The 72089-nt window shown below is 47.7% G+C and overlaps 3 protein-coding genes across 3 annotated transcripts in view; 2 read left to right on the top strand and 1 right to left on the bottom strand.

Annotated features, from left to right (window-relative positions):
- Positions 1–32289: 32289 nt before the first annotated feature.
- On the bottom strand, positions 32290–53138 carry LOC123758683 (DNA repair protein RAD51 homolog 4). Its single transcript, XM_045743222.2, has 7 exons — positions 52969–53138; positions 50206–50351; positions 47076–47194; positions 44223–44433; positions 42573–42810; positions 38235–38397; positions 32290–32491 (listed from the first exon to the last, which is right to left on the bottom strand). Exons 2-7 carry the CDS (start codon positions 50344–50346, stop codon positions 32317–32319), a joined length of 1047 nt encoding a protein of 348 aa, XP_045599178.2. The 5' UTR covers positions 50347–50351; positions 52969–53138; the 3' UTR covers positions 32290–32316.
- Positions 53139–61431: 8293 nt separating this feature from the next.
- Positions 61432–71618, top strand: LOC138370252 (uncharacterized). Its single transcript, XM_069334258.1, has 2 exons — positions 61432–61496; positions 70187–71618. The coding sequence occupies exons 1-2, from the start codon at positions 61432–61434 to the stop codon at positions 71616–71618; spliced, it is 1497 nt and encodes a 498-aa protein (XP_069190359.1).
- LOC123750637 (mucin-4-like) overlaps positions 71615–72089 on the top strand; it is a 49662-nt gene continuing 49187 nt past the window's right edge. The window contains exon 1 of the mRNA XM_069334257.1: positions 71615–71679. Coding sequence (XP_069190358.1) covers positions 71615–71679 — 65 coding nt within the window. The remainder of the gene's footprint in view (positions 71680–72089) is intronic.

Genomic DNA, 72089 nt, shown 5'->3' with positions numbered 1-72089 from the left:
CCACAGGGCACAGGAGCCGAGGCCCCCCGGCGCACATCTTTCCGCAACATCACGACGAGGTCCCGACCATCAGGGACAACCCCCCACTGCGGAGATCCAACAGCAGGTGACGCAGGAGGGGGGCACAGGTAGCAACTTCGGAGCCCCTCACAGCACCATCATCCACGGCGGGGGACGGCAGCTGAGCACCATACTCCCCCACCTCCTCCCAAGGCACACCACGAAGGGGAGACACACTCCGAGCCCGCCGCGAACGCTTCGAGACAGGCCGCACCACACCACGCCCAGCAGGCTCCTCCGCAGGCACAGCCATCATCGTTACATCCACACAGGCCACACCTGCACCGTCCGAAGAGTCCACAGAGGCCACATCACCCACACTGTCTACATCATCCAGGGAAACAGCCTCAGAACACCGACGTGCACGCTTCTGCAAAGGAATGGAAAGAGCAGAACTACAGTCGTTAACACACACAGGCACGGCAGGCACCTCACCACGCCGCAGTACCCCCTCCAAAACGGCAGAACCCGCGTCCCCGGGAGCCGTTACCACATCCACAGGCGGGGGCGGGACATGAACCTCCACCGGGACACCCCTCACTACACGCAGCGCAGGCGACGCCCAGTCACCCTCACACACCGGCTCAACAACCTCAGGGGCCACAGCAGTCACCTGACATGTCGCACGGGCCAGAGAACTCGCCTCAACAGGCGGAGCAGCAGACAGGCAGTCAGGCGCCTCAGGCACAGCACCCACTCTGTCCTCAGAACCGTCCGAACGCAACAGGGGCGGAAAATCCTCCACACGAAGAACATGCACCCGACCAGTTGCTCCCACGTCGCACGCAGCAGCCAGATGACCCTCGTGACCACACCGATAACAGGTGCGCGGTTGACCCCGGTACTCACTACCCTTCAGCGACATCGTCAGGGTGCGGGAGCCGTCAAGCATACCAACACAGTGCCCGGCAACGATCTTATTCCATCGAACACTTAACACTGTCCCAAACCGTTCGAAACAGGAGGTTAAAAAGTCGTCCTGAAATTCGAAGGGGGCACCATGCACCGCCACAGACGTCAAGGTGACACTGAGATTCACGACCTTAACGGTGCCAGCAGTATCAGGGAGAGGGTAAACACACCCCTCACACCGCTCGTGAAACGCCTGAAAGGCAGCCTGGAGGCGGAACTTGACCACAGCACGGTTGCCCTGAAGCAGCTGGATGCCCACCAGGTCCGACAGCTGCACATGCAGCACGTCCACCAGGGCGACACCAACCAATGGATGGTCCACCGGCACCGTGAACGCCAGACCAGCTGACAGCGTCCTCGTCATTGGAGGGCGAGACGTCCCCATGGCTAAGCAAACGTCCGTCAACAATTCATAATAATAATAATAAATTACATCATGGAGGGCAAGTTTGCTAACTCTAGGTAGTAACTAAGTGGCTGTAACCTATCCACCGCTGCCCACTGGATGGGGGGCGGTGTAACCTATCCACCGCTGCCCACTGGATGGGGGGCGGTGTAACCTATCCACCGCTGCTCACTGAATGGGGGGTGTTGTAACCTATCCACCGCTGCCTACTAGATGGGGGGCGGTGTAACCTATCCACCGCTGCCCACTGGATGGGGGGCGGTGTAACCTATCCACCGCTGCCTACTGGATGGGGGGCGGTGTAACCTATCCACCGCTGTCCACTGGATGGGGGGCGGTGTAACCGATCCACCGCTGCCTACTGGATGCGGAGCGGTGTAACCTATCCACCGCTGCCCACTGGATGGGGGGCGGTGTAACCTATCCACCGCTGCCTACTGGATGGGAGGCGGTGTAACCTATCCACCGCTGCCCACTGGATGGGGGGCGGTGTAACCTATCCACCGCTGCCCACTGGATGGGGGGCGGTGTAACCTATCCACCGCTGCCCACTGGATGGGGGGCGGTGTAATCTATCCACCGCTGCCCACTGGATGGGGAGCGGTGTAACCTATCCACCGCTGTCCACTGGATGGGGGGCGGTGTAACCTATCCACCGCTGCCCACTGGATGGGGGGCGGTGTAACCGATCCACCGCTGCCCACTGGATGGGGGGGCGGTGTAACCTATCCACCGCTGCCCACTGGATGGGGGGCGGTGTGCAGGACAAATATATCAATTGTGACACTAGCTCTCCACATATGTCAGTTGCTTAATTTAGAAACTGTACTTGTGGTCGATCTCGAAACCATTGTTGATGTGAAGACTTATATTGAATTTTGTAACTAGCTCATCGAGATTGTAACTTGATTAGCTAAATGAATTGTGGGGTTCAGTCCCTGAGCCCATTATGTGCCCCTGTAACCCTCTCCACTACCGCCCACAGGATGGGTATGGGGTCCACTACCGCTCACAAGATGGGTATGGGGTCCACTACCACCCACAGGATGGGTATGGGGTCCACTACCGCGCACAGGATGGGTATGGGGTCCACTACCGCGCACAGGATGGGTATGGGGTCCACTACAACCCACAGGATGGGTATGGGGTCCACTACCGCCCACAGGATGGGTATGGGGTCCACTACCGCCCACAGGATGGGTATGGGGTCCACTACCGCCCACAGGATGGGTATGGGGTCCACTACCGCCCACAGGATGGGTATGGGGTCCACTACCCCCCACAGGATGGGTATGGGGTCCACTACCGCCCACAGGATGGGTATGGGGTACACTACCGCCCACAGGATGGGTATGGGGTCCACTACCGCCCACAGGATGGGTATGGGGTCCACTACCGCCCACAGGATGGGTATGGGGTCCATTACCGCCCACAGGATGGGTATGGGGTCCACTACCGCCCACAGATGGGTATGGGGTCCATTACCGCCCACAGGATGGGCATGGGGGCCACTACCGCCCACAGGATGGACATGGGGTCCACTACCGCCTCAGGATGGGTATGGGGATCCACTACCGCCCACAGGATGGGTATGGGGTCCACTACCGCCCACAGGATGGACATGGGGGCCACTACCGCCCACAGGATGGGTATGGGGTCCACTACCGCCCACAGGACGGGTATGGGGTCCACTACCGCCCACAGGATGGGTATGGGGTCCACTACCGCCCACAGGATGGGTATGGGGGTCCACTACCGCCCACAGGATGGGTATGGGGGTCCACTACCGCCCACAGGATGGGTACGGGGTCCACTACCGCCCACAGGATGGGTATGGGGTCCACTACCGCCCACAGGATGGGTATGGGGGTCCACTACCGCCCACAGGATGGGTATGGGGGTCCACTACCGCCCACAGGATGGGTATGGGCTCCACTACCGCCCACAGGATGGGTACGGGGTCCACTACCGCCCACAGGATGGGTATGGGCTCCACTACCGCCCACAGGATGGGTACGGGGTCCACTACCGCCCATAGGATGGGTATGGGGGTCCACTACCACCCACAGGATGGGTACGGGGTCCACTACCGCCCGCAGGATGGGTACGGGGTCCACTACCGCCCACAGGATGGGTATGGGGTCCACTACCGCCCACAGGATGGGTATGGGGGTCCACTACTGCCCACAGGATGGGTATGGGGTCCACTACCGCCCACAGGATGGGTATGGGGTGCCACTACCGCCCGCAGGATGGGTATGGGGTCCACTACCGCCAACAGGATGGGTATGGGGTCCACTACCGCCCGCAGGATGGGCATGGGCTCCACTACCGCCCACAGGATGGGTATGGGGGTCCACTACCGCCCACAGGATGGGCATGGGCTCCACTACCGCCCACAGGATGGGTATGGGGTCCACTACCGCCCACAGGATGGGTATGGGGTCCACTACCGCCCACAGGATGGGTATGTGGCCCACTACCGCCCACAGGATGGGTATGGGGGTCCACTACCGCCCACAGAATGGGCATGGGCTCCACTACCGCCCACAGGATGGGTATGGGGTCCACTACCGCCCACAGGATGTGTATGGGGTCCACTACCGCCCACAGGATGGGTATGGGGTCCACTACCGCCCACAGGATGGGTATGGGGTCCACTACCGCCCACAGGATGGGTATGTGGTCCACTACCGCCCACAGGATGGGTATGGGGTCCACTACCGCCCACAGGATGGGTATGGGGTCCATTACCGCCCACAGGATGGGTATGGGGTCCACTACCGCCCACAGATGGGTATGGGGTCCATTACCGCCCACAGGATGGGCATGGGGGCCACTACCGCCCACAGGATGGACATGGGGTCCACTACCGCCTCAGGATGGGTATGGGGATCCACTACCGCCCACAGGATGGGTATGGGGTCCACTACCGCCCACAGGATGGACATGGGGGCTACTACCGCCCACAGGATGGGTATGGGGTCCAATACCGCCCACAGGACGGGTATGGGGTCCACTACCGCTCACAGGATGGGTATGGGGTCCACTACCGCCCACAGGATGGGTATGGGGGTCCACTACCGCCCACAGGATGGGTATGGGGGTCCACTACCGCCCACAGGATGGGTACGGGGTCCACTACCGCCCACAGGATGGGTATGGGGTCCACTACCGCCCACAGGATGGGTATGGGGGTCCACTACCGCCCACAGGATGGGTATGGGGGTCCACTACCGCCCACAGGATGGGTATGGGCTCCACTACCGCCCACAGGATGGGTACGGGGTCCACTACCGCCCACAGGATGGGTATGGGCTCCACTACCGCCCACAGGATGGGTACGGGGTCCACTACCGCCCATAGGATGGGTATGGGGGTCCACTACCACCCACAGGATGGGTACGGGGTCCACTACCGCCCACAGGATGGGTACGGGGTCCACTACCGCCCACAGGATGGGTATGGGGTCCACTACCGCCCACAGGATGGGTATGGGGGTCCACTACTGCCCACAGGATGGGTATGGGGTCCACTACCGCCCACAGGATGGGTATGGGGTGCCACTACCGCCCGCAGGATGGGTATGGGGTCCACTACCGCCAACAGGATGGGTATGGGGTCCACTACCGCCCGCAGGATGGGCATGGGCTCCACTACCGCCCACAGGATGGGTATGGGGTCCACTACCACCCACAGGATGGGTATGGGGTCCACTACCGCCCACAGGATGGGTATGTGGCCCACTACCGCCCACAGGATGGGTATGGGGGCCCACTACCGCCCACAGAATGGGCATGGGCTCCACTACCGCCCACAGGATGGGTATGGGGTCCACTATCGCCCACAGGATGGGTATGGGGGTCCACTACCGCCCACAGGATGAGCATGGGCTCCACTACCGCCCACAGGATGGGCATGGGCTCCACTACCGCCCACAGGATGGGTATGGGGTCCACTACCGCCCACAGGATGGGTATGTGGCCCACTACCGCCCACAGGATGGGTATGGGGGTCCACTACCGCCCACAGAATGGGCATGGGCTCCACTACCGCCCACAGGATGGGTATGGGGTCCACTACCGCCCACAGGATGTGTATGGGGTCCACTACCGCCCACAGGATGGGTATGGGGTCCACTACCGCCCACAGGATGGGTATGGGGTCCACTACCGCCCACAGGATGGGTATGTGGTCCACTACCGCCCACAGGATGGGTATGTGGTCCACTACCGCCCACAGGATGGGTATGGGGTCCACTACCGCCCACAGGATGGGTATGGGGTCCACTACCGCCCACAGGATGGGTATGGGGTCCACTACCGCCCACAGGATGGGTATGGGGTCCACTACCGCCCACAGGATGGGTATGGGGTCCACTACCGCCCACAGGATGGGTATGTGGTCCACTACCGCCCACAGGATGGGTATGGGGTCCACTACCGCCCACAGGATGGGTATGGGGTCCACTACCGCCCACAGGATGGGTATGGGGTCCACTACCGCCCACAGGATGGGTATGGGGCTCCACTACCGCCCACAGGATGGGTATGGGGGTCCACTACCGCCCACAGGATGGGCATGGGCTCCACTACCGCCCACAGGATGGGTATGGGGTCCACTACCGCCCACAGGATGGGTATGGGGTCCACTACCGCCAACAGGATGGGTATGGGGTCCACTACCGCCCACAGGATGGGTATGGGGTCCACTACCGCCCACAGGATGGGTATGGGATGCATAATAAATGAACTATTCAAGCGTTCGGTTGGTTGTGGTGAGGTGGTAGTGGTATAGTAGTGGTGGTTGTGGTGGCGATGGTGTGGTGGTTGTGGTGTGGTTGTGGTGGCGATGGTGGTTGTGTAGTGGTGACGTGGGTGTGACATTGAAGTTGCGGCTGTTGTGTTGAAGTGATATATTGTGTTTGGTGGTGGGGGCGTGGTGGTAGATATGGTGGTGGGGGCGTGGTGGTAGATATGGTGGTGGGGGCGTGGTGGTAGATATGGTGGTGGGGGCGTGGTGGTAGATATGGTGGTGGGGGCGTGGTGGTAGATATGGTGGTGGGGGCGTGGTGGTAGATATGGTGGTGGGGGCGTGGTGGTAGATATGGTGGTAGGGGCGTGGTGGTAGATATGGTGGTGGGGGCGTGGTGGTAGATATGGTGGTAGGGGCGTGGTGGTAGATATGGTGGTAAGGGCGTGGTGGTAGATATGGTGGTGGGGGCGTGGTGGTAGATATGGTGGTAAGGGCGTGGTGGTAGATATGGTGGTGGGGGCGTGGTGGTAGATATGGTGGTGGGGGCGTGGTGGTAGATATGGTGGTGGGGGCGTGGTGGTAGATATGGTGGTGGGGGCGTGGTGGTAGATATGGTGGTGGGGGCGTGGTGGTAGATATGGTGGTAGTGGTGGTGTTCTTGTGGTGATAGTGGTGGTGCTGGGGTTTGCCTGGTACACTAAGAGTGGCGCTTGGCACCAACAGCAGTCTGGGTGATTGATGGTAGTTGTAGGTGAAATTGCGTGGATAATAATGAGTGCCGCAAGAGGCTATTGCGATTTCTGAATCTAATTCTGGCTTTCTTGATGACTCTAGACTGAAGACGCCTGCACGCGTGGGTCATCCCCAGTAATCCAAAGCTGCTGGATATAATTCCACTGGGATGCGAAGCCTGGCTTCCGCGTGGGAGGAATCCCAGCATCATCATCTCCCTCTTCCAAGATGCTGTTCGAAGATCATATTACACGCTGCCTTTTCTCTTTATCAATATAAAGCATTTAGGGGCGCTTTACTGAGTGGCTTTTCAGGATGTTGCTAGAGATTGTTGTACGTGGTTGTGGCTACCGTATCACAAGCTAAAATGGATGCGGATCAGCCGGGTTGTGGTGGGTATGTGGGCCTGCAGGCCGCTCCAAGCAACAGCCTGGTGGACCAAACTCTCACAAGTCGAGCCTGGCCTCGGGCCGGGCTTGGGGAGTAGAAGAACTCCCAGAACCCCATCAACCAGGTATCAACCAGGATCATGTGTGATCCTATATGGATCTCGGACAGTAATCACGATTTACACACACAGAAAATCACAATAGCGTGATGAATCATATGAACAAATCCACAAGGGCCGTGAAGCAGGTTCGAACCCTCGTCACTGCCCTTGTGAATTTGTTTAGTAACCACGATGTTATCATATGGATATCTGGACGGATAGGTATATAGAGTGCAAGGTTTTGCAATACGGTGGTTGATTCTTTTGCTTCAATAGAAGATGCTGTTGAAAAGGGAGTTGTTGGCGTTGAGAAGGGATTTCTCGACGTTGAAAAGGGAGTTGTCGACGCTTAAAAGGAAGTTGTCGACGCTGAAAAGGAAGTAGTCGATGTTTAAAAAGAGTATCACAATGGAGGGTTAAGACAGAGTTAACGGAATGTATTTGGGAAGAAAAAAAAGGTAGAAAGAAAAAAACATGCTGGGAGGGATTAGCTGAAAATCTGTTAACCCAGCTGGAACAGTGCATGGAAAAGCTATTTGGTTTAAAACAGTAGCAGTAGCGACTTAGGGGTTCTAAGGTGTACCAGAGGGACGCTAGTGATAATGTTACGGTTTCTCAGAACCTCAAACAAATTAACCTCACTTGCTATGAGAAGTTTCTCATAGCAAGTGAGAAACCTTCTTTCCTTTTTTCCCTTCTATTCCTAGCCAGGGATGCCAGATTTGAGTTGCCGAAAGTAATAAGTAGCGACATACATATCTGTTTTGTTTTGATTGGGCTACTTGTAGTCCAATTGGGCTACAAGTAGCCCAATTGGCCAATTGGGCTAATTAATTTAAATTCAATTGAATTTGAATTTAAATTGAATTTGATCCTATGAATTTGAGGCTATGAGAGGCTATGAGAGACTATGAATTTGAGGTTATGACAGCCTATGAATTTGAGGTTATGACAGCCTATGAATTTGAGGTTATGACTGCCTATGAATTTGAGGCTATGACAGCCTATGAATTTGAGGCTATGAGAGCCTATGAATTTGAGGCTATGAGAGCCTATGAGTTTGAGGCTATGGCAGCCTGTGAATTTGAAACCCTCTTCAAAGTTACAGAAATTTTTTTGTCTACTCTGTCATCACTGAAATGTCCGATAGGGTCCTGGAAGACCTAATGGTGGTACTGCCAGCCTGTGGCATAGCAACATGCTATGTAGAATTGATGTTGTCAATGCCGTACCAGCTCGACGAGGACAGGAAGCCGGCGGCTTGTCGAGGTCCTCCCCGTTTTGCCTTGGGAGCCAAAGGCAATAGGGGAGGGGGGAGGCACTGAGGGGTCTCGCACCCACCCCCATTTGCCTGTACACATGTGTCTACATGCTTTGTTTCACCACCAACTGTGCGTGGACGCTGAAACATGTTTACACACACTATTTTCGGGCTATTCATGCCCGTGCTACCTCTTGGGTGGCTTGTAGTGATCTGTACACAGACCATAGCTTCCCCTCCCCCTTCCCCCTTCTCCCCTTCCCCAATGCATCATTCCCGCGGCCATTCAACATCTGGGGCCGATTTTGCAGGATAAGGTAATATGTCTGAGTTTTGGTACATCAAAGTAATTGCACTCCAGATTATATTGCCTCTTAGGGATAAATTTAGAGTAGGATATATTTCAATTGATTTCAATAAACGTGTCAAGTAATAAAGTGTTTATTAATATGTTTTGTGGTTTAGTATTTGTTCCCCCTTTTGTTAATAATGCTGAGTCCTTTTTATATGTGGTATTCTTGGGTAGTATTGGAAGCTCTATATTCTTACTAAGTTAAGTTTTATATAATTTATTCCCCAAGCATTATTTACCAAGGTTCCTGTGCCCTTGAGTTCATGATTATATATTTCTGTCCTTCCTGGGAGATGAGCAATACACACATTCAGAGGTCAGGGAGGTGGTGGCAGTGTACAATTAAGTTTTTTTTTTTTTGAGATATATACAAGAGTTGTTACATTCTTGTACAGCCACTAGTACGCGTAGCGTTTCGGGCAGGTCCCTGGAATACGAAACAGAGGCTATAGTTAAGGAATTGCGCCCAGTAAATCCTCCCCGGCCAGGATACGAACCCATGACATAGCGCTCGCGGAACGCCAGGCGAGTGTCTTACCACTACACCACGGAGACTGTGGTGTATACTGTAGATCTTAGTCCCTCGTAACTTTGACCACCTTAACCCGCCCAGCTTTGACCTTCGACCACTCCCCCCCCCCCCACCCCCACCCCCTCACTTCCTACATCTTCCATAATGATCAAGAGTTAGATACGAATATTCCATCTTAATTTTCCTGAATTTACTGGGAAGGAAATGCGAGACTCGAGATCAATTCAGCAGAGATCAGGTTTCTCGCCGAGATAAATGGGTTGTGGGCGTTGATTTTTTGTCTCTCTGGTTTGAACTACTGCCTCAGGTTCTCCAGCATTTGGACCGTTATTTTGCTGCGTTTTGCCCGGCAGGAGTTCTTAACATACACAGCACTAACCTCTTTTTGTTCTTAGTATAAATTAGGGTTCTATTTGGAAGAGCACTGAATCAGTATAACAAGTTTGGAGTTGATACAGCGACGGTCTCGCTTCCTATGCAGGTCGGCGTTCAATCCCCGACCGTCCACAAGTGGGAGGGCACTATTCCTTTCCCACCGTCCCATCCCAAATCCTTATCCTGACCACTTCTAAGTGCTATATAATCGTAATGACTTCGCACTTCTCCCCTGATAATTCCCTCCCCTTCCCTATTCCTTCCCACCCCCCGTCCCATCTCAAATCCTTATCCTGACCCCTTCCACGTCTAATAATGAATGGTTACTGACAGACTGATATTCTTGAGGACATTACTCAATGTAGGACTGAGAACAGAAGATGCCTAATTTTCACCCACAGGGTTATCAACCCATGGAACCGCCTACCCGTCGAAGCCGTAACTGATAAAATCGCGGTGAATTTCAAAATATACCTGGAAAAGATCTTGAAGGCAAATTGGGGAAGGGAGGACCTTCGACAAGCCGCCGCCTTCCTGTCCTCGTCGAGGCTACTGAGGATAGTGGTGGAAACAAATGTGCAGAGTTTCTTTCACCCTGATGCCCCCTGTTCACCTAGCAGTAAATAGGTACCTGGGAGTTAGACAGCTGCTACGGGCTGCTTCCTGGGGGATGTGCAACAAAAAGGAGGCCTGGTCGAGGACCGGGCCGCGGGGACGCTAAGCCCCGAAATCATCTCAAGATAACCCACAAGTCGGAGAAGGGATCAAAGGGACTATATAGACTATCCACGATAACGGTTCATACCAGGGTACCGCTCCTGTGCCAAGTAAGTCCACTACGGGCTCACCATAGCCCGTGCTACTTGCCCCGCTCCTGTGCCAGGTAAGTCCACTACGGGCTCACCATAGCCCGTGCTACTTGCCCCGCTCCTGTGCCAGGTAAGTCCACTACGGGCTCACCATAGCCCGTGCTACTTGCCCCGCTCCTGTGCCAGGTAAGTCCACTACGGGCTCACCATAGCCCGTGCCACTTGCCCCGCTCCTGTGCCAAGTAAGTCCACTACGGGCTCACCATAGCCCGTGCTACTTGCCCCGCTCCTGTGCCAGGTAAGTCCACTACGGGCTCACCATAACCCGTGCTACTTGCCCCGCTCCTGTGCCAGGTAAGTCCACTACGAGCTCACCATAGCCCGTGCTACTTGCCCCGCTCCTGTGCCAGGTAAGTCCACTACGGGCTCACCATAGCCCGTGCTACTTGCCCCGCTCCTGTGCCAGGTAAGTCCACTACGGGCTCACCATAGCCCGTGCTACTTGCCCCGCTCCTGTGCCAGGTAAGTCACCACGGGCTCACCATAGCCCGTGCTACTTGCCCCGCTCCTGTGCCAGGTAAGTCACCACGGGCTCACCATAGCCCGTGCTACCTGCAACTTGTTCCGAGTAGCTGAATCTATAACAACAAACGGTTTATACTCAGATTGTAAGGAATCTCCTGCTACGTAGAGAAGATTTCGAAACTACTGCTGTCGGATAGGTATCTGATGTGCTTTGTTTTGCAGTTTTCATAGCCGCCTGGACTACCTTGAGGCTACCTTGAGGTGCTTCCGGGGCTTAGTGTCCCCGCGGCCCGGTCGTCGACCAGGCCTCCTGGTTGCTGGACCCTGGACTGCTACGTTTATTGTATGGTTCTTCATTGCCTTGATCGACTGAGCTACGACATGGTCAAAAGAGTTGAAACCGAAGTTCTACTGAACTTATTGGATCCTGCAGCCTCTCCGAGACACAAGCCAGGGTTTTACACAACTCCCCCCATGCACTCGAGCTATTTTTTTTTATTATTATTATTTTCTACCACAGACGTGGCCACACATTTACAATGCTAACCAGCATATATACATTTTCTTCTGTCCTCCATAGACAGGGTTAGAGATAAGTTAAACATATAGTTCAGGGATTTATTGAACAATCAACCACAGAAGGTGATTCGGTACTTTTAAAATGCTAAGCTAACCTACATACGTAAATACATAGATACACAGATTTACGTATGCCCTACATAAAGTGTTCGAAGTGTCATTAATGTGCATTTACAAAGGTGAAATGCAATTCTGATCAGCTTCCATATGTACTTTATATACATACATACACACACACACATATATACGTACATATACATATATACATGCATATATACACACACATGCATTCACATACAATTGTCTCTTTTACTCTGACAGGGTGAGATAGCTGACAGAGAAATTAGTGTGCAATTAAGCACTTAATCACTGAAGGTGATTAAGGTGCTTTTACAAGCTCAGGTTATATAGTTACATCACATACATACATTGTATAAATGATACATTACATGGTCAAACATACATTGTATAAATGATACATTACATGGTCAAACATACATTGTATAAATGATACATTACATGGTCAAACATACATTGTATAAATGATACATTACATGGTCAATCTTGGATACAAGTCCAATATATCATCAAGTGTTCCAGTACTCATATAGTAACTACACAGTTCAGCATACCTTAGCCCAGGAGGGCGAAAGTCAGTCAATATGGGACATTCTACAATATAATGTTCAAGAGAGTACATGTTTTCTCTTTCACAAAGTTGACACATTGTGTACTCGACATTTGGGTTATGTCAATAAACCGTTCTCTCTCTTCGCCCTTCATTACCTTACAGTACGTTCAATAGAACTTCGGTTTCAACTCTTTTGACCATGTCGGAGCTCAGTCGATTAAGGCAGCGTCTGGGATGATCTCGGACGCAGGTTCGAATCCTCGTTATGGTTCTTCATGGTCATCAAACAATCAACGAGGGTAGAAATAACCTAAGCTGCTCTATCCCTTTTGAGATGTATTTTCTTGTCTCAATCAACATACTTAAACTTGAATCATCAGACTGGTGCAGACCGACGTAATCTCGACCATAACCATGCTTTTGACTGCACGAAAAACTAATATAAAAAGGTGTAAGTTCGAATCCTTATTACGGCTTTTGTAGATTTGTTCATGAAAAGGTAGGCTCTGATGACATTTAATAAGTAAATGTCATCTGAGGAGGTGGAGATGGTGGCCATTTGGTGCAAAAGGGGCATTTGGCCTTCAATGCCCATATGGGAATCGTCATTATCCTAGAATGATGTGATTTTTGTTGAGTTTGTTGTTTATGATTGATTCCTTAGATTATCTGAGAATGTAGTTGTATTAGTATTGGATAACCTATTAACAGCTCCAATAGTTATAGAGGATTTAAGGGATATGATCGAGAATTGAGCAAAGGTATATTGACAGTAGTCGATTGTTGACCAGCCCACACACTAGAAGGTGAAGGGACGACGACGTTTCGGTCCGTCCTGGACCATTCTCAAGTCGATTGTGGACCATTCACAATCGACTTGAGAATGGTGCAGGACGGACCGAAACGTCGTCGTCCCTTCACCTTCTAGTGTGTGGTCTGATCAACTTACTTTAGCCACGTTATTGTAACTCATCGCCTGCATATGGTTGACAGCAGTCGTCCCTATCACTAATGAGACTGGTGCAAGAGAAGTTATCTTGATAATAGATAGCTAGCTTGATAATATCTAGGTACTAGGTAATGTGATAGATTATCTTGATAACAAGATCATGTTTCCTTTTATCTACGTTCATCTAGCAGTGAATACTATCCCGGAGTTATGAAACTATTGTGGGGTTTCATGGGGACACCTCGATAGAAATCTGAAGTATATATATATGTACACAGACTTTCTCTCCTCGGCACAATTATTATTTTGTAGTGTTTCTAAAGTTTAAATAAGTTAAGCAGTAAATTAAAGTTTTCTTTTAAATATTGAACTACAGAAAACGATTATTTTTTTAATGTAAACTATTATTTTAAGCAGGTACTCCCATCGACAGATTCACTCATTTCAGCTAAAACCATTTTCCACTCAAACTTTTCCTCGATATTAGCCTAACGTGTATGAATACACTCTGGCTTCCTGTCCCCCGACACAATGAATCATTATTATCATCATATACAGGGATGAATTGTGGGGTTCAAGGACTGAACCCCACAATTCATTTAGCTAAGCAAGTTACAGTCTTGATGAGCTCGTTACAAAATTCAATATAAGTCTTCACATCAACAATGGGTTCGAGATCGACCACAAGTACAGTTTCTAAATTAAGCAACTGACATGTGGAGAGCTAGTGTCACAATTGATATATTTGTCCTGCACACCGCCCCCCATCCAGTGGGCAGCGGTGGATAGGTTACACCGCCCCCCATCCAGTGGGCAGCGGTGGATAGGTTACACCGCCCCCCATCCAGTGGGCAGCGGTGGATAGGTTACACCGCCCCCCATCCAGTGGGCAGCGGTGGATAGGTTACACCGCCCCCCATCCAGTGGGCAGCGGTGGATAGGTTACACCGCCCCCCATCCAGTGGGCAGCGGTGGATAGGTTACACCGCCCCCCATCCAGTGGGCAGCGGTGGATAGGTTACACCGCCCCCCTCCAGTGGGCAGCGGTGGATAGGTTACACCGCCCCCCATCCAGTGGACAGCGGTGGATAGGTTACACCGCCCCCCATCCAGTAGGCAGCGGTGGATAGGTAACACCGCCCCCCATCCAGTGGGCAGCGGTGGATAGGTTACACCGCCCCCCATCCAGTGGGCAGCGGTGGATAGGTTACACCGCCCCCCATCCAGTGGGCAGCGGTGGATAGGTTACACCGCCCCCATCCAGTGGGCAGCGGTGGATAGGTTACACCGCCCCCCATCCAGTGGGCAGCGGTGGATAGGTTACACCGCCCCCCCATCCAGTGGACAGCGGTGGATAGGTTACACCGCCCCCCATCCAGTGGGCAGCGGTGGATAGGTTACACCGCCCCCCATCCAGTGGGCAGCGGTGGATAGGTTACACCGCCCCCATCCAGTGGGCAGCGGTGGATAGGTTACACCGCCCCCCCATCCAGTGGGCAGCGGTGGATAGGTTACACCGCCCCCCCATCCAGTGGGCAGCGGTGGATAGGTTACACCGCCCCCCATCCAGTGGGCAGCGGTGGATAGGTTACACCGCCCCCCCATCCAGTGGGCAGCGGTGGATAGGTAACACCGCCCCCCATCCAGTGGGCAGCGGTGGATAGGTTACACCGCCCCCCATCCAGTGGGCAGCGGTGGATAGGTTACACCGCCCCCCATCCAGTGGGCAGCGGTGGATAGGTAACACCGCCCCCCCCCATCCAGTGGGCAGCGGTGGATAGGTTACACCGCCCCCCATCCAGTGGGCAGCGGTGGATAGGTTACACCGCCCCCCCCATCCAGTGGGCAGCGGTGGATAGGTTACACCGCCCCCCCATCCAGTAGGCAGCGGTGGAAAGGTTACACCGCCCCCCATCCAGTGGGCAGCGGTGGATAGGTTACACCGCCCCCCCATCCAGTGGGCAGCGGTGGATAGGTTACACCGCCCCCCATCCAGTGGGCAGCGGTGGATAGGTTACACCGCCCCCCATCCAGTGGGCAGCGGTGGATAGGTTACACCGCCCCCCCATCCAGTGGGCAGCGGTGGATAGGTTACACCGCCCCCCATCCAGTGGGCAGCGGTGGATAGGTTACACCGCCCCCCATCCAGTGGGCAGCGGTGGATAGGTTACACCGCCCCCCATCCAGTGGGCAGCGGTGGATAGGTTACACCGCCCCCCATCCAGTGGGCAGCGGTGGATAGGTTACACCGCCCCCCAACCAGTGGGCAGCGGTGGATAGGTTACACCGCCCCCCATCCAGCGGGCAGCGGTGGATAGGTTACACCGCCCCCCATCCAGTGGGCAGCGGTGGATAGGTTACACCGCCCCCCATCCAGTGGGCAGCGGTGGATAGGTTACACCGCCCCCCATCCAGTGGGCAGCGGTGGATAGGTTACACCGCCCCCCATCCAGTGGGCAGCGGTGGATAGGTTACACCGCCCCCCATCCAGTGGGCAGCGGTGGATAGGTAACACCGCCCCCCATCCAGTGGGCAGCGGTGGATAGGTTACACCGCCCCCCATCCAGTGGGCAGCGGTGGATAGGTTACACCGCCCCCCATCCAGTGGGCAGCGGTGGATAGGTTACACCGCCCCCCATCCAGTGGGCAGCGGTGGATAGGTTACACCGCCCCCCATCCAGTGGACAGCGGTGGATAGGTTACACCGCCCCCCATCCAGTGGGCAGCGGTGGATAGGTTACACCGCCCCCCATCCAGTGGGCAGCGGTGGATAGGTTACACCGCCCCCCATCCAGTGGGCAGCGGTGGATAGGTTACACCGCCCCCCATCCAGTGGACAGCGGTGGATAGGTTACACCGCCCCCCATCCAGTGGACAGCGGTGGATAGGTTACACCGCCCCCCCCATCCAGTGGGCAGCGGTGGATAGGTTACACCGCCCCCCATCCAGTGGACAGCGGTGGATAGGTTACACCGCCCCCCATCCAGTGGACAGCGGTGGATAGGTTACACCGCCCCCCATCCAGTGGACAGCGGTGGATAGGTTACACCGCCCCCCATCCAGTGGACAGCGGTGGATAGTTTACACCGCCCCCCATCCAGTGGGCAGCGGTGGATAGGTTACACCGTCCCCCATCCAGTGGGCAGCGGTGGATAGGTAACACCGCCCCCCATCCAGTGGGCAGCGGTGGATAGGTAACACCGCCCCCCATCCAGTGGGCAGCGGTGGATAGGTAACACCGCCCCCCATCCAGTGGGCAGCGGTGGATAGGTAACACCGCCCCCCATCCAGTGGGCAGCGGTGGATAGGTAACACCGCCCCCCATCCAGTGGGCAGCGGTGGATAGGTTACAATCACTTAGTTATTACCTAAAGTTAGCAAACTGGGGATATTTGGCTAAACGGTGATAGGGGTTTGTGACAATGGTATTAGATAATGTAAAGGTTGAACGTTGTCCAAAAACATCAAATAACATTCTACCACTTAAGTATGTCGTAGGTGACGCCATCTTCACCAGGTGCTGTACTTTAACCCTTTTTCATATCGCCCCTTACTTCCTGGGCTGTGATTGGGTTCACTAACATCCATAGTATGGGTATGGGGTCCACTAACAACCATAGTATGGGTATGGGGTCCACTAACAACCATAGTATGGGTATAGAGTCCACTAACGCCCACAGGATGGGTATGGGGTCCACTAGCGCCCACAAGATGGGTATGCGGTCCACTACCGCCCACAGGATGGGTATGGGGTTCACTAACACCCACAGGATGGGTATGGGGTCCACTAACGCCTACAGGATGGTTATGGGGTTCACTACCGCCCACAGGATGGGTATGCGGTCCACTACCGCCCACAGGATGGGTATGGGGTCCACTAACACGCACAGGATGGGTATGGGGTCCACTACCGCCTACAGGATGGGTATGGGCTCCACTACCGCCAAGAGGATGGGTATGGGGTCCACTAACACGCATAGGATTGGTATGGGGTCCACTACCGCCCACAGGATGGGTATGGAGTCCGCTACCACCTACAGGATGGGTATGGGGTCCAATAACGCCCACAGGATGAGCATGGGGGTCCACTACCACCCTCAGGATGAGTATGCGGGCCACTAACGCCCACAGGATGGGTATGGGGTTCACTAACACCCACAGGATGGGTATGGGGTCCACTACCGCAAACATGATGGGTATGCGGTCCACTACCGCTTAAAGGATGAGTATGGGGTCCACTACCGCTTACAGGATGGGTATGGGGTCCACTACCCCCCCACAGGATGGGTATGAGGTCCACTACCGCCCACAGGATGGGTATGAGGTCCACTACCGCCCACAGGATGAGTATGGGGTCCACTACCGCCCACAGGATGGGTAAGGGTCCGCTACCACCCACAGGATGGGTATGGGGTGCACTACCGCTCACAGGATGGGTATGGAGTCCAATACCGCCCACAGGTTGGGTATGGGGTCCACTACCACCCACAGGATGGATATGGGGTCCACTAACGCCCACAGGATGGGAATGGGGTTCACTACCGCCAACAGGATGGGTATGGGGTATACTAACACGTACAGGATGGGTATGGGGTCCGCTACCACCTACAGGATGGGTATGGGGTCCACTAACGCCCAAAGGATGAGTATGGGGTCCACTACCACCCACAGGATGGGTATGGGGTGCACTAACACCCAGAGGATTATTATGGGGTCCACTACCCTCAGGATAAGTATGGGGTCCACTACCACCGACATAATGGGTATGGGGTCCACTACCGCCAACAGGATGGGTATGGGGTCCACTACCGCCCACAGGATAAGAATGGGATACACCACCACCCACAGGATGGGTAAGGGGTCCACTAACATCCACAGGATGGGTATATGGAGTCCACAACCCACAGGATGAGTATGGGGTCCACCACCTCCCACGGGATGGGTATGGGGTCCACTTCCGCCAGAGGATGGGTATGGGGTCCACTAACGCCCAAAGGATGGGTATGGGGTCTACTACCGCCCACAGGATGGGTATCGGTCCACTACCACCTACGTGGACCCCATACCGAATCCTGTATTTGGTAGTGGACCCCATACTTATCCTGTGGGTGTTAGTGGAACCCATACTCATCCTGTGGGTGTTAGTGGACCCCATACCCATCCTGTGGGCGTTAGTGGACCGCATACCCATCCTGTGGGTGGTAGTGGACCCCATATTCATCCTGTGCATGGTAATGGACCCCATACTCATCCTGTGGTTGGTAGTGGACCCCATACCCATCCTGTGGGTGGTAGTGGACCCCATACCCATCCTGTGGGCGTTAGTCGACCCATACCCATCCTGTGGGAGGTGGTGGACCCCATACTCACCCTGTGGGTAGTGGACCCCATACTCATTCAGTGGGTGGTGGTGGATCCCATACCCATCCTGCGGGCGGTAGTGGACCCCATACCCATCCTGTTGGCGGTAGTGGACCCCATACCCATCCTATCGGTGGTAGTGGACCCCATACTTATCCTGAGGGTAGTGGACCCCATACCTATCCTGTGGGTGGTAGTGGACCCCATACCCATCCTGTGGGCGGTAGTGGACCCCATACGTACCATCCTGTTGGCGGTAGTGGACCCCATACCCATCCTATGGGTGGTAGTGGACCCCATACCCATCCTGTAGGTGGTAGTGGACTCCATACCCATCCTGTTGGCGGTAGTGGACCCCATTTCCATCCTGTGGGCGTTAGTGGACCCCATACCCATTCTTTGGGCGGTAGTGGATCACTTAACCCATCCTGTAAGCGGTAGTGGACCCCATACCCATCCTGTGGGCGGTAGTGTACCCCATACCCATCCTGTCCCATATGTCCCTAATGGAACAAGAACCCGGCAATGTGATGTTATAGTGGCCAGAATACGCCTGGGATATAGACGTATCTGGCAGCTTTCTCAAAACCCAAATGTCGAGTACACAATGTGTCAACTTTGTGAAAGAGAAAACATGCACTCTCTTGAACATTATATTGTAGAATGTCCCATACTGACTGACTTTCGCCCTCCTAGGCTAAGGTATGCTGAACTCTGTAGTTACTATATGAGTACTGGAACACTTGATGATATATTGGACTTGTACCCAAGATTGACCATGTAATATATCAATCATACAATGTATATATATGATGTAACTATATAACCTGAGCTTGTAAAAGCACCTTCATCACCTTCAGTGATTAAGTGCTTAATTGCACACTAGTTTCTTTATCAGCTATCTCACCCCGTCAGAGTAAATGAGACAAATGTATGTGAATGCATGTGTGTGTGTATATATATATGTATGTATATATGTGTGTGTGTATGTATATGTATGGGTATAAAGTATATATGGAAACTGATCAGAAATTACATTTCACCTTTGTGAATGTACATTAATGACACTATGTAAAAGACACATCAAACACTTTATGTAGGGCATACGTAAATCTGTGTATCTATGTATTTACGTATGTAGGTTAGCTTAGCATTTTAAAAGCACCGAATCACCTTCTGTGGTTGAGTGTTCAATAAACCCCTGAACTATATATTTAACACATCTCTAACCCTGTCCATGGAGGACAGAAGAAAATGTATATATTCTGGTTAGCATTGTAAATGTCTGGCCACGTCTGTGGTAGAAAATAATAATAATAAAAAAAAAGAAAAAAAAGAAAAACATCCTATGGGTGGTAGTGGACCCCATACCCATCCTGTGGGCGGTAGTGGACCCCATACCCATCCTGTGGGTGTTAGTGAACCCCCATACCCATCCTGTGGGTGGTAGTGGACCCCATACCCATCCTATGGGTGGTAGTGGACCCCATACCCATCCTGTGGGTGGTAGTGGACCCCATACCCATCCTGTGGGTGTTAGTGAACCCCCATACCCATCTTGTGGGTGGTAGTGGACCCCATACCCATCCTGTGGGTGTTAGTGAACCCCCATACCCATCCTATGGGTGGTAGTGGACCCCATACCCATCCTGTGGGTGTTAGTGAACCCCCATACCCATCCTATGGGTGGTAGTGGACCCCATACCCATCCTGTGGGTGTTAGTGAACCCCCATACCCATCCTGTGGGTGGTAGTGGACCCCATACCCATCCTGTGGGTGTTAGTGAACCCCCATACCCATCCTGTGGGTGGTAGTGGACCCCATACCCATCCTGTGGGTGTTAGTGAACCCCCATTCCCATCCTGTGGGTGGTAGTGGACCCTATACCCATCCTGTGGGTGTTAGTGAACCCCCATACCCATCCTGTGGGTGGTAGTGGACCCCATACCCATCCTGTGGGTGTTAGTGAACCCCCATACCCATCCTGTGGGTGGTAGTGGACCCCATACCCATCCTGTGGGTGTTATAGTGAACCCCATACCCATCCTGTGGGTGGTAGTGGACCCCATACCCATCCTGTAAGCGGTAGTGGACCCCATTTCCATCCTGTGGGCGGTAGTGGACCCCATACTCATCCTTTGGGCTTTAGTGGACCCCATACCTATCCTGTGGGTGTTAGTGAACCCCCATACCCATCCTGTGGGTGTTAGTGAACCCCCATACCCATCCTGTGGGTGGTAGTGGACCCCATACCCATCCTGTGGGTGTTAGTGAACCCCATACCCATCCTGTGGGCGGTAGTGGACCCCATACCCATCCTGTAAGCGGTAGTGGACCCCATACCCATCCTGTGGGTGTTAGTGAACCCCCATACCCATCCTATGGGTGGTAGTGGACCCCATACCCATCCTGTGGGTGTTAGTGAACCCCCATACCCATCCTATGGGTGGTAGTGGACCCCATACCCATCCTGTGGGTGTTAGTGAACCCCCATACCCATCCTGTGGGTGGTAGTGGACCCCATACCCATCCTGTGGGTGTTAGTGAACCCCCATACCCATCCTGTGGGTGGTAGTGGACCCCATACCCATCCTGTGGGTGTTAGTGAACCCCCATACCCATCCTGTGGGTGGTAGTGGACCCCATACCCATCCTGTGGGTGTTAGTGAACCCCCATACCCATCCTGTGGGTGGTAGTGGACCCCATACCCATCCTGTGGGTGTTAGTGAACCCCCATACCCATCCTGTGGGTGGTAGTGGACCCCATACCCATCCTGTGGGTGTTATAGTGAACCCCATACCCATCCTGTGGGTGGTAGTGAACCCCATACCCATCCTGTAAGCGGTAGTGGACCCCATTTCCATCCTGTGGGCGGTAGTGGACCCCATACTCATCCTTTGGGCTTTAGTGGACCCCATACCTATCCTGTGGGTGTTAGTGAACCCCCATACCCATCCTGTGGGTGTTAGTGAACCCCCATACCCATCCTGTGGGTGGTAGTGGACCCCATACCCATCCTGTGGGTGTTAGTGAACCCCATACCCATCCTGTGGGCGGTAGTGGACCCCATACCCATCCTGTAAGCGGTAGTGGACCCCATACTCCTCCTTTGGGCTTTAGTGGACCCCATACCTATCCTGTGGGTGGTAGTGGACCCCATACCCATCCTGTGGGTGTTAGTGAACCCCATACCCATCCTGTGGGTGGTAGTGGACCCCATACCCATCCTGTGGGTGGTAGTGGACCCCATGCCCATCCTGTAAGCGGTAGTGGACCCCATTTCCATCCTGTGGGCGGTAGTGGACCCCATACTCATCCTTTGGGCTTTAGTGGACCCCATACCTATCCTGTGGGTGGTAATGGACCCCATACCCATCCTGTGGGTGTTAGTGAACCCCATACCCATCCTGTGGGCGGTAGTGGACCCCATACCCATCCTGTTGGTATTAGTCGACCCCATACCCATCCTGTGGGCGTTAGTCGACCCCATACCCATCCCGTGGGTGATAGTGGACCCCGTACTCATCCTGTGGGCGTTAGTGAACCCCATACCCATCCTGTGGGAGTTAGTCGACCCCATACCTATCCTGTGGGTGTTAATGGACCCCATACCTATCCAGTGGGCGTTAGTGGACCCCATACCCATCCTATGGGCGGTAGTGGACCCCATACCCATCCTGTTGGTATTAGTCGACCCCATACCCATCCTGTGGGCGGTAGTGGATCTCATACTCATCCTGTGGGTATTAGTGAACCCCGTACCCATCTTGTGGGCGTTAGGCGACCCCATACCCATCCTGTGGGCGTTAGTGGACCCCATACCCATCCTGTGGGCGTTAGTCGACCCCATACCCATCCTGTGGGCGTTAGGCGACCCCATACACATCCTGTGGGCTTTACTGGACCCCATACCCATCCTTTGGGCGGCATTGGACCCCATACCCATCCTTTGGGCGGCATTGGACCCCCATACCCATCCTGTGGGCGGTAATAGATCCCATACCCATTCTGTGGGCGGTAGTGGACCCCATACCCATCCTGTGGGCGGTAGTGGTCCCCATACCCATCCTGTGGGCGGTATTGGACTCCATACCCATCCTGTGAGTGGTAGTGGACCCCATACCCATCCTCTTGGCGGTAGTGGAGCCCATACCCATCCTGTAGGCGGTAGTGGAACCCATACCTGTCCTGTGCGTGTTAGTGGACCCCATACCCATCCTGTGGGCGGTAGTGGACCGCATACCCATCCTGTGGGCGTTAGTGGACCGCATACCCATCCTGTGGGTGGTAGTGGACCCCATATTCATCCTGTGCATGGTAATGGACCCCATACTCATCCTGTGGGCGGTGGTGGACCCCATACCCATCGTGTGGGTGTTAGTGGACTCCATACCCATCCTGTGGGTGGTAGTGGACCCCATACTCATCATGTGGGTGTTAATGGACCCCATACCCATCCTGTGGTTGGTAGTGGACCCCATACCCATCCTGTGGGTGGTAGTGGACCCCATACCCATCCTGTGGGCGTTAGTCGACCCATACCTATCCTGTGGGAGGTGGTGGACCCCATACTCACCCTGTGGGTAGTGGACCCCATACTCATTTTGTGGGTGGTGGTGGATCCCATACCCATCCTGCGGGCGGTAGTGGACCCAATACCCATCCTGTTGGCGGTAGTGGACCCCATACCCATCCTATCTGTGGTAGTGGACCCCATACCCTTCCTGTGGGTGTTATAGTGAACCCCATACCCATCCTGTGGGTGGTAGTGGACCCCATACCCATCCTGTAAGTGGTAGTGGACCCCATTTCCATCCTGTGGGCGGTAGTGGACCCCATACTCATCCTTTGGGCTTTAGTGGACCCCATACCTATCCTGTGGGTGTTAGTGAACCCCCATACCCATCCTGTGGGTGTTAGTGAACCCCCATACCCATCCTGTGGGTGGTAGTGGACCCCATACCCATCCTGTGGGTGTTAGTGAACCCCATACCCATCCTGTGGGCGGTAGTGGACCCCATACCCATCCTGTAAGCGGTAGTGGACCCCATACTCCTCCTTTGAACTTTAGTGGACCCCATACCTATCCTGTGGGTGGTAGTGGACCCCATACCCATCCTGTGGGTGTTAGTGAACCCCATACCCATCCTGTGGGTGGTAGTGGACCCCATACCCATCCTGTGGGTGGTAGTGGACCCCATGCCCATCCTGTAAGCGGTAGTGGACCCCATTTCCATCCTGTGGGCGGTAGTGGACCCCATACTCATCCTTTGGGCTTTAGTGGACCCCATACCTATCCTGTGGGTGGTAATGGACCCCATACCCATCCTGTGGGTGTTAGTGAACCCCATACCCATCCTGTGGGCGGTAGTGGACCCCATACCCATCCTGTTGGTATTAGTCGACCCCATACCCATCCTGTGGGCGTTAGTCGACCCCATACCCATCCCGTGGGTGATAGTGGACCCCGTACTCATCCTGTGGGCGTTAGTGAACCCCATACCCATCCTGTGGGAGTTAGTCGACCCCATACCTATCCTGTGGGTGTTAATGGACCCCATACCTATCCAGTGGGCGTTAGTGGACCCCATACCCATCCTATGGGCGGTAGTGGACCCCATACCCATCCTGTTGGTATTAGTCGACCCCATACCCATCCTGTGGGCGGTAGTGGATCTCATACTCATCCTGTGGGTATTAGTGAACCCCGTACCCATCTTGTGGGCGTTAGGCGACCCCATACCCATCCTGTGGGCGTTAGTGGACCCCATACCCATCCTGTGGGCGTTAGTCGACCCCATACCCATCCTGTGGGCGTTAGGCGACCCCATACACATCCTGTGGGCTTTACTGGACCCCATACCCATCCTTTGGGCGGCATTGGACCCCCATACCCATCCTGTGGGCGGTAATAGATCCCATACCCATTCTGTGGGCGGTAGTGGACCCCATACCCATCCTGTGGGCGGTAGTGGTCCCCATACCCATCCTGTGGGCGGTATTGGACTCCATACCCATCCTGTGAGTGGTAGTGGACCCCATACCCATCCTCTTGGCGGTAGTGGAGCCCATACCCATCCTGTAGGCGGTAGTGGAACCCATACCTGTCCTGTGCGTGTTAGTGGACCCCATACCCATCCTGTGGGCGGTAGTGGACCGCATACCCATCCTGTGGGCGTTAGTGGACCGCATACCCATCCTGTGGGTGGTAGTGGACCCCATATTCATCCTGTGCATGGTAATGGACCCCATACTCATCCTGTGGGCGGTGGTGGACCCCATACCCATCGTGTGGGTGTTAGTGGACTCCATACCCATCCTGTGGGTGGTAGTGGACCCCATACTCATCATGTGGGTGTTAATGGACCCCATACCCATCCTGTGGTTGGTAGTGGACCCCATACCCATCCTGTGGGTGGTAGTGGACCCCATACCCATCCTGTGGGCGTTAGTCGACCCATACCTATCCTGTGGGAGGTGGTGGACCCCATACTCACCCTGTGGGTAGTGGACCCCATACTCATTCTGTGGGTGGTGGTGGATCCCATACCCATCCTGCGGGCGGTAGTGGACCCAATACCCATCCTGTTGGCGGTAGTGGACCCCATACCCATCCTATCTGTGGTAGTGGACCCCATACTTATCCTGAGGGTAGTGGACCCCGTACCTATCCTGTGGGCGGTAGTGGACCCCATACCCATCCTGTTGGCGGTAGTGGACCCCATACCCATCCTATGGGTGGTAGTGGACCACATACCCATCCTGTAAGTGGTAGTGGACTCCATACCCATCCTGTTGGCGGTAGTGGACCCCATTTCCATCTTGTGGGCGTTAGTGGACCCCATACCCATTCTTTGGGTGGTAGTGGACCACATACCCATCCTGTAAACGATAGTGGACCCCATACCAATCCTGTTGGCGGTAGTGGACCCCATTCCCATCCTGTCGGTGGTAGTGGACCCCATACTTATCCTGAGGGTAGTGGACCCCATACCTATCCTGTGATTGGTAGTGGACCCCATACCCATCCTGTGGGCGGTAGTGGACCCCATACCCATCCTGTTGGCGGTAGTGGACCCCATACCCATCCTGTAGGTGGTAGTGGACCCCACACCCATCCTATTGGCGGTAGTGGACCCCATTTCCATCCTGTAAGCGGTAGTGGACCCCATACCCATCCTGTGGGCGGTAGTGCACCCCGTACCCATCCTGTGGGCGGTAGTGTACCCCATACCCATCCTGTCCCATATGTCCCTAATAGAACAAGAACCCGGCAATGTGATGTTATAGTGGCCAGAATACGCCTGGGATATTGACGTATTTGGCAGCTTTCTCAAAACCCAAATGTCGAGTACACAATGTGTAAACTTTGTGAAAGAGAAAACATACACTCGATCTCTTGAACATTATATTGTAGAATGTCCCATACTGACTGACTTTCGCCCTCCTGGGCTAAGGTATGCTGAACTGTGTAATTACTATATGAGTACTGGAACACTTGATGATATATTGGACTTGTACCCAAGATTGACCATGTAATATATCAATCATACAATGTATATATATGATGTAACTATATAACCTGAGCTTGTAAAAGCACCTTCATCACCTTCAGTGATTAAGTGCTTAATTGCACACTAGTTTCTTTATCAGCTACCTCACCCTGTCAGAGTAAATGAGACAAATGTATGTGAATGCATGTGTGTGTGTGTATATATATGTATGTATATATGTGTGTGTGTATGTATATGTATGGGTATAAAGTATATATGGAAACTGATCAGAAATTACATTTCACCTTTGTGAATGTACATTAATGACACTATGTAAAAGACACATCAAACACTTTATGTAGGGCATACGTAAATCTGTGTATCTATGTATTTACGTATGTAGGTTAGCTTAGCATTTTAAAAGCACCGAATCACCTTCTGTGGTTGAGTGTTCAATAAACCCCTGAACTATATATTTAACACATCTCTAATCCTGTCCATGGAGGACAGAAGAAAATGTATATATACTGGTTAGCATTGTAAATGTCTGGCCACGTCTGTGGTAGAAAATAATAATAAAAAAGAAAAGAAAAACATCCTGTGGGTGTTAGTGAACCCCATACCTATCCTGTGGGCGGTAGTGGACCCCATACCCATCCTGTGGGCGGTAGTGGACCCCATACCCATCCTGTGGGCGGTAGTGGACCCCATACCCATCCTGTGGGTGTTAGTGAACCCCATACCCATCCTGTGGGCGGTAGTGGACCCCATACCCATCCTGTAAGCGGTAGTGGACCCCCATTTCCATCCTGTGGGCGGTAGTGGACCCCATACTCATCCTTTGGGCTTTAGTGGACCCCATACCTATCCTGTGGGTGGTAGTGGACCCCATACCCATCCTGTGGGTGTTAGTGAACCCCATACCCATCCTGTGGGTGGTAGTGGACCCCATACCCATCCTGTGGGTGTTAGTGAACCCCATACCCATCCTGTGGGCGGTAGTGGACCCCATACCCATCCTGTAAGCGGTAGTGGACCCCATTTCCATCCTGTGGGCGGTAGTGGACCCCATACTTATCCTTTGGGCTTTAGTGGACCCCATACCTATCATGTGGGTGGTAGTGGACCCCATTCCCATCCTGTGGGTGTTAGTGAACCCCATACCCATCCTGTGGGCGGTAGTGGACCCCATACCCATCCTGTTGGTATTAGTCAACCCCATACCCATCCTGTGGGCGTTAGTCGACGCCATACCCATCCCGTGGGTGATAGTGGACCCCGTACTCATCATGTGGGCGTTAGTGGACCCCATACCCATTCTGTGGGCGTTAGTGGACCCCATACCCATCCTGTGGGAGTTAGTCGACCCCATACCTATCCTGTGGGTGTTAGTGGACCCCATACCTATCCTGTGGGCGTTAGTGGACCCCATACCCATCCTGTGGGCGGTTGTGGACCCCATACCCATCCTGTTGGTATTAGTCGACCCCATACCCATCCTGTGGGCGGTAGTGGATCTCATACTCATCCTGTGGGTATTAGTGAACCCCGTACCCATCCTGTGGGCGTTAGGCGACCCCATACCCATCCTGTGGGCGTTAGTGGACCCCCATACCCATCCTGTGGGCGTTAGGCGACCCCATACCCATCCTGTGGGCGTTAGGCGACCCCATACCCATCCTGTGGGCTTTACTGGACCCCATACCCATCCTTTGGGCGACATTGGACCCCCATACTCATCCTGTGGGCGGTAATAGATCCCATACCCATTCTGTGGGCGGTAGTGGACCCCATACCCATCCTGTGGGCGGTAGTGGTCCCCATACCCATCCTGTGGGCGGTATTGGACTCCATACCCATCCTGTGAGTGGTAGTGGACCCCCGTACCCATCCTGTGGGCAGTAGTGGACCCCATACTCATCTTGTGGGTATGTTGGTCAACTATGAAGTAGTGAGACTTCAGCCGGTATTGGACTTGACATGTGTACATGTTAGTTTAGTTCATTTATTATGCACCCCATGCCCATCTTGTGGGTGGTAGTGTACCCCATACCCATCTTGTGGGCGGTAGTGGAGAGAGTTACATAGGCACATAATGGGCTCAGGGACTGAACCCCACAATTCATTTAGCTAAGCAACTTAGAATCTTGATGAGCTCGTTACAAAATTCAGTATAAGTCATCACATCATAAATGGGTTCGAGATCGAATACATAAATAAAATAAAATAAATAAATGTTTATTCAGATAAGGTACATACATAAAGAGATTTTTACAAAAATTGCTAGGTTTATAGATAGAGCTGGTACATACAATGCCTAAAGCCACTATTACGCAAAGCGTTTCGGGCAGGAAAAACATTAAAGACTAAAACTTAATAGTAATTGAGTTTAAAGTATAAAATGTGTTGAGAACAAATAAAATTAAAAATTAGAAAGGGGGGAACATGGCTGAAAAAGCAGCACAAATATAATTAGGTCGACAAACAGCGGTGCTAAAAAAAAAAAAAAACAGACATGGGTTGACAATACAGGGGGAAGGTAGGTTACAGGGAATTTATTAGGTTGTGCTTCGTTTTTATCTTAAATTGGTTGAGAGAGGTACAGTCTTTAACATGATTGGGAAGGTCATTCCACATTCTGGGGGGTCCCTTGATTTGTAGAGCATTTCTAGTTTGATTAAGTCGTAATCTTGGAATATCAAAACTGTATTTGTTTCTGGTGTGGTGCTCATGGGTTCTGTTACTTTTGCTTTTGAGGTCAGGATTGGCATTACAGTTCAGCGTTTTATATATGTATAATACACATGAGACAATGTGCAGTGACTTAATGTCTAACATATTCAGAGATTTGAGTAGGGGTACCGAGTGATGTCTAGGGCTAGAGTTGGATATTGTCCTAATGGCAGCTTTGTGTTGAGTAATTAGAGGACGTAAATGATTTTGGGTAGTAGAACCCCAAGCACAAATACCATAGTTGAGATACGGATAGATGAGGGAGTAATAGAGCATCACCAGTGCAGGGCGGGGTACATAATATCTGATCTTAGAAAGAATGCCAACAGTTTTTGAAACTTTTTTTGATATATTTAGAATATTTAGAATGTGTCCCTGGAAAAATCAGCTTGTGGTCAATGAGAACGCCAAGGAATTTACCATTTATTTTGTTACATGTTGAAGCTGGGAACACGGTGATGGCAGAAGAATGGCCAATGATGATTTAAGTAGATTTTTGATTGGGGTAGTGATATTGAATTCAGTTACACAAAGTCAGGGTATAGGATGTTTTGTTTTTCAGACATTGGGGAAGATTGCTGAACTGTCAACCCGAGTCAGGATTCAAATGAGTGGATCAGTATCTGATTTATGCTGATTATTGTGATACAATCTGTAGATTGTAAATTGTTCAGCTAGGGGTACAGTTTATTTTTTGTTTTGCTTTGATGCATTGGTTCAGTTTTTATATGAAGTATAGGATGTAGGCATGTATGATGTGCATTGTATGTTATACAGGGGACACAGTCTAGTAGTAGGCAGAGGGAACTTCTACCTGGAACGCAGTAGAAAGGTTTTCCAAAGGGATTAGGCTGGGGCGATTAGTCAGATTTGTCGAATCCTTAATTAATTCGAAGTTTAATTCATTAATTTAGAGAATTTCACGTTATTATTCAGATATTATAATTAATAATCAGCCTTGCTTAAGGTCCTATGTAATTTAACGTCATTTGAGAATAAAGAGCAAGTCCCTTAAGTTGACAAAAGGGCATAGGTCATTTAGAATGGGAACTAGTTTGTTCTACTGGACATCATACAGGATGTATCCAGCTTAGTAGTGGTCATGCGGCTCTTCACTTGCCATTGCTCCATGACGGTTGTAATTCATGTTATTCAATACTGTAATTAATAATTTTAATATAGCTCAAGTAACCTTGGTTTATGGTCTATGTAAATTACCATAATTTTAATAGATTCAGTCACTAAGTTGCCTAGTGAATATCAATTAGCTATTGTAGTGAACGGTGGCACTAAGGGACCAACAGGCCTTGGGTCGGCTTGCTGACGGCGGGTTAGGTCAAAGATCAGTGTAGAATCGGTGGGAAGTGGAGACCACTCCCTGAGCCAGTACATCTCGGCCGGGGTGAGTGATTACGGTAACGTCTGTTGAATTAAGTACAGTTTATAATAAACCACAGTAAATAACCAATGCTTAAGATAGGGATATTTCAGTATTAGGGAGTGTTCAGTTAATAATTATTTATTACCCAAAATAGTCAATGATTTCTATTGTTTCGTCAATATTTGCTAATTTCACATATATTTCTTTATTGTTGAATCTATGATCCTGTGTTATTCAGTAAATTTCCTATGAGCTATGCAAGTACCCTTTAGTCTATTTAATATAAATATTTTCCCTTTTCTTTTTATTTGAACCACACTTGACGTAAACTCTATTCTCCCCTTTAACTGATTACGGATATCCCTTCTTGGAACTCTTATGCTGATTGGCCGTTTCCTGCTTCATAGTCAAGTTATTTATTCAGTGGGTTTTGAAGTCAGGTGGTGGCAGCATTTTTAAAAGTCTCTAATGAATTGTTTGTAACGGATAAGTACAGTGTCCTAGTTTTGTGGCGACTTGGTGATCAACAACCAAGGTTACAGTACGGAATAAAAAGGTGAACATCAGAACCATTAAATAACAGCCAGCTAATAAACCAGAATAGCAAGGATTAGTTGGTAACATTACAAAGCATTGGCTTTCTGTCTTCATCGAGGCCTCTAGTGTTAGTAGCTCTCTGGTAAATTCAGATAGCAATAGAGACAGATAAATGGGTCATTGGAGGAGTTGGCCGATGGTATGAATGTGTGCCTTATGACAGCAGATCACTTGTATGGCGAGTGTCTGCATACTTATTGAGTAAAGAGAAATCTGCTCGGTGTTCTGTCCTGACGATGGGTATTCAAAGGGTTTATGGTAAAGTTATCTCAAATACAGATGGATTGGTGTTATATTCAGGGCAAAGTGAAAGATTTGTATTGGTGTGATTCGTGATGAACATGATTTAGGGATGTGATTTAGCTGAACATGAGCATTTTCATGATCTTTTCTAGAGTGTTTTATCAGATGAGGATAATGCCCTTGCTTTGCAAGTTTCCAAATCAGGAGATTTGGGAGGTTATTCGGAGTTTAGCATCTGGGAAGGCCACCGGGTCTGATGGGTTGCAGGCAGAATTCTATATTCGTTTATCGAGGGGTGATTGGGGCGGAATTCTTGGAGGCTTTGTGGTATAGTCGGTAGCATGGGGGTGCTTGGCGCAGTCATTATCTGATTTCTCCAGAGATCATGTGAGAAGAAGTAGGCACATCATCTCCAGAGATCTGGAGATCTGGCCTCCCTTGTTGCCTACTGGGGCAGCAATGGAGGCCGAATGCTGGCCAGCATAGGAATGTTAGTGTCGTCCCAAGCAGTGCCTCCCCCTTTCCCTTTTAAACAGGGAAACCCTCCTGCATTGTGCATTCTCCTACACCAGTGCAAACCTCTTTCTCCCTTCTAACAGGTTGGCCATCAACCCAAACGTAGCCGTACACACGTTCTATTTTGCATGAACAATGCCCAGAGAGGGGGTTCGAAAGGGGGGGCAGAAGCAAGGCCCCCTTCTCCCCCCCCCCCCTCCCCACAACAAGGTTGTGGTAAAGGGGAATTTCCTCTTTAAGGGGGAATCCTTGGAATAAACTCTAAATCTCAAGGTAAGACTGCCTATCCTCCACCAACCCTGCCTGATGGAGGTTATACAGTAGGAATAAACTCTAAATCTCAAGGTAAGACTGCCTATCCTCCACCAACCCTGCCTGATGGAGGTTATACAGTAGGAATAAACTCTAAATCTCAAGGTAAGACTGACTATCCTCCACCAACCCTGCCTGATGGAGGTTATACAGTAATTCAAAAAATAAGTACTAATCCTGTGTATCACAAAATTTATAAAGCCATGGTAGGCAAAACATTATAATTAACAGTACAATTATCTTTTCACTACTTTATATATAAGGGATAATAAAGGAAATAAGGAAAAGTTTGCCTTTTTTTTTACAAAATTACAATGCAGGAAATATTGAAATTTTAGTCTTACGAATTTTTAATCTAGTGCTTTTTAAAATAGACACATTCATTTCGGACGGAGACAAAGAACAGTTCTCCAAATTCTGTGGAGCGGAAGAGCGGGTTTCAGTCTCAACAAACAGGCGAACATGGGGTACATGATCCCAGAATCTGAAAAACGAGAAAATTTTGTTCATTTAAGAAACATGCTGAAGAGTTCTATACTCTGGCACGGTTAACAGACAAATGATGCAATGAGAGAGAAACTGAAACATATGGAATGGATATGTAGCTATCCCAAGATGGCCAAAAGCCTGGAAAGTTACCTAGCACCATCTATGGCACAAAAGTACAAAATCCATAGATATCCTTCAGGATACAACACTAGAGAAAGGCATAAAAAAAGACCGATCCCAAAGCTATCAGATTCATCATGGATTTTATCAAGGGGTGAAGATCACACAAAATCAGTATATTCTGTGAGGTGTATGGCTAAGTGGGACAATGCAGTTCTGAGAATAAGGAACAGGCATTTGTTCCTTTAACAACCCATGAGTTAGTCTACTTGATGGGGTTCTGGGAGCTCTTCTACTCCCCAAGCCCAACCTGTGGCCTGGCTTGACTTGTGAGAGTCTGGTCCCATGTGCTTACCTAAGCTGACTATGGAGGGAATGAGATCTAGCTCTTTCTGCCCTACCTCCTAGCCATTTTATACTGGTATATTAATTATCTCTCTCAACATTAAAAAGAAGTATGATGAAAACAGTAAAGTTGTGGATGGAATTTGGCCAATATGTAACTTAACCAGAGTTGTTGCCCACATTCTGTTAGTCATTGCTAGAAAGCCATGGGAATAGGTCACATTTAAAATAATAATAATAATAATAATAATAATAATAATAATAATAATAATAATAATTGCATGTAATAAAATGCTCTCTCATAGTGTAACCTCTGTAGAGCCCTTGTGGCTCAGTGTAGCTACCTCACCGAGATTGCTCCAGTCTACTAGTCAATGTTGAACGAGTTCATTTAGCCCACCAGGGACCAGTTCCGACACATAGTCCCTTCACATGAGGCACAGGGAGCAAATGACGTTCAGCCATTTCACAGAAAAAGCCTCCTGAAAGTCAGCAAGGCTTTGCAGACAACAGCTGGGTTCCCAAGATTCAAATCCACTAAAATGAAAAACTCTCCAAACAAAACAAAATAAAGAAAAAGCATAAAACTAGTTATATCCCGAAAGTACCAAATGCCGCCACCAGATGGGCCGGAACTCAGTACAGTATCACCTAACAGATCAGCACAGGAGCTGATAAACACTGCCATGAACCGATAAAAGTTGAAGGGAAGAATGGAGACAGAGAGCCACCAGAGCTCAATCAGAGAAAGGCGTTTCACTACATTCAACATTGGGTTTCTAGGGAAGCCCCTTGGAGGCTCCCTATAGCTAAATAACCAGAGAAAACTAGAGGGACTTATCAGAGCAGGAGGGGCAGCAGGTGCTAATACAGACGATGAGTCACGGTCAATAACGTGACTGAAAATATGATGACAAATCACACATCATAAAATGAAGAAACTACAAAGTTTTGGTCCGTCCTGGACCATTATCAAGTTGTGTGTTGATCACATGACTCTATAATGGTCCAGGATGGACCAAAATGTCTTCGTTTCTCCATTTCATGATGTGTGAGATTTGGTCATTACAGCAGGCACGAAGTCTAAGTAGAGACCAGCGGCCAGGGAACATGACCCAGAGCAAAATAGAAACCAAAGAGGACCAGGGACTCTTTGACTAAATAGCTGGCTGCCATGACCCTGTTAGTCCACCACAACCGCTCTGAGCTCAAATATCTGCCCAAGACAAATTTGATCATTGCAAGAGCAGCACATTTATGAGCATCATGGACCCATAGATAGACTGCAGGCAGGCTAACCTTTATGACACTGCAGACAGCCTGAGAAACATGAGCCTCAGAACAGGGGGACCAAGGAAGCTGGATCAACCCAAGGAGAATCCACCAAAGGTGATGTAGAGGCACTCTGGTAGTGACAAATCAATACCACCAAACAAATGATGCACCCCTGGCCGAATCAACCAAGCATTAATAACCAAAGGACTCCTTCAGAAGCTCACCGACTCGTTCACCAGAAAAGAAGACCATTATAAACAAAGAAAATGCCCACCAGGACCAAAGTGAGCAGAACCCTCCCCGAGATGCTCGAGACAATTTGCAGAACAGAGCTGCAGAAGAATCAACATTAAAAGCCAACAGCGCTGCATGATAAAAAGGTGACAGCATTGGGCACAAGAAAGCAATGAAGAAATAACCACGAAAGATAATACCACATTAACCAAAATTGAAGAAAGACGGCTGAGGGACAGGAAAAAGGTGAAACAAGCACAAGGCTACTTCATACTGCCACCTGCAGGCCACACAAATGGCAATAAACCTGCATCAAAAAGTCCAGATGCGAAAAGATGTGTAGATGGCCAACCAGCAAGGAACGTCACTGGACCGATTCTCTGAAAGAGGCAGAGCCAGGAAAAATGCCCGAGTTCGGACACATGGTTAGAAGAGTCAGAAACCATGGCTGAGCTGGCCACCAAGAAGCCAGAAGGATCACCTTTCCCTGACAAAGGATCCCCGTTCCTGACAAGGACTCCAGTCTAAAAAGAATTCGGAGCAACAACAGAACCGGAGAAAATAGGTAAATACACTCCCAGCTCAACCAGCCCAGCCAAAAAGCATTAATACAAAAGCCTCATTATCGAGGAATGTTGCCATGTAGAATGGAAGGTGCCAGTTTCACGCCAACGAGAAGAGATCCACATCGGGGTGACCAAATGTCTCGCAAAGCCACTGAAAGGACATGTCGTCGACGATCCATTCTATTAAGATGGAGCAGAACAGAGACGAATCATCCACAAGGACATTGGAAACGCTCTGCACATGGAATGCACAGAGCTAAACCCAGAGAATCCAGAAGACAAGCCACTCGCAGGATCCAGCACCACATGGGGGATAGGACTAAAGAGACCCACTATTCAGGCAGTGAACCACAAGAGAGCAGCCAGAATGAACCAAGATCATGTAACCCAGAGGGAGCCGAATCTTCTGTAATGCTTGCCACCAGCTGTGAACTTGCGCACCGTACTGTGGGCCTGAACAATGGACCCGACCACTGACCTTGGGAAGCCTGGTGAGCACTGGTCACCTAATCCCAACCCAGTGCCGACACATCTGTAAAGGCATTGAGCGAAAGAGCTGGAAAGTGCCATGGAATTGAATCCCAAAAAAGCAAGCAAAAGGCAGCCAGGGACCGAACCTGATCGCCAAAGCAGCGGCAAAACGGATGAAACCGGAGGAACCAGTACAGAGCTCCGAGTCAAATTCTGCCCATTGGAAACACCATGCAGGTAAAATTCAGGCCCCTGCACACCCGCTCGACTAACCTCTGAGTCACCCAGGGCCTATCCAGTACCAGATGGAGATGGAGCTGTAAGCCCAAACCAGCCAGTTGTCGGGGTAGGTCAAAACTTGAGCCCCTAAGAGACTTGGCCAAGCCACAACATGCACTAACCTGGTGAAAATACAGGGAGCCAGATTCAAGCAAAGGGTAGAACCTAAAAGCAGTAAGTATGATGCCCCACTGCAAAACTTAAATTCCTGAATCCTGGTTGAATAGAACATGCAAGTACGCATGCTTGAGATCCAGGGACACCATCCAGGCCCCAGGTTGAAGAACCACGTGAACTAGGGCAAAAGTGGTCTTGCAAAATATTGGACAGGGAAAGAAGCTGTTCAGACCCAAAAGATCGAGGATGAACCGCAAATCCACCAAGTCCCTCTTGGGAACCGGGAACAAACGGGACACATAACAAAGGGACGAGGTCAGCTTGACCATGCCCATGTCCAACCATGTCACGACGACTTGATGCAGCAGTGGGGAAAAAAGCTGACCAGCAAGCAGCAACCTCAAAAATGGGGGCGGAGCTGACTAACTTCACCGCAAGCCGAGGGAAACTACCCGAAACGCCCACAAATTGTGTGACCAGGACCTGGCAAAGCGAGCGAGATGACCCCTCCCCCCACCCCAAGAACTTCGTCAAAGTGGTGAACTGTGAAAGAGCATAAGAAGTGCCATCCTTTCGCAACACAAAAGATCAGCGCCTACAAGCAGGAGAAGCCTTGAGAGTTTGTGCAGCTCAGGCTGCATAAAATGCTGCGACCGCCTCCTGAAGAATGGGTGCAAGCATCTTTGGCAAAGTGAAACAAAAACATAACCTTTGAGAAGCTGCCATCAAATCGAACTCATGCCAAACAGGAGAGAAATCCTCTTCTGTGCCTTCTCTGAATTAACAAAATACTAAGAAAAATCCATGAGGATCCAAGGGACCAAATGGGGCTTCCCCTCAGCCCTGGAAGCCTGCCATGAAAACTCCGAGGGCAGAGCTAAATTCACCATCCAACACCTGGGAGAAAAGGAGTTCACAGGAGAAAACTCCATAACATTTGCTGGACTAGGTGGCTTAACTACCTCTGCATTCGAGAAGAAAAGTTCAGTCCCTGGAATTTGCCAAGCTATACCCATAGCTAAACCCTGCCCCGACTCCAAAACCCTCAGACATTTTTGAGCCGGAAGCAGGGTAGGAGGAACTGAAGCAGGGCGAAGTATTCTTAACTGGAAAGGAAGAGGAGGTGCAGCTGGAGCCAGTGGTGATTCGACATCACCAACACCTCCAAATCTAGGTCCTTAAACATCACACGGGGCAATCCCAGTGTTTCCAACTGAGCACAAAGCTGTGAACACTGAAACCAGGCAAACCTATCCCGTAATGTGAGAGCTACTTGAAATGCCTCTGCTTCAGAGGCAGGATCAGAGAGGATCAGAAACCATGGGAAACAAACCCCACAAACCACAAGTCATCAACCCAACAGACAGCAGAGGCAGAAAAAATGATCATTGCCACATAGCAAAGGTGACTAACAGCCTTTAAATTTGCAATGGGCGAGAGCAAGGCTCAACAGGCCATTCTTTATGCATAACTGATCTCGTCAAAGACCCACTGGGGGAATGCCAGGGCCTGCTGGTAATAAATTAGACAGGTGCTCCCAGGCATGGGAATGCTCGCCAAAGAAAATGGGGAACACCGGCAGCCCCACTCTCTGTGCTTAGACATTAAAATTTCCCTACAGAGTTTCGAGTCACCATAAGAGATTGTGAGTGGCTTAGCGAGCGGCTACCTCAGGATGAAATGAGGTATGCTCTTCAGTGACCTCTTTGCCCTGTTAAATAGAACAAGACCATTTGCAAAAATGCTTGTATAAGAGCAAGTCACTCAGAACCTGATAGATAATAGCTGTCCTGACAAGCATTGTGTGTAAGACTAAAGGAGCTATCAGTAAGTCTCGCTCAGAAAAAAACCCAACAGGATACCCAATGATATTAGAAATACAGTATAAAGATATTTTACCGACATTCCATTCGCCTAGGGCCAGATTCATGCAGTAGTTATGTAAGCACTTACGAACCTACACATCTTTTCTCACTCTTTGGCGGCTTTGTTTACAATTATTAAACAGTTAATGAGCTCCGAAGCACCAGGAGGCTGTTTATAACAATAACAACAGTTGATTGACAAGTTTTCATGCTTGTAAACTGTTTAATGTAACCAAAGCCGTCAAGGATTGAAGAAAGATGTGCACGTTTGTAAATTACTTGCGTAACTGCTTCATGAATCTGGCCCCCTGGGCTCTAGGAGACCCAAGCCATGGACCTCATGTGTGTGAGGCCAAAGCTCTTATCGCCCACACATGTTGGGTCCGTAGTTCAAGTCTCCTAGAGCCCAAGTAAATGGAACGTTTATTTCCACAGAAGTGTGGATAACAACTGATATTTTACCTACCTTCCAAGAGCTGGTTTCCAGTTAGTCTGCAAATTATACCCTTGGTTCTTCACATTGTTGTTATAGTTTGTATGCACAACATTGTTGACAACCACTATTGCTAACTGCTGTTCAGAGGCAAGGCTCTTCAAAGCTGCGGCTAACTGATTTATTATACCCCAACCTGTGTAAGTAGTAATTATATCAACTCAGTGATAAGAGCATTTTAAACAAATGATAAATTCAAGTTGTGTAAATGAAAAAATAAACATGGTAAATAATAAGGATTTTTTAAGCCTGGATTAGCATTTGGCTTGGGGAACTACAGATAAGGCCATCGCTTCAACAATAATAATAATGTTGAAGTGGAGCTTATTTATGTCCAAACAAAAACAATCTTTCCGCAACCAGTGTGGCTGTAGATCACCGAGTCAGTAGCTGAACAGTCTACATTCATGGCTGGCAAATCCCTGCCACAACTCAACTTTGGTGTGAATGTTTTTATAAGATCTCCCCAAACTTATTTTTATTGTAATGATGAATATAGAGTAAATAATTTATTCATGTCAAAACAAGATATCATTCAACAAGCAGAGAGAATATTCAGCAAAGACACAATCATTTCTAAATACATGACAAATAACACGACCAACACTTACCTCTTCTATGATATAATTATTCACTTAATAATAAAAGCCTAGATAATGATTATTTCTCTTAGTAACATTATTATGGGAATTATTTCTCCCGATAATTCCCTTCCCTTCTACCGCCGTGGGGGATCCTGGCCAGCCACAGCTTGCTGGCCAGGGTTAGTTGAAGCAGGCACTGTTCAAGACATCTTTCCTAGCCCCTTCCTCCATGGAGGCAAGTAGAACGTGTCCTGAAGAGGGGCTGCTCAAACACCCAGGGAGCTTCCGAATTCTGTTGCTGCTATGGTCCAGTAGAGAGAGACCCTATGTCCTGAGCTGCCTGTGTGCAGGTCTGTGACTACAGCTTCCAGTGTATCTGCACCTGTTGCTTTGCCACTCGCCTGTCGCCCCAGGACTCGAGGCTGCACGACGTGGTTTGAAGGCATGACTTGCGCTTGACATAGATTAAAGTGAGGGAGAGTTGCACAAATTATCAGCCTCACTCTCTCGTCCCAACCTATCTGGATCCAGCAGTAAGACATGTTGAGATGGCAGGAGATAGGTTAGGATGTAGTGGATGGCCAGCAGTGTCCTACGTGTCTCACTGCACCCTCGTTGCACTCCACAATGCCTTCCTGGGTCTGCCTTTCTGCTTATTGACCATTCTGGTGTTTTTTCTCCACGCAGTCCGCCAGGTCCAATCTTCGCATGCACAGGTAGACAAGCCTTAGTTCACCAAGGATCTTAACCTTTAACTACCCTTCCCCGGCTTTTTGCCTGCCAGTCGAAGCAGTTGTTACTTAAAATATTGAGGTTTTGTCTACTTTTAGTACTGTTTGTACATGATTAAGTAGTTTATGTTCTTGACTTACAATTGAAGATCCCAGTTCAATCCCTGGGTGGGGCAGAAATGGTTGGTCACAAATCTTTTCATCTAATGCAGCTGTTCACAAAGCAGTAAATAGGTACTCAGGAGATAGGTAACTGTTTTGAGTTGTATCCTGAGGAAGGCCGACCTGAGAAATCCTTGATGCTAAATTAAGTACAGGCTTCCTGAGAATTAATTTGTCTTTTATAACGGCATTAATCATAAGCAGTTTTTTGAGCATCAGGTATTCTTACAAGATATAAAACATTTATTAACTGCTTGATAGGATTCTGGGAGTTCTACTCCCCAAGCCCAGCCCAAGGCAAGGCTTGACTTGTGAGACCTTGGTCCAACAGGCTGTTGCTTGGAGCGGCCCACAGCCCCACATATCCAACACAGAAGTATTGATCCAGCACTTCTTGAAGAAAACTATCTAGTTTTTTCTTGAAGATGTCAACAGTTATTCTGGCAATATTTCTTATATTTGCTGGGAGGATGATAAACAACTGTGGACCTCTGATGTTTATACAGTGCTCTCTGATTGTGCCTATGGCATCCCTGCTCTTCACTGGTTCTATTCTGCATTTTCGTCCATATCTTTCACTCCAGTATGTTGTTATTTTACCGTGTAGATATGGGACCTGGCCCTCCAGTATTTTCCACCTGTATATTATTTGATATCTCTCTTGTCTCATTTGAGTCTTGACTCAGTCTCTGTCTCACAATCTTGATGGCATGACTATATATTATTTGATATCTCTCATCTCATTTCTAATGAGTACATTTGAATAGCTTTGAGACGATCCCAATAATTTAGGTACTTTATCCTAAATTATTACCAATTATTTAGGTGCTCTATGTATGCCTTATATGTTCACTGTTCTCCCTCTATTTCAACAATCTTTCCTGATAGCTGAGTGGACAGCACTTCGGATTCGTAGTCCTGAGGTTCCAGGTTCGATCCCCGGTGGAGGTGGAGACAAATGGGCAAAATGTTTCTTTCACCCTGATGCCCCTGTTACCTAGCAGTAAATAGGTACCTGGGAGTTAGATAACTGCTATGGGCTGCTTCCTAGAGGTGTGTAACACAAAGGAGGCCTGGCCGAGGACCGGGCCACGGGGATGCTAAGCCCCGAAATCATCTCAAGATAAGAAAATGCTCTGAAGGGAAAACTGAGTACTGAACAGTATTCAAGATGGAACAGCACAAGTGATTTGAAAAGTACCATTGCGATGGGATCCCTCGATATGAAAGTTCTCATAATTCATGCTATCATTTTTCTGGCTGAGGCAATACTTGCACGGTTATGCTCCCTAAACGTTAGGTCATCAGACTTAATTTTTCCCAAATCCTTTACATGCTGTTTCCTACTATGGGCAGATATGATTGTGTTTTGTACCCTGAATTATGTTTCAGGTCCTCATTTTTACCGTACCTGAGTACCTGTAATTTATCACTGTTAAACATCATGTTATTTTCTGTAGCCCAGTCAAAAACAATTTTAATATCTGCTTGTAGTTTTTCAATGTCTTCAGCAGAGGTAATTTTCATACTGATTTTTGTGTCATCTGCAAAGGATGACACAAAGCTGTGACTTGTATATTTGTCTATATCTAATATAAGTATAAGGAAAAGCAGTGGTGCAAGGACTGTACCTTGAGGCCCAGAGCTTTCAACTGTGCTTGGACTATTTTATATGGTTGACTGTTACTCTTTTTATACTGTTCAACAGAAAATTGAGTATTCACCATCAGTAAGGTGGATACTCTTACACTAATACGGTGTTAAAGCAAGGAATTACCTTTCCTAATTTACACTGCATCGTGCATAACACCAAGAGGTCGTGCAGTAGCTAGTCATACCTGTTTCATTTCACACTGCATACAGTGATATTCTATATTTCTTTGTTTCTGTATTTTGGGGCATAAATTTGTGCCCCTTTCCCCTTTCAAAGCTGGAGAAATTGCTGACCTGGAGAGCATGTAGAGATCCTTTACTGCTAGAATCCACTCGGTAAAACACCTAAACTATTGGGACTGACTAAAATGCTTAAATCGGTATTTTCTTGAGTGCAGGCAGGAAAGATACATAATAATTTACACGTGGTAAATATTAGAAGGGCTGGTCCCAAACCTGCACACAGAAATAACACCACATGAGACCAGAAGGCATGGCAGGATATGCAGAATACCTCCATTGAAAAGCAGAGGTGCAATAGGTACTCGGAGAACTATCAACATCAGAGGCCCGAGATTGTTTAACACGCTTCCACTACACATAAGGGGCATAACTGGCCGACCCCTCACAGTGTTCAAGAGAGAACTTGATAAACACCTCCAAAGGATACCTGCTCAACCAGGCTGTGATTCATACATAAGGCTACTCGAGCAGCCGTGTCCCACTTCCTGGTTGACCAGTGTAGCAATCAGGAGACCTGGTCGAGGACTGGGCTGCAAGGACTAGTTCGAAACAGCTAGTATTGGTATGGGGTCCTTAAAAACTGTTAGTACGGGCTTGTGTTCACTCTCGACTCGTTTAACATCCAACTTAATGCTAATGCAATTATTTGTGTACTTGTGTAATTATGGACTCGGCATTCTCCAAAAGCTTCCTGTATAAGCTCGTGTTCTTTGACAGCATTTTATACATGTTTCTTTATAATGTACATTCATAGACAGCCATTTTACAGACAAATCATGTGAAACAATGCTAACTTGTGTTTGTGTGTAAACCCCTATACCCTTATGCATTACAAATGTGGTCAAAAAAAAAAAACATGTACAGTATTGTATGTACAAATTTGCACTTTGCAGACGGGTTCAAACTGAGATTTTATTGCACTGAACAAAATACCATACCCTGTTTCTGTTGTCCTCCCAGGAGAGGTGTAAGAACGGATGGCAAGGAGTCCACTATGACTAACTGTATTTTCCCCACTGTGGTTACTATCGAGCTAGTCTCGTCGCCGCCACCACAGTCTGCATCCTTTTTCCTCACTGCCAGGTATGGCTGCCGGGCTAATTCCAATGCTTGAAATACACCCCATATGTCAGCAGGTGCCACTGTCTTTATACAGGCAAGAGCGTGTTCCACTATCTAGAATGCAAATCAACACATTTCAGTTAGAGATACTTGTTAAAAAAAAATTAGACATCAGGACAAAGTTATAAGTATATTGCACTTGATTGAATATGTAAATAAGGTTAACCGCACATTTAAGGATAAAAAAGTAAGATTAAAATTAGGGAGGCAGGTAATGTAAAAAATGTTATGTCATAAATATTTACAAATAATTTGATTTAGGTACATATTAACAATTTGGTACGTACAAGTACAGTAACTATCTATCGTAGAAAGCGCCAAACAACAAAGATTACGTGGCACCATCTAAGTTGTAAGGTATTCAATAGGCGCTAAATATCCTTAAAGATGCTAATGTGAGAACAGAAGGACATAAGGCGAACGATATCAAGGGTAACAGAATCACCGAGGATGCTAACGAGTGACAACTGGCCTCTAAAGACATCACGAAAGCAAGATACTCATAAAATGTCAAAATTCAGCCAATCGACAAGGAGGTGCAAGACTGTATGTGGGACAATACAGTTAAAACCAAAGGGAGCAGGACACTGTTCCATTAAGTAATCGCAAGTCGGGTGGGTGTGACCGATACACAGCCTAGCCAGAGCAGTCTCCCAATGCCTAATACAGTGGCAGGAGGACGGCCATGGGAAAAGGTCATAATTAAGAGCATACAGTTTATTATTTACAATGCCAGCCAAACGACTCTGCTAATGCTTGCAGAGAGCAGCATGAGTGATCAGGTCCAAATCTAAATAGGGAACTTCTTTCTGGGAAATGTTTCAAGTATAAATGGCTTCCTTAGCGGTGAAGTCAGTGAGTTCATTCGAGGGGGATCCCAATATGGCTGCGAACCCAACAAAATTTGACCGTCTTAAACCTGCCAAAAATAAGAAATGGCCAGTACTGGATTTTGTTTACCTCAGGATGCAAAGGGGTTAAAAAAAACTATATAGCCATGAGGGCGCTTAGAGATGGCAACAATAACAAAGGAACAGCAATGTTGAGAAAACAGGATAGGAGCTGTTATGAGAGGATGGAGTAAAGGAGCAGTTCCCAGCCACTTGGACCAATGGGACTCAAAAGCCATCCCTGTAAGAAGCAAGGCTGTCACTCTACCGACCAGTACAAGTGAATGGGTAAAACATAATTTTCGTGTACATAAATATATTATACAATTGATTTTTGGTGAATAAAAAAGTGACCTACCTACATATAAAAAAAGTAATACAAATTTGTATTACTTTTGTATATTAATACAGTAACGATAATTTAATTTATTTATAATTTAGCAAGAATTTCTTCACAATGGCTGTTAAAGAGCATATAAAAAAAATCCACATTTTAACCACTAAAAAGCTTCACAGGCAACCGACAAATAAAAATTTTGTCGGCCAATGCCTGACCAAACATTTCAGCATACTCGCCTCCAGTTTCTCAGAGAACGCTTCTATCACAGGGGCGAGCCTTAAAGAATTAATGCTGCCCAAAGGATCAATATAAAGCACATTCATCTTCAACCTGAGAGCTGCATGAACGGCGAGGCTCACGCACAGGGAGGTTTTGCCGGCACCCCAGCCTCCACACACCTCCATCACCTCGCCAGTCATCAGGCCTCCACCTAATAGGGTGTCCAGACTGCAAAGAATAGAGAACTATGATTAATTCAGTTACAGCCCCTCTCCAGTGCTAGGTGAGCCCACTATTAGGGCTCACCATAGCCCATGCTACTTGGACCCGCTCCTGTGCCAGGTAAGTCCACTACGGGCTCACCATAGCCTGTGCTACTTGGAACATTTTGTTCCAAGCAGCTGCTAAAACAACTTATTAATTAAAAATGAGTGATTAAACAAAAATTATCATTTGAACAAAATAATGATCAAATAAAATAATTCCACCTGTAAATGGATCATTCTATTACACAATTCACATATTCAACATCTAAGAAAACACAGCATTCAAAAGACAATGAAAATAATAAATCAAATAGCTTGCTGATATTTATCACATGCTATACTCGATTCCTTTTATTTATGTCAGGGATGCATTCCAGAAAATAGGGGTATAAATCAAGGATTTACACCAAACTTCTATGTCCACAAGACGATGGTAAATGAGGGCATGCATTCCATGGAAAAGTTACATAAGGAGGCATAATTGTCTGCCTTTTCGTATAGACAGCCGTCTATTTTTTTTTTCTCTCCTTGAAAAGCTCCCTTTAGATACATGACTAAATGTTTCGTGCTTCCTTAAATTCATTACTTCAATTAAACATTTATACTGCTCCTCCATCACCATTCCTTCAGCAGCATCAAGAAACCTTGCTATTTTTTCTCTATTTTCACATCATTCATCCTTGGCTTCCTATTGTTGCTGTTCAAGGAGATTCAAAATGTTTCTGTTTAATAAAGAAGTCTGCAAGGCAGTGAGGCAATTCAGTCATGTCATCTTCAAAGATTTCATCAAATTCAGCATTTTGAGCATGTTGAACAATATCACGAGTAACATCTGCCATACTCAAGTCCAAAAACTCTAAAACTCGTAGCAACGCTCAAGACAGTCTCCTCACACTCCATTTATAGCCACAGTCTACAAGGGACCCTACAACAAAGATAAGGAAATATGTAGGCAGCTTAGGGGGGAGAAAAACAAAAAAAAATTAATTATATCCTTACACAAGGCGTGAAATGGTTTAGCTGATACAAAATACACACAGCCTTTGCGAGACCAGCACCATCATAGAACCCACACCTTGTGAAGCACAACAAATAAAAACTTTAGCAAGTACAGAGGTTTGCAACTAGATAAATATCAGAATTGAGAGGACTTGGCTATGAGGGACAGGCTGAGGGAACTCTCACCATTACAATCTTAAAGGAGACGAGAAAGAGGGGATAAAAGCACTACAGTACAGTATGTACATGATTCCGAGAGGTGTGGACAAAGGAAGACTACCTTAGAAGGAGGTAGGACAAGAGGACAGTGAAGGAAGCTGGACACGCAATCGAGTCAGAGATGTGACAAATCGACCTGATAACAGTCCAGGACAGACTAAAATGTCGTCGTTTCTTTTGTCTTCTGGCGTGTGGTTTGGTCATCATATAACGAAGTTCTCGGGGCGTGTGGAACACATTGAGGGTAGAGGATGTTATAACCAATTTCATTCACAATTTTAAGAAAAAATATGATGAAAACTATTATTGCTGAGGAAGAGAATTAGAACACCAGGTACAAACAGGTAGGAGGCAGGGCATAAAGAGCTCGATCTTACTCCACCATAGTCACAAATAAGTAAGTACTGATTGGCAGGCACACGAGAGTGGGACAAATCCACCTTGCATGCGTCTTGAAGGAAAATTCAGTGCCCAGGTACAGACCCAAGACAAAATCTGTAGGTACTGTTGTGATGATGGGTTGTTTAGTTACTTAACCAGTAGTTAGCAGAGCAGTATATAGCATTCCTTGTGTTATCAATTATTGCTGGAAGGGAGAGTCGGGAATATTGCTGTTTATTTTACATAACAGCAAACTGGTTATCTGGAGAGGGTTTCAGGAGTTTTTCCTACTCCCAGAGCCCAGTCTAGGTTGACTTGCTACAACTTGATCCAATAGGCTGTTGCTTAGAGTGGCCAGCAAGCCCACATTTCCACAACAAATTGGTTGGTCCAGCACTTCTTGCAAGTACTTGTCTAAGTGTATCTTGAAGATATCCGCCTTTGTTCCAGTAATATTTCTAATGCTTGCTGGAAGGGTAATGAACAGCGGTGGACCCCTTATGTTGTGGTTCTTCACCAAGAGCTAGAGTTTGAGTCATCACTACCTCAATCCCTCTCTTTCCTTCACAAGACCATTTACAAATAGAATTCTAAATAAATATAAACTGGATAGTTTAAAAACTAAGAAAGACCTGGGTAAATTACTGATTGCTGGAAACCGTGTTGTTGATTTATGGAACAAACCACCAGGTAACATAACACATGTGGGATTGATCGATTGTTCCGAGTGTATGTTGAGATATACAGTATATATACAACCCCACACTCATTCATATATAAATAGGAGATGCCTCAAATGAGCCAAGAGGACTAAGTTTCCTCATTGCTTATACTCTTGACACAGTGGGGGAAAAAGTCACAGAGCCCAGCAGGAGATATTGTACGAGTCCTTGGTGCACCATAATGGCTTTAGCTTGGGGGAACATCCAAAGGGCCCTAGACTCAGAAATGATGCAGGAATAGGAATCTAATCGATTTCCATAATTCATACAATAAAATACATACTTTGTGTTGCCGGTGGATATAACAACAGCTCTTTGAACAGCTTCATTCAGCATGTCATCACCAGAAACAGCAAAAGCAGCATAATGAGCATGAATTATACGACGAATGCTCTGCAAGTCCTGTAATAAATTAAAATCTTTGTTATATTAATATTTGAAACAAAAAACAGCAAACAAATAATAAGAAAATAACTGTAGTTACTGTATTACACAACTATCAATAGAAACGTTATACATAATTATATATATTGCATATGTATGTTGGTGTACACTGGCAGCAGGTTTTCATTTATACATGCTTCGTTGAATATGACTGCATATTCTGTATTGATTATTTTCTTGTTTAGGGCTTCTATCCCTTTTGACTAGTGCTCTTACATCTGGGTTTAATTGGAAGAAGAGTTCTCCAAAAAAATCATGTGCGTTCGAGGTGAAGAAAAAGAAATAAATAACTGTAGAATGTATTACACTTATTATAAAATTACACAATGTTTCAAACCTACATGGTTCATTCTCAAGTGATGTGACAGTATAAGGCATACTGTAATTATACCATTAGGGGGTCAGGTGTATACAAATGGATCGAACAATGGGTTATACTGTATAAGGGTATACAAATGGATAAAGAATAAGGCATAAAGGAGAAAATAGCAGAATAAGGCAAAATAGGGTACGAAACACATACAAAGATTAATCAGGTGTAGTGGGCGTGGCATTTTGAACAGTGTCGTCTATGTTGGCATTTTCACGTTCTGGTCTTGTTCCTACTCTCATAGTGGGTAGGGTGAATAGTTCCGTAATTTGGGCATTTATGGCGGGTTGTTCTATTTTTATATAGATTGCTTCAAGAATTTATAATCTTCTTACATCTTGGGTTTTGTCTATTATACAAGTGTTTTTATTCAGCATTTCTCTTGTTAGGGTGATGTTAGGGGCTTGTCTCATATGATTTCTGGGGGCACAGGATTGAAGATGACAGGTCAAACGCCTCATCAGCATGGTTGATGTCATACCCATGTACTGTACTTAGATTGAAGGTTACATCCTTCGTGGGGGGGGGGGGGGCAGGTGTACATGTATACTACGTTTGACTGCTGTAAAGGGTTCTCCGTCAGCTTCAGGCTGTTTTTATGAAGGAGATCGGTGGTGGTCTTTGTTTTATAGAACATGATTAGGTCTATGTTTTGATTAGGAGTAATGCTTTTTACTCCTTTACGGATTACTTCTTTCATTATTCCTTTTTATGCTCACTATGCATAGTTGATTTGTAATAGAATTATATTGGAGGTGTTGTGTTTTCTGTTCTAGGTTCAGGATTGTACCATCGGTCCAGGTGTCTTCTTATAGTAGTGTTTATTTCTGTGTTGCTATAACCATTGTTCACCAACACCCGAGTTATTTTTTCAAACTACCTATTCACCTTGATCCATCGAAGCAGTGGGTAAGCGCTCAACGAATATAAGCACTGAGAATACTGGCTTTGTATCTTTAGGGCACTCACTCCTACCACTTAGGCATAACCCTATGTTGGTAAGCTTAGTATATACGCTGGTGCTTAAAGAGGTTCCTGTTTTTGTTATTAGTACATTCAGGAATGGCACTGCTATTTTCACTATTTTCATGTGTAAATTGGAGTACTGACTCTCTCTCTATATGGCTTTTTAGATCAATTAGTTCATCCGAGTCTTTTACTATGTCATCTACATAACGTTATGTATGTTGCCTCTGCATTTACCTAGAGAACTTCATTTATGCTTGCAACTGAATAAATCTATGAAGGTGGTAAATAGGACAAACTGCCTAGTTAATTGGTTATCAGAGGTAGTTATTAAACAAATAGAAAAAATTGAAGCCCAAGAAGTACCTAGGGCCAAACAAAGGGTCCTTTAAAGCATGCATTTGTTTTGCATATTTAATAGATCATTAATGTCAAGCCCTAGGGGCTCCAGCTCCAAGTCAGCTTCTCCCCCATATCAACCCTACCTTGGTTTTGCACCCTGGAGAGGCCATTCCAGACCAACAACCAGAGTGCAACTCCATAGTCTCCCGAGACTGATGGATGCCTACTACTACTAAAGTTAAGCAGAGTACCAGAATCAGGAATTCCAAATGTGATGCCAATTTTTAACAAAGGAGATAGAACACTTGCACCACATTAACTTGACATACAGTATATTTTAGAAAAAGTGCAAGAATCAATAATTGCAAAAGCCATTCGTTTACAGCAACACACAATAATATGGATTTCACAGCATAGTTTTATTAATAGTTGCTTGTATTTAACAAATTTGATATTCTTTTCAATATACAGTAGTGGACAGGACTGTGACTTTCTAAATCTTGACTTTACTAGATGTTGTGACTCACAATACATTCATTAGAAAGTTAAAGGAACATTGAATTGGGGAAAAGGGGGTTCACACAGTACCAAGATGGATTTGGGCTTGGTTTTTTCAAAAAATTATTGAAGAGTTAGCATAGATAACAAAAAATGAGGCTTGATCAAGGACTAGGCCACGGGGACGCTAAGCCCTGAAGTCATCTCAAGATAACCTCAAGATAGACAGAGACCTACTAGGAAACCATTGCTAGCAAAGTGCCCCAGGCTTCTGTCCTGGATACCACATACTACAGTAAATCAATTACAGTATTTAAAACACAAGATTAAAAATAAGGCATAATACATTTCTATCCTACATTAGGATACACATTCTACATGATAATTGTGATACAGTGCTGTTCCATGTAATGTTGGAAACTAACTTGTCCTGGATAGAGTGCAGAACTTAAAAGAGTAACTTGCAAATAATTTGAATATTAAATTGCCTAGATATAGAAACATGAGGTTTCAGCATAGTATTGGGATGCAGGCCCATGAACACTGCAATATTTTGATACATGACAAAAAAAAAAAAAAATATGGCTGTTGGTCAGATTACTCTTATTACTGTATATTCAAGCCACTACTCATAGGTTACACACAGTATAATGGCTTCTTGTTCAGCCAATTTCTCAATTACTGTATGCCTTAGAAATTGCAGTTAGTGCAACCTCAATGAGTCCCAACCATTGACAGGAAGAATACAAATCAACTTTGTCACCGAGCATCGCTTTACCCTCGCGTATCTTACCTTGTAACTCACGGATATCTCCATCGCCAGCAATTCTGGATCTTTCAGCATGAAGGACAGGATGTTCCTGATCCCAGCCTTGTGTAACTTGGACAATACATCCTCAGTGAGAGCCGGACACAACCCAACACACAGACGCATTCTTCCTACAGATATAGGATACTTCATAAGAGAAAGTTGGCTTTTGTGAACAAAACAGCCAGAGAGCATAACATGTGTGTCTGACATGACCTTACCCTAAATGTTATTCTGAAGCTACAAGGTATATAGTAATAATAAATATAATATATATATATATATATATATATATATATATATATATATATATATATATATATATATATATATATATATATATATATATATATATATATATATATATATATATATATATATATATATATATATATATATATATATATATATATATATATATATATATATATAATAAATCTTAAAGAAATAAATCTTAGTGAACTAGGGATACAATGGATGGATGGATAGATATCTTGAGGTTATCTTGAGATGATTTCGGGGCTTTAGTGTCCCCGCGGCCCGGTCCTCGACCAGGCCTCCACCCCCAGGAAGCAGCCCGTGACAGCTGACTAACACCCAGGTACCTATTTTACTGCTAGGTAACATGGGCATAGGGTGAAAGAAACTCTGCTTATTGTTTCTCGCCGGCGCCCGGGATTAAACCTGGGACCACAGTATCACAAATCCAGTGTGCTGTCCGCTCAGCCGACCGGCTCCCATTACCTGGCATAGAGGTAATGTAAGTACAGTATATTCCAAAATAGATTTTCTGAATATAACATTACTAATAGGATATGTAGTGATAGAGAAATTATTTACCAGCATTTTACATGAATTTAAGCAAGGAGCAACTATTTAGTGACTTTGATGAGAACAGGAGGCTGACAGCTTGTCAAAAGGTTACTTAAGAAATGAATTATTATTATTTATATTGGAGATATATTTTTTGATGTTTAAATATTAGGCGAGTTGTTACCTGTTCATTCATAGTTACCATTCCAAGTTGGCTTCAATTTCTATTTGCACTCGAGGATCCCGGGTTCGATTCCCAGATGGGAGAGAAATGGATAGGCATGTTTCCTCTCGCCTAATGCCTCTGCTCAACTAGAAGTAAACAGGTACAGTACCTGGAAGTTAAGCACCTGTTTTTGGATTGCATCCTGGCGAGGGTCAGTAGTCTGACCTTTAGGGGGGGGGAGGGGGGGGGAAGGGAGGGAGGGAGGGAATCATCAGGAGAGAGTGCCAAGTCATTACGACTATGTAGTACTGGGAAAGGGGCCAGGATAAGGATTTGGGATGGGATGGGTGGGAAGGAATGGTGCCCAACCACTTGTGGATGGTCGGGGAATTGAACGCCGACCTGCATGAAGCAAAATCGTCGGTGGAGGAGGAGGAGGGGGTAAACCTCGATACAGCCCTAAAGTATATACACCCAGGCTTCCTGCCCCAGACAAAACAAATCAAATCAAATGTTTATTTAGGTAAGGTACATACATACAAGAGATTTTACAAAGAGTGATGGATTTATAGATAGGGCTAGTACATACAATGCCTAAAGCCACTATTACGCAAAGCGTTTCGGGCATGAAAAACTTAAATGACTAAAGCTTAATACTAATTGAGCATAAAGAATAAAATGAAAACATGGAATGAAAACATAGCTGAAAAAGCAGCACAAATACAATTCTGTTGACAAACAGCGCTCTTTAAAAAGACAAACGTTGGTTGACAATAGAGGGGTAAGGTAGGTTACAGGGAATTTATTAGGTATAGCTTCGTTTTTATCTTAAACTGGTTGAGAGAGGTACAGTCTTTAACATGGTTGGGAAGGTCATTCCACAATCTGGGTCCCTTGATTTGTAGAGCATTTCTAGTTTGATTAAGTCGTACTCTAGGAATATCAAAACTGTATTTATTTCTGGTGTGGTGTTCATGGGTTCTGTTACAACCTTCTATGAAGTTTTTGAGGTCAGGATTGGCATTGCAGTTCAGCGTTTTATATATGTATAATACAAATGAGAGAATGTGCAGCGACTTAATATCTAACATCTTCAGAGATTTGAGTAGGGGTACCGAGTGATGCCTAGGGCCAGAGTTGGATATTGTCCTAATAGCAGCTTTGTGTTGAGTAATTAGAGGACGTAAATGATTTTGGGTAGTAGAACCCCAAGCACAAATACCATAGTTGAGATATGGATAGATGAGGGAGTAATAGAGAGTCACCAGGGCAGGGCGTGGTACATAATATCTGATCTTAGAAAGAATGCCAACAGTTTTTGAAACTTTTTTTTATATATTTAGAATGTGTCCCTGGAAATTCAGCTTGTGGTCAATGAGAATGCCAAGGAATTTGCCATCTAATTTGTTACAAATTTGGGTATTGGTTGTTTTGAGAAAGTTTATTTTGAGAAATAAAGTCTCCACTGCTGCACCAGTCTCTGTGGTGCAGTGGTAAGACACTCGCCTGGCGTTCCGCGAGCGCTTTGTCATGGGTTCGTATCCTGGCCGGGGAGGATTTACTGGGCGCAATTCCTTAACTGTAGTCTCTGTTTAACTCAACAGTAAAATGTGTACTTGGTTGTTAAAACTATTCTTCGCGGCGGGGATCGTATTCCAGGGACCTGCCCGAAATGCTACGCGTACTAGTGGCTCTACAAGAATGTAACAACTCTTGTATATATCTCAAAAAAAAAAAAGTCACAACACACTGTTCCAAGTCACACTTACAGATCTCCTTCTTGAGAGCACAATAGCTAGAAAGAACAGTTGACTGTGGCGCTCATGCGTACTAGTGTACATATACATATGTATCCTCACTCCATGCTGAACATGGAGTGTTCAGCATGGAGGCCTCCAGGCTCGGCCCATCCAAATGACTACACATCAAAAGGTCGGCCAAATCTGATGGACCAATCGGCGTGTTTCTGAGCCGAGCTTGGCCAATGACAAGCCGCGGCTAAGCAGACATGATATATATAAATATTTACTATTTAATTAATAATTTTGAGGGGAAGAAGATTGTATAATTGAGTATAATAAATGTATGCGATAAACAATATTAATTAATGTGATACGTTTTACGCTGCTTCGCCTAACTGGAAATGTTTAAAGAGAGAGAGAGAAGACATAGGCCGCCTTTATATACTTGCATCTAAGCTTACCATGATAAAGGGCCTATCATGTATGAATACACTCTGGTTTCCTGTCCCCAGACACAATAAAGTCTTATAATTATATTATATTCTGGGAATTTTCTGGGTGAATTATGTAGGATGCATAATGAATAACTTGAACTAAGCTAAATAGGGGTGAAGGGCAGGGAAGGTGGTGCAGGGTAGGGAAGGTGGTGAAGGGTAGGGAAGGTGGTGAAGGGTAGGGAAGGTGGTGAAGGGTAGGGAAGGTGGTGAAGGGTTGGGAAGGTGGTGAAGGGTAGGGAAGGTGGTGAAGGGCAGGGAAGGTGGTGAAGGGTAGGGAAGGTGGTGAAGGGTAGGGAAGGTGGTGCAGGGTAGGGAAGGTGGTGAAGGGTAGGGAAGGTGGTGAAGGGTAGGGAAGGTGGTGAAGGGTAGGGAAGGTTGTGAAGGGTAGGGAAGGTTGTGAAGGGTTGGGAAGGTGGTGAAGGGTAGGGAAGGTGGTGAAGGGTAGGGAAGGTGGTGAAGGGTAGGGAAGGTTGTGAAGGGTAGGGAAGGTGGTGAAGGGTAGGGAAGGTGGTGAAGGGTAGGGAAGGTGGTGAAGGGTAGGGAAGGTGGTGAAGGGCAGGGAAGGTGGTGAAGGGCAGGGAAGGTGGTGCAGGGTAGGGAAGGTGGTGAAGGGTAGGGAAGGTGGTGAAGGGTAGGGAAGGTTGTGAAGGGTAGGGAAGGTGGTGAAGGGTAGGGAAGGTGGTGAAGGGTAGGGAAGGTGGTGAAGGGTAGGGAAGGTGGTGAAGGGTAGGGAAGGTGGTGAAGGGTAGGGAAGGCGGTAAAGGCCCATTGATAGTACTACCTTACACCAGATACATGAAGAAAAGGACATTGGAGTTAGAATCCATCATACACTACACACAACAAGTGGAAGCGGCAGTAAAAAAAGGCGAACCAAACCCTGGGAATAATCAAGCGAACCTTTACCTTCAAGGAAAAGAAAGTAGTCGTCTAACTGTACAAGTCTCTGGTGCGTCCACACCCTTGGACTATCGCATCCAGGCCTCATCTTCAGAAAGACACAGCTGCTCTGGTGTGAAAAATGGGCCTTCACCGCCTTCCCTACCCTTCACCACCTTCCCTACCCTTCACCACCTTCCCTACCCTTCACCACCTTCCCTACCCTGCACCACCTTCCCTACCCTTCACCACCTTCCCTACCCTTCACCGCCTTCCCTACCCTTCACCGCCTTCCCTACCCTTCACCACCTTCCCTACCCTTCACCACCTTCCAGATTCAGATTCAGATGTTTATTCAGGTAAGGTATATACATACAAGTGATGTTACATTAATGGATTGATATATAGATAGAGCTAGTACATACAATGCCTAAAGCCACTATTACGCAATGCGTTTCGGGCAAGAAAAACATTAATATCTAGAACTTAATACTAATTGAGCATAAAGAATAAAAGGTGTTGAGAACAAATACAAATAAAGATAAAAAAAGGGGGAACATGACTGAAAAAGCAGCACAAATACAATAGGTTGACAAACAGTGTTGATTAAAAAAAAAAAAAAAAAGAAAATAACGGACATGGGTTGACAATAGAGGAGTGAGGTAGATTACAGGGAATTTATTAGGTAGTGTTTAGTTTTTATCTTAAACTGGTTGAGAGAGGTACAGTCTTTAACATGGTTGGGAAGGTCATTCCACATTCTGGGCCCCTTGATTTGCAGAGCATTTCTAGTTTGATTAAGACGTACTCTAGGAATATCAAAACTGTATTTATTTCTGGTGTGGTGCTCATGGGTTCTGTTACAACCTTCTATGAAGCTTTTAAGATCAGGATTGGCATTATAGTTTAGCGTTTTATATATGTATAATACACATGAGAGAATGTGCAGTGACTTAATATCTAACATATTAAGAGATTTGAGTAGGGGTACCGAGTGATGTCTGGGGCCAGAGTTGGATATTGTTCTAATAGCGGCTTTGTGTTGGGTAATTAGAGGACGTAAGTGATTTTGGGTAGTAGAACCCCAAGCACAAATACCATAGTTGAGATAAGGATAGATAAGGGAGTAATAGAGAGTCACCAGGGCAGGGCGTGGTACATAATATCTGATCTTAGAAAGAATGCCCACAGTTTTTGAAACTTTTTTTGATATATTTAGAATGTGTCCCTGGAAATTCAGCTTGTGGTCAATGAGAATGCCAAGGAATTTGCCATCTAATTTGTTACAAATTTGGGTATTGTTTATTTTGAGATTTATAAGACTAGAGGATTTATTGCCAAACAGAATATAGAAGGTTTTGTCAATGTTAAGGGTGAGTTTGTTGGCAGTTAGCCAAAGATGGACTTTATTTAGCTCAGTATTTACTGTGGCATTTAGAGCAAGAGGGTCAGGACTGGAGTAAATGAAGGTTGTGTCGTCAGCAAATAGAATTGGTTTGAGGTGTTGGGAGGCATTTGGAAGGTCATTAATGTAGATGAGAAAGAGGAGAGGGCCAAGTATGCTGCCCTGAGGAACACCAATGTTGATGGGTAGGGTGGGAGAAATTGTATTATTCACAGAAACATATTGGAGCCTGTCAGTAAGGTAGGACTCGAGGTATTGTAGGGAGTGTCCTCTGACTCCATAATGATGTAATTTAAGAAGAAGGTTATGGTGGTTGACAGTATCAAAAGCTTTACGCAGGTCCACAAATAACCCAACAGGGAACTCCTTTTTATCAAGAGCTGTATGAATCGAGTTAAGCATACTAATAAGTGCATCGTTAGTGCTTTTTTTGGGTCTGAAGCCATATTGGCAAGGGCTAAGTATATTGAGTTTGGCTAGATTGATATAAGTAAAGCTGCTTGTATATAAGTTTTTCAAAAATTTTTGACAAGTTTGGCAGGATTGATATAGGTCTGTAGTTGTTAACATCTGTGGGGTCACCACATTTGTGGACAGGCGTTACTCTCGCTTTTTTTAGAATATCTGGAAAGGTTTGGAGTTCAAGTGACTTGTTGAAGAGCAAAGCAATAGCAGGGGCTAAAGATCTGGAGGCTTTTTTGTAAATTAAAGTTGGTATCTCCTCAAGGGCACCAGACTTGGTTTTAAGGGAAAGGATTATCTCATTGACGTCAGTGGAGTTAATAGGCTTTAGGTACAGAGACTGTGGATAGTTACCTGTAAGATAGTCCTTAATGTCAGTACTGGAAGATGGAATATCATTTGCAAGGGATGAACCAATGGAAGAGAAGAACCTATTGAACTCAATAGCAGAATCAGAGGCTGAAAGCTGACCATCGTTATTAGACAGGAGAGTCGGTTTGTTATTTAAAGATTTCTTTGATCCCAATATTTGTGAAATTGTGCTCCAAGTTTGTTTAATGTTGCTCTTTATTTGAGTAAATTTATCTTCGTAATATTTAGTTTTGGCTCGTCTAATTATCTTAGATAGCAATAATGAGTAATTCTTTGAGAATTCTTTGGAGACAATTCCTAACCTATACTTCTTCTCAAGGTCGTGTTTTTTGTTAATGGATTTCAGTATTCCCTTTGTAAGCCAAGGATTGTTAAGCCTTTTGCTTGTGACTTGTTTTGTAAGCCTAGGACAGTGGGTGTTATAAAGGCTAAGAGTTGTTTGTAGAAAAGATTGCACTGCTAGGTTGATGTCCCCTATGTTACCTAACTCGGACTCCCAGTTGACATTATCAGCAGCAGTTATAAAATTGTTTATAGCAGTTTCATTGTGCAGCCTAAAGCTTAACTTCCTTGTTTCTAGAGGTGGTTTCCTAATGTTAGTTAAGAGAAATGTGGGGTAGTGGTCTGTAGTGCTATCGGTGATTATACCTGAAGTAAGCGGAGAGGTTATGTTGGTCCAGATGTGATCTAGAGTCGTGGCAGTGCTATCAGTGATTCTAGTAGGTCTAGTGATTAAGGGTATGAGGAGGCAGGAATTCATACAGTTGAGGAAGCTAACAGCAGTAGGGTGTTCTGGCTCGCAGAGGTCAATATTAAAGTCCCCTGCGATAATTAGGTGGTTTTTGTTCAGTCTGTTATCAAGTATTAGATTTCTAAGGTTTGAGTTGAATACAGACACATCAGTGTTGGGAATTCTATAGACTGCACCCACAGACAGGACAGACTCGGCACCCTTGACTCTGAAGCTGGCGAAGATATACTCCCCATAGCAGTCTCTGGTTCTAATTTCTTTTAAGCATGTTAGTTCATGGTGGTAGTAAAGAGCAGTGCCACCACCTCTCTGAAGTTGACGACAGTTGTGAATTGCTGAGTAGTTAGGCATGTTAAAGAGTTGAGTAGTATCCTCTTTCAACCATGTTTCAGTAAGTATAATAAAAGAGAATTTGTTGCCAATAGTTTCAATCAAGGCACTAACATCATCGAAGTGTTTACCTAGGGATCTAACGTTCAAATTGATTACAGAGATATTGTGATTATGAGTTAATACATTGTTTACATCATGTGCTGCAAAATATCTGCAATTTAGATCATTAAAGTGATTATTGTCATAGATAGTGGATAAGAGGTTAAGTTCTGGGTCTATACTTGACTGCATAAAAAAAGCTGATTGTAGAATCAGAAATAAGTAGAAATAAGCTATAAAATAGGGAAAAATATATACACAATACTGTACAAAACAAACACAAAAGGGGCTTACAGGGGTACAATGGAGTAAGGGAGTATGGCTAGGCTAGGCAACCTAGGCAATTAATGAGATTAAAGAAAAAACATGTAAACATGGACTATACAAAACACAAGATATGGAAATACAAAACAAAAAATATAAGCAAGACTAAGCAATACAAAAAAAAACAAATTGAGCAAAAATGAGGTAGATTGCTTACGAGTACTCACAGGTACACTGTAAGTAACAATTTGCAATTTGAGATGCAGGCAAAGCCAGGGGTACAATGGAGTAAGGGAGCATGGCGAGGCTAGGCAACCTAGGTAATAAATGAAATCAAAGAAAAGTTGAATAATAAACATAGGCAAATTTAAGCTAATGATTATTAACTATAGATAGTTCAGTAATGACTGTATAATTAAAAAGACCTGAAGAACTACTTAATAACTCAATTAAATAATTTCGGTAAATGACTAGGTAAGAGTAAGTTAAAAATTAAGTCAGAAAATGAACCAAGGAGACTTAGGATACCTAGCCCCACTAGTTGACAGGGGGTTAATTAAGTTAATTCATTGGGAGTGATAAGGTGAGACAAACCACATTGGGAGAGGAAAGTGTTGAGGTTTTCTTCTCTAGTAATAGTAAACATTTTGCCCTCTGCGGTTTTTCTCACCTTTATCAGTCCATCTCTAACGAAGCACTGATGAATAGCATCTGGGTTTTGTTGACGGATTTGACGCAGGCGGTAGAGGAGTTGCTGTCTGTTCCTGGTCAAGCACTCGTTGATGTATAATCCCTTCCGTTGGGATGCAGCTGTCCGGACTAGATTGGATTTCGTGAACTGGGAAGACAGCTTCAGGCGAATTTTCCGTTGATTTAGACCTGATGGATTCTTTTTGCCTACTCTGTAGGCAGCAATAACGTCAGTTTTGTTTAGAATGAGCTGCAATTTGTTTTTTTAAGAGATCCTGAGCTATTTCGAAACAATTTTCACCTTCATGTTCCACAGGTATATCTTGGGACGACACGATAACAGAGTCTAGCAGCTTTTGCTGGTCTTGTTCCTCCTGGGAGACGGAACGTTGAGCTGAAAATGTACTGATACATGCAGTCATTTTGTTGAGAGCTTCCTCCTGCTTTTTTAAGGCTTCATCAGTTTTCCGAAGGTTGTTTTCCTCATGGAGATCATTCAAATCATGCTGTAGTTGGTCTTGGCTAGCCTTGTAGTTTCTAATATCCTCGCGGAGGAGGGTTATTTCTTGTTGTTGTTGTTGGAGATTAGCGCGGTTCGCTAGATTCTCGTTGAGAAGACTCAAGATGATAGTATTTTGTGACTCGAGGACTAGGCACAACTTTTTGAACCACTGATTCTCGGTCCAGTTAGTGAATTCCGGTGAGGGACCGGAAGCTCGCTTGAGTTGATTATACTGGGATGCTAGCATGTTCATAGGAGAGGGTTGAGAGGACTCTGCTCCCTTGCTCAATGTTCTCTTTGTTCCCTACCCTTCACCACCTTCCCTACCCTTCACCACCTTCCCTACCCTTCACCACCTTCCCTACCCTTCACCACCTTCCCTACCCTTCACCACCTTCCCTACCCTTCACCACCTTCCCTACCCTGCACCACCTTCCCTACCCTTCACCACCTTCCCTACCCTTCACCACCTTCCCTACCCTTCACCACCTTCCCTACCCTTCACCACCTTCCCTACCCTTCACCACCTTCCCTACCCTTCACCACCTTCCCTACCCTTCACCACCTTCCCTACCCTTCACCACCTTCCCTACCCTTCACCACCTTCCCTACCCTTCACCACCTTCCCTACCCTTCACCACCTTCCCTGCCCTTCACCGCCTGTCCGGGCAACAACAATCATTCCAGAGCTTAGTCATGTTACGTATCAGGAACGGTTGAGGGCCACAAATAATACCACTACAGACTAGGCATGACAGGGCGGATCTCATAGAAACCGTCAAAATACTAAACAATTTGGAGGATGTCGATCCGGACACTTTCTTCAAAAGGTCAGATGTAACATGAACGAGGAGCAACGGGGTCAAGCTCAACAAGCCACAATGCAGGACAGAAAATCGGAGATGCTTTTTCACCCATAGGGTTGTAAACCCATGGAACCGCTTACCCGCCAAGGGCGGGGTAAGTTTTTGTAAACCACGGATTTACAAGCCACCAGCTTCCTGTCCTCGTCGAGGCCACTAGTATTAGTGGCCCTCAGGTAAATTCAGGTAAATTGCTGTATAGTCGTAATGTCTTGGTGCTTCCGCCCTGATAATTCCATTTCCTTCTTACCATTTTCCTTCTTACCTTTCCTTCTTATCTTTCCTGAAAATTACCTAAGCAGTTTTGTTGCTGAATTCGTAGAATGAAAAAAAATAAGAACTGTCAAAGGGATTCAGAGACTCGGGAGCGGAAACAGAGCGAGGCGATCGTTGAGAGCTGAATCCCAGTCATCACAACGGCCGGAAACCTCTTGGTCTTCGCTGCCCATGATAACGAGTCAGTTTCCGTGTTAACACACGATCGCGTAGTCACAGCGCTACCCTCTCACTGCTAGGATGCGTTGGTGGGCTCCCTATCTCTCTGCCAAGGTTGGTTGATGGGTCTGGTCCGCAGATATTCCGGGAGATGAAATATGACGAGGCTGTCGTTGTACTGCTCGGCCGTAGGCAGGGGAATCCCATTAACCAGGAGGATGAAGCCAAGCCTCTGCTCCTGGTCTTCGCTGTACCTCACTAGGTCCGGCTCCTTGCACCTATCCCTCCAATATATTGCAAAGTCACTAATCGATTTTCCCTCCAACACCTTGAAGAGCGCGAAATCACAGCGCCATTTTCTTCTCTGAAAACGGACGACTTGCTCTTTGACATCGGCCAGCGCATGCGCAACGTATTTGTTGACGAAGCCTTTGACAGGTCTGGTCGGCTGGAAATGATAACCCAGGAAATCCCACTGGGCGGTGTAGCCCGGGGACCTGACGGTGAATCTGGTGAAGGTGGTGAAATCGACGGCGTCGTTGTGCATGTTGTCGTAGTCGAGTATGGGGTAGGAATGGTCTAACGGCTCGTAGATGGCTATGTAATTGGGGTTCCTCTCCAGCGTGAACCACCGGTAGGAGTTGCTGGAGTAGTCCTTGATGCGTGACTGGGCAACCCACAACCCGCCTTTATTCATGCCCGTCACGTTGAGTCGACAGGGACTGCCCAACTGGAACTCAATCGACCTTCCCTCCTGCTTGTCGTCGTAGAGGGTGAGCATCGGGTTGGCGCCCGAAGCGGTCTTGATGCCGAAGATGTTGATGATGGAGAAGCTGATAGCCGGCAGGTTGACGGTGGAGCCCGTGTTGTCCAGGAAGTACAGCGGGAACGACGAGTTGCCGGACTGGTCCGTCAATATCTCATCTAACGGCTGAAACATGATGGTCTTGAGTGGCGGCATTGTGATCGGAGGAGTGAGTTCGAAGGGGTCCGTGTCGAAGAGGTAATACGCACCTGACGCCACACCAATCACGCTTAAACTCAACACTCCGGAAAACATTTTATACCTAGAATTCAAAATTATGAATAATTAAATTTTATACAATAATTATAAATTCTATAGTTGTAGTGGTTTAAAAAAATTTAGAATAGGGGATGATTATGGGATAGATCAAGGGGTAGATCTTTTCAAAGACGGAAGAGGTCGATAGCGAGGAAAAAATATATATTTGGTGGGTGATAGCGACGGGTAGATGCGGGTATATACCGAACCAGCGAAACCAGTTGGGTATATTTCTTGATCTGACGTCGACGTCTCACCATTATCCCGCTCCCACAGCAACCTGCTCCCACATTAAGCTACTCCCACATCATACTGCTCCCATATTAAGCTACTCCCACACCACACTGCTCCCACATTAAGCTACTCCCACACCACACTGCTCCCACATGAAGCTACTCCCACATCATACTGCTCCCACATTAAGCTACTCCCACACCACACTGCTCCCACATTAAGCTACTCCCACACCACACTGCTCCCACATTAAGCTATTCCCACATCATACTGCTCCCACATTAAGCTACTCCCACACCACACTGCTCCCACATTAAGCTACTCCCACACCACACTGCTCCCACATGAAGCTACTCCCTCATCACACTGCTCCCACATTAAGCTACTCCCACACCATACTGTTCACACATATTTACCCTAAATGAGTCGGATATAAGGGAAGTTAAGTTGGAAGCCCCCGTGGGAATGAGTGATCATAGTGTATTGAGCTTTGAGTACCTGGTTGAGCTGGGAATTATCACCCCCAAAAAAGAACTGGGAAACAAAGGGCTGGCGTACCGAAAGGGAAACTATGAGGAGATGAATAAATTCCTATGGGATATACATTGGGACACAGAACTCGGAACCAAGTCCGTACAAGACATGATGGACTATGTCACCCAAAAATGTCAGGAGGCTGTAAGCAGGTTTGTCCCAGCCCGACAGGAAAAAACAGAGAAGCAAAGGAAGAATCCGTGGTTTAATAGGGAATGTATGAAAGTAAAGGAGCTGAACAAAAAGGCATGGAGGAACATCCGTAATAACAGAACACCTGAAAGTAGAGAGAGATATCAGAGAACCAGGAACGAGTACGTCAGTGTGAGAAGAGCAGCTGAGAAAAGGTATGAAAATGATATAGCTAATAAAGCCAAGACCGAACCAAAGCTACTACACAGTCACATCAGGAGGAAGACAACAGTGAAGGAACAGGTGATGAAACTTAGGGTGGGCGAGGACAGGTACACAGAGAATGACAAAGAGGTGTGTGAAGAACTCAACAAAAGGTTCCAGGAGGTCTTTACAATAGAACAGGGAGAAGTCACGGCGCTAGGAGAGGTGGCAGCAAACCAGGTGACCTTGGAAAGGTTCGAAATTACAAGAAATGAGGTCAAGAAGCACCTATTGGAGCTGGATGTGAGAAAAGCTGTTGGGCCGGATGGAATCTCACCATGGGTATTGAAAGAGTGTGCAGGAGCACTTTGCTTGCCACTCTCCATAGTGTATAGTAGGTCACTGGAAACGGGAGACCTACCAGAAATATGGAAGACTGCTAATGTAGTACCAATATTTAAAAAGGGTGACAGACAAGAGGCACTGAACTACAGGCCAGTGTCCTTAACTTGTATACCATGCAAGGTGATGGAGAAGATTGTGAGAAAAAACCTAGTAACACATCTGGAGAGAAGAGACTTCGTGACAACCCATCAACATGGGTTCAGGGAAGGTAAATCTTGCCTTACAGGCTTGATAGAATTCTACGATCAGGTGACAAAGATTAAACAAGAAAGAGAAGGGTGGGCGGACTGCATTTTTTTGGACTGTCGGAAAGCCTTTGACACAGTACCCCATAAAAGGTTGATGCATAAGCTGGAGAAACAGGCAAGAGTAACTGGTAGGGCGCTCCAGTGGATAAGGGAGTACCTAAGCAATAGGAAGCAGAGAGTTACAATAAGGGGTGAGACCTCAGAATGGCGTGAAGTCACCAGTGAAGTCCCACAGGGCTCTGTACTTGGACCTATCCTGTTTCTGATATACGTAAATGATCTCCCAGACGGTATAGACTCATTCCTCTCCATGTTTGCTGACGACGCCAAAATTATGAGAAGGATTAAGACAGAGGAGGACAGCTTGAGGCTTCAAGAAGACCTGGACAAGCTGCAGGAATGGTCGAACAAATGGCTGTTAGAGCAAGCAAATGTAATGTAATGAAGATAGGGGTAGGAAGCAGGAGACCAGATACAAGGTATCACTTGGGAGAAGAAATACTTCAAGAGTCAGAGAGAGAGAAAGACCTGGGGGTTGATATCACGCCAGACCTGTCCCCTGAAGCTCATATCAAGAGGATAACATCAGCAGCATATGCCAGGTTGGCTAACATAAGAACGGCCTTTAGAAACTTGTGTAAGGAATCTTTCAGAACATTATATACCACATATGTCAGACCAATCCTGGAGTATGCAGCTCCAGCATGGAGTCCATATCTAGTCAAGCATAAGACTAAACTGGAAAAGGTTCAAAGGTTTGCCACCAGACTAGTACCTGAGCTGAGAGGTATGAGCTACGAGGAGAGACTACGGGAATTGAATCTCACTTCGTTGGAAGACAGAAGAGTTAGGGGGGACATGATCACCACATTCAAGATTCTCAAGGGAATCGACAGGGTTGATAAAGACAGGCTATTTAATACAAGGGGCACACGCACTAGAGGACACAGGTGGAAACTGAGTGCCCAAATGAGCCACAGAGATATCAGAAAGAACTTTTTTAGTGTCAGAGTGGTTGAGAAATGGAATGCATTAGGAAGTGATGTGGGGGAGGCTGACTCCATACACAGTTTCAAGTGTAGATATGATAGAGCCCAATAGGCTCAGGAATCTGTACACCTGTTGATTGACGGTTGAGAGGCGGGACCAAAGAGCCAGAGCTCAACCCCCGCAAGCACAACTAAGTGAGTACACCTAGGTGAGTACACATTAGGCTACTCCCACATTAAGCTACTCCCACATTAAGCTACTCCCACACCATACTGCTCCCACATTAAGCTACTCCCACATTAAGCTACTCCCACATTAAGCTACTCCCACATTAAGCTACTCCCACATTAAGCTACACCCATGCCATACTGCTCCCACATTAAGCTACTCCCACACCACATTGCTCCCACATTAAGCTACTCCCACACCACATTGCTCCCACATTAAGCTACTCCCACATTAAGCTACTCCTACATCATACTACTCCCACATTAAGCTACACCCATGCCATACTGCTCCCACATTAAGATTCTCCCACACCATACTGCTCCCACATTAAGCTACTCCCACACCATACTACTCTCACATTAATCTACTCCCACACCATACTGCTCCCACATTAAGCTACTCCCACACCATACTGCTCCCACATTAAGCTACTCACACACCATACTGCTCCCACATTAAGCAACTCCCACACCATACTGCTCCCACATTAAGCTACTCCTACATTAAGCTACTCCCACATTAAGCTACTCCCACATTAAGCTACTCCCACATTAAGCTACTCCCACACCATACTGCTCCCACATTAAGCTACTCCCACATTAAGCTACTCCCACACCATACTGCTTCCACATTAAGCTACTCCCACATTAAGCCACTCCCACATTAAGCTACTCCCACATTAAGCTACTCCCACATTAAGCTACTCCCACATTAAGCTTCTCCCACACCATACTGCTCCCGCATTAAGCTACTCCCACACCATATTACTCACACATTAAGCTACTCCCACACCATACTACTCCCACATTAAGCAACTCCCACACCATACTACTCCCACATTAAGCTACTCCCACACCATATTACTCACACATTAAGCTACTCCCACACCATACTGCTCCCACATTAAGCTACTCCCACACCATATTACTCACACATTAAGCTACTCCCACACCATACTGCTCCCACATTAAGCTACTCCCACACCATACTACTCCCACATTAAGCAACTCCCACACCATACTGCTCCCGCATTAAGCAACTCCCACACCATACTACTCCCACATTAAGCTACTCCCACACCATACTACTCCCACATTAAGCTACTCCCTTACCTTACCTTGAGGTTACCTTGAGGTGCTTCCGGGGCTTAGCGTCCCCGCGGCCCGGTCGTCGACCAGGCCTCCTGGTTGCTGGACTGATCAACCAGGCTGTTGGACGCGGCTGCTCGCAGCCTGACGTATGAGTCACAGCCTGGTTGATCAGGTATCCTTTGGAGGTGCTTAGCCAGTTCTCTCTTGAACACTGTGAGGGGTCGGCCAGTTATGTCCCTTATGTGTAGTGGAAGCGTGTTGAACAGTCTCGGGCCTCTGATGTTGATACTTCTCTCTTGAACACTGTGAGGGGTCGGCCAGTTATGCCCCTTATGTGTAGTGGAAGCGTGTTGAACAGTCTCGGGCCTCTGATGTTGATACTTCTCTCTTGAACACTGTGAGGGGTCGGCCAGTTATGTCCCTTATGTGTAGTGGAAGCGTGTTGAACAGTCTCGGGCCTCTGATGTTGATACTTCTCTCTTGAACACTGTGAGGGGTCGGCCAGTTATGTCCCTTATGTGTAGTGGAAGCGTGTTGAACAGTCTCGGGCCTCTGATGTTGATAGTTCTCTCTTGAACACTGTGAGGGGTCGGCCAGTTATGCCCCTTATGTGTAGTGGAAGCGTGTTGAACAGTCTCGGGCCTCTGATGTTGATACTTCTCTCTTGAACACTGTGAGGGGTCGGCCAGTTATGTCCCTTATGTGTAGTGGAAGCGTGTTGAACAGTCTCGGGCCTCTGATGTTGATAGTTCTCTCTTGAACACTGTGAGGGGTCGGCCAGTTATGCCCCTTATGTGTAGTGGAAGCGTGTTGAACAGTCTCGGGCCTCTGATGTTGATAGGTCTCTCTCAGAGTACCTGTTGCACCTCTGTTTTTCAACGGGGGTATTCTGCACATCCTGCCATGTCTTCTGGTCTCATGTGGTGTTATTTCTGTGTGGAGGTTTGGGACCAGCCCCTCTAATATTTTCCACGTGTAAATTATTATATACCTCTCCCGCCTGCGCTCAAGGGAGTACAGATTTAGGCTCTTTAGTCGGTCCCAATAGTTTAGGTGTTTTACTGAGTGGATTCTAGCAGTAAAGGATCTCTGCACGCTCTCCAGGTCAGCAATTTATCCAGCTTTGACACACACACACACACACACACACACACACACACACACACACACACACACACACACACACACACACACACACACACACACACCCTAGCCCGTAACAGCTGTCTAACTCCCAGGTACCTATATCATACTGCTCCCACATTAAGCTACTCCCACATCATACTGCTCCCACATTAAGCTACTCCCACATACAGCAACTCCAACATTAAGCTACTCCCACATTAAGCTATTCCCATACCATACTGCTCCCACATTAATCTACTCCCACATTAGGCTACTCCCACATTAATCTACTCCCACATTAAGTTACTCCCACATTAAGCTACTCCCACATTAAGCTGCTCCCACATTAATCTACTCCCACATTAAGCTGCTCCCACATTAAGCTATTCCCACATTAAGCTACTCCCACATAAAGCTACTCCAACATTAAGCTACTCCCACATTAAGCTACTTCCACATTAAGCTACTCCCACATTAAGCTACTCCCACACCATACTGCTCCCACATTAAGCTACTCCCACATTAAGCTACTCCCACATAAAGCTACTCCATCATTAAGCTACTCCCACATTAAGCTGCTCCCACATTAAGCTACTCCCATATTATGCTGCTCCCACATTAAGCTACTCCCACACCATACTGCTCCCACATTAAGCTACTCCCACATTAAGCTACTCCCACATAAAGCTACTCCAACATTAAGCTACTCCCACATTAAGCTACTCCCACATTAAGCTACTCCCATACCATACTGCTCCTACATTAAGCTGCTCCCACATTAAGCTACTCCCACATTAAGCTACTCCCACATTAAGCTGCTCCCACATTAAGCTACTACCACATCATCCTGCTCCCACATTAAGCTACTCCCACATTAATCTACTCCCACATCATCCTGCTCCCACATTAAGCTACTCTCACATTAAGCTACTCCCACGTTAAGCTACTCCCACATTAAGCTACTCCCACATTAATCTACTCCCACATTAAGCTACTCCCTCATTAAGCTACTCCCTCATTAAGCTACTCCCACGTTAAGCTACTCCCACATTAAGCTACTCCCACATTAATCTACTCCCACATTAAGCTACTCCCTCATTAAGCTACTCCCTCATTAAGCTACTCCCTCATTAAGCTACTCCCACATTAAGCTACTCCCACATTAATCTACTCCCACATTAAGCTACTCCCTCATTAAACTACTCCCACACCACACTGCTCCCACATTAAGCTACTCCCTCATTAAGCTACTCCCTCATTAAGCTACTCCCTCATTAAGCTACTCCCACATTAAGCTACTCCCACATTAAGCTACTCCCACATTAATCTACTCCCACATTAAGCTACTCCCTCATTAAACTACTCCCACACCACACTGCTCCCACATTAAGCTACTCCCTCATTAAGCTACTCCCTCATTAAGCTACTCCCACATTAAGCTACTCCCACATTAATCTACTCCCACATTAAGCTACTCCCTCATTAAGCTACTCCCACATTAAGCTACTCCCACATTAATCTACTCCCACATTAAGCTACTCCCTCATTAAACTACTCCCACACCACACTGCTCCCACATTAAGCTACTCCCTCATTAAGCTACTCCCTCATTAAGCTACTCCCACATTAAGCTACTCCCACATTAAGCTACTCCCTCATTAAGCTACTCCCTCATTAAGCTACTCCCACATTAAGCTACTCCCACATTAATCTACTCCCACAATAAGCTACTCCCTCATTAAACTACTCCCACACCACACTGCTCCCACATTAAGCTACTCCCACTTTAAGCTACTCCCACATTAAGCTACACACCATACTGCTCCCACATTAAGCTACTCCCACATTAAGATACTCCCACACCATACTGCTCCCACATTAAGCTACTCCTACATTAAGCTACTCCCACATTAAGCTACTCCCACACCACACTGCTCCCACATTAAGCTACTCCCACATTAAGCTACTCCCACACCACACTGCTCCCACATTAAGCTACTCCCACACCAATTTGCTCCCAAGCCATCTTACTCCCACACCAAGCTTCTCCCACAGGAAGCGGAGTAGGTTGCTGTGGGAGGGAGGGAGTTATCAGGGGAAAGCGCCAAGCCATCACGACTATATAACGCTTGGAAGGGGTCAGGATAAGGATTTACGATGGGACGGGGGGGGGGGGGGAAGGTGAGGGTGGGGTGGAGTGGGAGGGAAGGAATGGTGCCCATCCACTTGGACGGTCGGGGATTGAACGCCGACCTGCATGACGCGAGCAACGGTCTAGCTTCATGCAGGTCTGCGTTCAATCTCCGACTTGTAAAAGTGTTTGCCTATAAATTTAAATTAACTTTTACGAATGATATCAGACCGATATCAATATTAAAGTATTTTTTGAGATCAATATTTCCTTAAGTATGATGACCACAACTTATATTGTAAAATAGGATGTACTAGTACTCACCTAGTTATGCTTGCGGGGGTTGAGCTCTGGCTCTTTGGTCCCGCCTCTCAACTGTCAATCAACTGGTGTACAGGTTCCTGAGCCTATTGGGCTCTATCATATCTACATATGAAACTGTGTATGGAGTCAGCCTCCACCACATCACTGCCTAATGCATTCCACCTGTCAACTACTCTGGCACTGAAAAAGGTCTTTCAACTAATGAGTTGAACAGGGAGAAAATGACAATTTTTATGTGATTCAGTGTCTGGTCTGATGTGATACTAGTAAATATGATGAAAGCAAATCATATTTAAGACACTAGTTCATATATTTAACATATTTAACTCTTCAGGTCTGCGGGTTCATTCTGTCGTTTGTGGTAATTGTTGAGCAGGTCTGGGGGATCAGACCAGTCGTCGTCGACGCCAGCACTAGGGATGGTCCGCCTGCACTCCGGAGGGGGGGTCGTCGACGCCAGCACTCCGGGGGGGTCGTCGACGCCAGCACTCCGGGGGGGTCGTCGACGCCTGCACTCCGGGGGGGTCGTCGACGCCAGCACTCCGGGGGGGTCGTCGACGCCAGCACTCCGGGGGGGTCGTCGACGCCAGCACTCCGGGGGGGTCGTCGACGCCTGCACTCCGGGGGGGTCGTCGACGCCAGCACTCCGGGGGGGTCGTCGACGCCAGCACTCCGGAGGGGTCGTCGATGCCAGCACTCCGGGGGGTCGTCGACGCCAGCACTCCGGGGGGTCGTCGACGCCAGCACTCCGGGGGGGGGTCGTCGACGCCAGCACTACGGGGGAGGGGGGGTCGTCGACACCAGGACCAGCAGTCATAAAAGCTAGCACCAGCAGAGTTCGTCGACGCCCAGAACCAAGGGTTGACGACGCCAGCACAAGGGGTTGTTGGTGCCAGCACCGAGGATTGTCGACGCCGGTACCAGGGGTCGTCGACTCAAGTACTAGGAATTATCGACATCAGCACCAGAGGTCGTCGACACCAGCACCAGGGGTCGTCGACACCAGCACCAGGGGGTCGTCGACACCAGCACCAGGGGTCGTCGACACCAGCACCAGGGGGTCGTCGACACCAGCATCAGGGGTCGTCGACACCAGCACCAGGGGTCGTCGACACCAGCATCAGGGGTTGTCGACACCAGCACCAGGGGGTCGTCGACACCAGCACCAGGGGGTCGTCGACACCAGCACCAGGGGGTCGTCGACACCAGCATCAGGGGTCGTCGACACCAGCACCAGGGGGTCGTCAACACCAGCATCAGGGGTCGTCGACACCAGCACCAGGGGTCGTCGACACCAGCACCAGGGGGTCGTCGACACCAGCACCAGGGGTCGTCGACACCAGCATCAGGGGTTGTCGACACCAGCACCAGGGGGTCGTCGACACCAGCACCAGGGGGTCGTCAACACCAGCATCAGGGGTCGTCAACACCAGCATCAGGGGTCGTCGACACCAGCACCAGGGGGTCGTCGACACCAGCACCAGGGGTCGTCGACACCAGCATCAGGCATTGTCGACACCAGCACCAGGGGGTCGTCGACACCAGCACCAGGGGTCGTCGACACCAGCACCAGGGGGTCGTCGACACCAGCATCAGGGGTCGTCGACACCAGCACCAGGGGGTCGTCGACACCAGCACCAGGGGGTCATCGACACCAGCTGTCGTCGACGCCAGCATCAGGGGTCGTCGACACCAGCATCAGGGGTCGTCGACACCAGCATCAGGGGTCGTCGACACCAGCATCAGGGGTCGTCGACACCAGCATCAGGGGTCGTTGACACCAGCATCAGGGGGTCGTCGACACCAGCTGTCGTCGACTCCAGCATCAGGGGTCGTCGACACCAGCACCAGGGGGTCGTCGACACCAGCTGTCGTCGACGCCAGCATCAGGGGTCGTCGACACCAGCATCAGGGGTCGTCGACACCAGCATCAGGGGTCGTTGACACCAGCATCAGGGGGTCGTCGACACCAGCTGTCGTCGACGCCAGCATCAGGGGTCGTCGACACCAGCATCAGGGGTCGTCGACACCAGCATCAGGGGTCGTTGACACCAGCATCAGGGGGTCGTCGACACCAGCTGTCGTCGACGCCAGCATCAGGGGTCGTCGACACCAGCACCAGGGGGTCGTCGACACCAGCATCAGGGGTCGTCGACACCAGCATCAGGGGGTCGTCGACACCAGCATCAGGGGGTCGTCGACACCAGCACCAGGGGGTCGTCGACACCAGCATCAGGGGGTCGTCGACACCAGCACCAGGGGCTCGTCGACACCAGCATCAGGGGTCGTCGACACCAGCATCAAGGGTCGTCGACACCAGCACCAGGGGGTCGTCGACACCAGCATCAGGGGTCGTCGACACCAGCACCAGGGGGTCGTCGACACCAGCATCAGGGGGTCGTTGACACCAGCATGAGGGATTCGTCGACGTCTGGAGCTGGTAGAGGCTTCCTGATTCCAATCTCCGTGGTGCAGTGGTAAGACACTCGCCTGGCGTTCCGCGAGCGCTTTGTCATGGGTTCGTATCCTGGCCGGGGAGGATTTACTGGGCGCAATTCCTTAACTGTAGCCTCTGTTTAACGCAACAGCAAAATGTGTACTTGGATGAAAAAACTATTCTTCGCGGCGGGGATCGTATTCCAGGGACCTGCCCGAAACGCTACGCGTACTAGTGGCTGTACAAGAATGTAACAACTCTTGTATATATCTAAAAAAAAAAAAAAAATACGGGAACCAAAACAATTTCTACCTTCAACGAAAAGCTTAATTTGGTTACCCTCTAAATAAAAAAGAAAAAAACAATTACATACTTTCTATTACAGAAAATAAATAACATGGTAAACTATGATAAAGTTAGTGTTTTCACGTACTATTTTAGAATTTTGTG

Source organism: Procambarus clarkii, chromosome 31, assembly GCF_040958095.1.
Source record: "Procambarus clarkii isolate CNS0578487 chromosome 31, FALCON_Pclarkii_2.0, whole genome shotgun sequence".
NCBI lineage: Eukaryota > Metazoa > Arthropoda > Malacostraca > Decapoda > Cambaridae > Procambarus > Procambarus clarkii.
The sequence above is the reverse complement of the archived record's forward strand: the minus strand, read 5'-3'. Positions and strand labels throughout refer to the sequence as shown.

Excerpts from the sequence above, each read along its gene's own strand:
- LOC123758683 (XM_045743222.2), bottom strand. The coding sequence starts at position 50,346 with ATGCGTCTGTGTGTTGGGTTGTGTCCGGCTCTCACTGAGGATGTATTG. Across the intron at positions 47,195-50,205 it reads AGATATCCGTGAGTTACAAG|GACTTGCAGAGCATTCGTCG; the intron begins GTAAGATACGCG and ends AATTTATTACAG. Across the intron at positions 44,434-47,075 it reads ATATCCACCGGCAACACAAA|TCTGGACACCCTATTAGGTG; the intron begins GTATGTATTTTA and ends TATTCTTTGCAG.
- LOC138370252 (XM_069334258.1), top strand. The coding sequence starts at position 61,432 with ATGATGGTCTTGAGTGGCGGCATTGTGATCGGAGGAGTGAGTTCGAAG. Across the intron at positions 61,497-70,186 it reads AAGGGGTCCGTGTCGAAGAG|CACCAGGGGTCGTCGACACC; the intron begins GTAATACGCACC and ends CGTCGACACCAG.